This window comes from Leptodactylus fuscus, chromosome 8 (genome assembly GCF_031893055.1).
Source record: "Leptodactylus fuscus isolate aLepFus1 chromosome 8, aLepFus1.hap2, whole genome shotgun sequence".
Lineage (NCBI taxonomy): Eukaryota > Metazoa > Chordata > Amphibia > Anura > Leptodactylidae > Leptodactylus > Leptodactylus fuscus.
In genome coordinates, this window is record NC_134272.1 from 13,045,277 (window position 1) to 13,109,290 (window position 64,014).

The 64,014-nt window shown below is 41.6% G+C and overlaps 1 protein-coding gene across 1 annotated transcript; it reads left to right on the forward strand.

The window, feature by feature from the left end:
• The first annotated feature begins 804 nt into the window (after window positions 1–804).
• Window positions 805–33,964, forward strand: HS3ST6 (heparan sulfate-glucosamine 3-sulfotransferase 6). The gene is made up of 2 exons (XM_075285569.1): window positions 805–1,605; window positions 33,240–33,964. Exons 1-2 carry the CDS (start codon window positions 950–952, stop codon window positions 33,856–33,858), a joined length of 1,275 nt encoding a protein of 424 aa, XP_075141670.1. The 5' UTR covers window positions 805–949; the 3' UTR covers window positions 33,859–33,964.
• The last annotated feature ends 30,050 nt before the right edge of the window (window positions 33,965–64,014 follow it).

The following is a 64,014-nucleotide window of genomic DNA, read 5'->3' on the forward strand; positions in this document are numbered from 1 at the left end:
GATAGATAGATAGGAGATAGATAGGAGATAGATAGATAGATAGATAGATAGATAGATAGATAGATAGATAGGAGATAGATAGATAGATAGATAGATAGATAGATAGATAGGAGATAGATAGATAGATAGATAGATAGGAGATAGATAGATAGATAGATAGATAGGAGATAGATAGATAGATAGGAGATAGATAGATAGATAGATAGATAGATAGATAGATAGATAGATAGGAGATAGATAGAGGCATAAAGAGAGAAAGAATGATGAGTATAAAGATAGATGGAGCATAAATAGAGAGAAAAAGAAAGAAAGAAAGAAAGAAAGAAAGAAAGAAAGAAAGAACAAATAGATATGAACTAGACTAGATAGATGTCACATAGAGAGATGATAACTAGATGGATAATTCTTTTGTATAACCTATATACTCTCCAGCAGTTGCACGTTATCACACTATATAGGACACACCAGTCCTAGCCTGCTCCTATTATCTGTATATAATGACTCCCCCTGATCTCCTTCCCCTTCTTTTCTGTCCACCACTACTGCTCCTGTCATCTTCTGCAGGCTGAGCACTACCCTGAGGATGATGGGGGTGATGATAGACTGGAGAGAGGTGGAGGGAGCAGCTTTCTGCTGCTACTACTAGGAGGGGCTGTGAGGGCTCAGACACAGGCTGGCTGCCCCTGACACTCCCCATACTAGTGTAGTGAGTCCATGTGCAGAGCCGCTGTCTGTCCTCCTCTGCTGTCACCTGGAGCTCACACTAGCGCCAGTATTGCGCCAGACAGTCCGGATTCCCCAGCCTGCCCTTATGATGTGGCTTCTCTACTGCACTGCCTGTGCTGGGACTTTATGATGTGAGCTGCAGGCTGAGAATTACTTCACTGTCACTGGGTCTGTGGGCATAACGCGGTGCCATGTGTGCCATGCCTGGCCCCCAGCCCCACTCATGGGATGTGGCATCCTAAAGCCTCGGATTGTTTCTGGGCACCTGGGGGCACTGAGGACTCAGCCCAAAGTCTCCCTTCTGCTGACTATGATCTTCTTGTTCACTTTCTTCTTCTATTGCCTGAGCGGCTCTTGCTGTGACTCGCAGATGAGCTTGGGATCTTTGCGCACTGCGCAGCCGGTTGCGCCAGGGCGGTCTACCTCCGCGGAGCCTTGGATGAGCGGAGCCGGGGAGCTGCTCCGCTCTGAGGATGTCCACAACACACCTGAAGATACCCAGAACACACTGCCCCCTGGGGATGCCAATGAGAACATGCTGCACCCTAAAAATACACAGGAGAACTCTTTGCACCCTGGTGCAGCACTTTTAGACACTTTGCACCCTGGCAGTGCCCATAGGGCTGAGGCTTATGCAGGCACAGTAGCATTATCCAGGAACAGGACTTCAGATCATAAGCTGCCCCACAGCCCCAGCACCATATCAGTGCATAGTAGTTTTGGGAGTAAAAAGTTTCCCCAAGCCATCATAGTGGGGGTAAAGAAAGGGGGCACCCGGGCCCTGCTGGAATTCCTGAGGATACACCCAGATGTCAGGGCGCTGGGGGCTGAACCTCACTTTTTTGACAGGTGCTATGACAAGGGTCTGGAGTGGTACAGGTAAGAAATGTAACCCATTGTCTTTAACCTGTAGTAGAACTACTACTCTCAGCGTGCCCTGAACTGTAGCCACATTTTGGAGACCCATGATGTATGACGTGTATATAGAAGCCGTATATCCACTGTATGATACTTTATGTGCTGTTCCGCCAGGTTGATCATATATAACGTTTTATTATGGGCATCTGAGGGTCTCTTAAAGGGCAAGTGCGACATGTTTGTATCGTCCTGTCACTTGTTTAAATTTGCCTTAACGGCAGAAGACGGAGAACATGGTGTATTAGGGATTGGAAATTTAGTGCCAGTTATTTACATGCAGTCGGTGATGTCCTAAATATGGCCAGTAAAAATCAGTATATATTTCTTTACATTAAAGGAATACTTAAATACTTGTATGTGCAGAACCCTGACCCATATTACCTGTACTGATGTAAGTGCCCTCATTCACATCTGCAGAGTGAGGACCCTGTGAATAATAGATATTAGTGATAGATACGGGATAGATAGATAGATAGATAGATAGATAGATAGATAGATAGATAGATGATAAATGATAGATATATATATAGATAGATAGATAGATAGATAGATAGATAGATAGATAGATGATAGATAGATAAATAGATGATAGATAGATAGATAGATAAATAGATAGATATAGATAGACAGACAGACAGACAGACAGACAGATAGATAGATAGGAGATAGATAGATAGATAGATAGATAGATAGATAGATAGGAGATAGATAGATAGATAGATAGATAGATAGATAGATAGGAGATAGATAGATAGATAGATAGATAGGAGATACATAGATAGATAGATAGATAGATAGATAGATAGATAGATAGAAGACAGTGTTGATGTAGCGGAGTGTAATTTGTTATTGGTGCGGTATTGTTTGTGTCTGATATCTACAAATCACAGAAGATTTATCTATAATCTGACATCTAATGTATCAAATTAATATGACATAAGTTATCCGTGATGAGGTTTCTAGATGTTCTATGTAGAGAAGTTCTGTAACTTTGGTTTTTACCATATTATGGGGGTAATCTATCAGTCCATTTACATTTTCTGCTGTTAAATGTCACAGATTGTGGAGCAAACCATATTTCTGCTAAAACTTGCAACTTTTTGGATAGTTTTTGCTCCTCTTTTCAGTTTCCATACAAACAGGCGAGGATCAGACCGTCGGATTTATTAATTTTTTCTGCCAGAAAATGTCTTAAAAGTTGCAAAAAGTTCCACAATCTGTTGGAGAAGAAGTGATTCCCGGCCACTATGAAGGCATATAAAGGAATAAACAGTATAGATAGCTGGGCCTTTAATTGACATATTGTTATACAATGGATGATCCTTTTAAGGCGACTCAGTGACAACCCCGTCTCCTCCAGCAGCTGTTCTGGATTGTGACGGGAAACCTCAATTCTGAAGCATTTGCAGAATGAAACGTTTCCCGTGTCTTGTAATAATTACGGCCGTTTGATCCTCTGTGTGTTCCTGCCAAGCGGCTTTACAAGCTGAAAAAGGGGAAATAAAACAGGTTTTGGAGAAATAACAGATACAAATGTGAATGGCGGCGAGTGGACGTATGTATCCTGCACGTTTGTACAGTCATTGTGCCGCAGAAAAGCTGGGTTTCATTTTCCTGATCCGAGTTGCAGGATTTTCACTATTTCCTACTTTTCAGTTGCCAAAAATGTGATAACAATGGGGTGTTTTATGGGGTCTGTAGAACGGTCCGGAGGGGTGTTCATGAGTCTCAGATGGTCCTTGGTTAAAACCAGAAGTTGTGTGTAGACTCGCAGTGTAGTGCAGGTAATAAAAGGCTTTGTCTTCTTACATTAAAGGGGCACTAAAGCTTATCTCACCTTTATACAGTTATCTGCAAGCTGGTGTTCTCTGTTATCAGCCATTAAAGCTAAATGAAATAGGAAAATCATGGTGAATATCTCAGGGGCATAACTAAAGGCAAGAGCTGTGCCCTGAGTGCATGGTGGTGTAGGGATCTGACATAATACTGCCCCTATGTACCAGAATACAACTACTATAATACTGCCCCTATGTACCAGAATACAACTACTATAATACTGCCCCTATGTACCAGAATACAACTACTATAATACTGCCCCTATGTACCAGAATACAACTACTATAATACTGCCCCCTATGTACAAGAATATAACTACTATAATACTGCTCCTATGTACCAGAATACAACTACTATAATACTGCCCCTATGTACCAGAATACAACTACTATAATACTGCCCCCTATGTACAAGAATATAACTACTATAATACTACTCCTATGTACAAGAATATAACTACTATAATACTACTCCTATGTACAAGAATATAACTACTATAATACTGCTCCTATGTACAAGAATATAACTACTATAATACTACTCCTATGTACAAGAATATAACTACTATAATACTGCTCCTATGTACAAGAATATAACTACTATAATACTGCTCCTATGTACAAGAATATAACTACTATAATACTGCTCCTATGTACAAGAATATAACTACTATAATACTGCTCCTATGTACAAGAATATAACTACTATAATACTACTCCTATGTACAAGAATACAACTACTATAATACTGCCCCCTATGTACAAGAATATAACTACTATAATACTGCTCCTATGTACCAGAATACAACTACTATAATACTGCCCCTATGTACCAGAATACAACTACTATAATACTGCCCCCTATGTACAAGAATATAACTACTATAATACTACTCCTATGTACAAGAATATAACTACTATAATACTACTCCTATGTACAAGAATATAACTACTATAATACTACTCCTATGTACAAGAATATAACTACTATAATACTACCTCCTATGTACAAGAATATAACTACTATAATACTGCTCCTATGTACAAGAATATAACTACTATAATACTACTCCTATGTACAAGAATATAACTACTATAATACTGCTCCTATGTACAAGAATATAACTACTATAATACTACTCCTATGTACAAGAATATAACTACTATAATACTACCTCCTATGTACAAGAATATAACTACTATAATACTGCTCCTATGTACAAGAATATAACTACTATAATACTACTCCTATGTTCAAGAATATAACTACTATAATACTACCTCCTATGTACAGGAATATAACTACTATAATACTACCCCCTATGTACAAGAATATAACTACTATAATACTACTCCTATGTCAAAGAATATAACTACTATAATACTGCTCCTATGTACAAGAATATAACTACTATAATACTACCTCCTATGTACAGGAATATAACTACTATAATACTGCTCCTATGTACAAGAATATAACTACTATAATACTGCTTCTATGTACAAGAATATAACTACTATAATACCGTCCCTATGTACAAGAATATAACTACTATAATACTACCCCTATGTACAAGAATATAACTACTATAATACTGCTCCTATGTATAAGAATATAACTACTATAATACTGCTCCTATATACTAGAATATAACTACCATAATACTACCTCCTATGTACAAGAATATAACTACTATTATACTTCTCCTATGTACAAGAATATAACTACTATAATACTATCTCCTATGTACAAGAATATAACTACTATAATACTGCTCCTATGTACAAGAATATAACTACTATAATACTATCTCCTATGTACAAGAATATAACTACTATAATACTACTCCTATGTACAAGAATATAACTACTATAATACTGCTCTCTATGTACAAGAATATAACTACTATAATACTGCTCCTATGTATAAGAATATAACTACTATAATACTGCTCCTATGTACAAGAATATAACTACTATAATACTGCTCCTATGTACAAGAATATAACTACTATAATACTACTCCTATGTACAAGAATATAACTACTATAATACTGCTCTCTATGTACAAGAATATAACTACTATAATACTGCTCCTATATACTAGAATATAACTACCATAATACTACCTCCTATGTACAAGAATATAACTACTATTATACTACCTCCTATGTACAAGAATATAACTACTATAATACTGCTCCTATGTACAAGAATATAACTACTATAATACTGCCCCTATATACTAGAATATAACTACTATAATACTACCTCCTATGTACAAGAATATAACTACTATTATACTACCTCCTATGTACAAGAATATAACTACTATAATACTACTCCTATGTACAAGAATATAACTACTATAATACTGTCTCCTATGTACAAGAATATAACTACTATAATACTGCTCCTATGTACAAGAATATAACTACTATAATACTGTCTCCTATGTACAAGAATATAACTACTATAATACTGCTCCTATGTACAAGAATATAACTACTATAATACTATCTCCTATGTACAAGAATATAACTACTATAATACTGCTCCTATGTATAAGAATATAACTACTATAATACTATCTCCTATGTACAAGAATATAACTACTATAATACTACCTCCTATGTAGAAGAATATAACTACTATTATACTACCTCCTATGTACAAGAATATAACTACTATAATACTACTCCTATGTACAAGAATATAACTACTATAATACTGTGCCTATGTACAAGAATATAACTACTATAATACTACTCCTATGTACAAGAATATAACTACTATAATACTATCTCCTACGTACAAGAATATAACTACTATAATACTGCTCCTATGTACAAGAATATAACTACTATAATACTGCTCCTATGTATAAGAATATAACTACTATAATACTGCTCCTATGTACAAGAATATAACTACTATAATACTACTCCTATGTACAAGAATATAACTACTATAATACTGCTCCTATGTATAAGAATATAACTACTATAATACTGCTCCTATGTACAAGAATATAACTACTATAATACTACTACTATGTACAAGAATATAACTACTATTATACTTCTCCTATGTACAAGAATATAACTACTATAATACTACTCCTATGTACAAGAATATAACTACTATAATACTACTCATATGTACAAGAATATAACTACTATAATACTGCTCCTATATACAAGAATATAACTACTATAATACTATCTCCTATGTACAAGAATATAACTAATATAATACTGCTCCTATGTACAAGAATATAACTACTATAATACTGCTCCTATATACAAGAACATAACTATGGGTATATCTGTTATTGAAACACTCATATAGGGGTACCTGTAGCTGTTATGGCGGTATTTGTATCAGGCAGGTATGGGATATTAGATGTTAGGACGCCAGGATTTTTAGCAGCTTGTACCTAGAAACACCGGGAACTAAATTTGGAGCCCCCAGATAAGTATAGATCATAATCATAGCAGTATGATATTGAAGGGGACATAGAGAATACTTCCCTAGTGTTTTGATGCAGATTTGGTTGTAACTACAGAACTCACAACAGCCTTGAGTTCAGTCTCCCATAGAAAGAGTAAGCTTTGTGCCCTTTACCATAAATACCGTAATAGAGGGGCACTCTGTGATGTGTGCTGCTGGTCCTGGGCACTGCTTATCATTAACACTTTGTCTGCCATGTAATAGGATCAGTCAACAGGAATTGTTTATTGGTGCTGAGACTTTCGCCCCTAGGACAGCAGTAGGAGACTTTACAGTAACATCCTGACATCATTAGGTCAGGAGTGGGGTGACCTCTGCGCTTTGCTCTGACCAGTTGTTATTTTGGATAGAGTCTCCTATTAGTTGTAACAAGGAGGTCATGACCTGCGTAGCCTGAGAGGAGTCAGCTCTTAATACTGATGGATCCTGACAGTTATAGGGCCCTGGCTGTATGGCCGCTCCTTAAAGAGTAATTACCCTATAACCACTATAACCCTACAGCCAGTGGGAGTCCTGGAGAGGATAAACACCATGTTACTTATACTAAAGCCATCAAAGCCCCCACCCAGCTTTCCGAGTGTCCAGAATAGTAAATCCGCCCAGTGTGCAGCAACCATATCCATACTGATACAGAATTTGACACGTTGATATTATCGCCTGTGCTGATCTTTGTGAGAGCTATACTGCAGACTGGTCTACACCCAGCCACCCAGTATAGTCTGTTATGTAGACAGAAGGATACTGTCTGTGGTGACCTCCATGCGGGAGAACAAATCCCACCCCATGTATGGGACCCTGATGGGACTTGGCAGCACTGTAAGCGACCGTCTGCTTCACCCCAAGTGTGAGAAGGAGCTATCGCAGGTCCTTCCTTCCAACCGCGACCAGGCTGTATAATCTACATCAGACCAAACGAAGACACTCCGCACAGAGAACTAATGATTATGAGGATGACCATGAGGTCTTCCTCTTTCTCTTCTGTTTTTCCTTAGCTGCCATGGACTCCTAGTGTATCTTCTCTTCTCAGCATATGTGTGTCTACGTCTGTAATATATTACTCTGTATTATCCTGTATCTGTATTACTATGCTGCTGTAACACGCTGAAATTTCCCCAATGTGGGACTATTAAAGGATTATCTTATTGTTCCAATATTGATGCAATACTAGGTAGATTTGCTGTTTAGAGTATGCAAATCTAGGTGGCAATCTGTATGGGAGTTGTGGTAGTGATCGTATTGGTTGTCATCCAGCTTTCCCAAACACCTGATTGTTAAATCTGCCTGACGATTCAGTGATCATTCCTATAACTAGACAGATTTGCTATTAAAATTTGGGAAATCTTGGGGGACAGTCTCTGCGGTAATTGCATTAGGGACACTATTGGTTGCCACCCAGCTTTCCCTGATACAGATAACTGACTAGACTGTTAGTTATGTGTTAGTATAGTGATGTACATGCTATGTTATGTCACATGACTTTAAAACTTTGGATTTAGGAACCATGAGACTGTAGTCTTGGCGCCCCCTAGAATTTGGATGAAGAATAGTCAGGGCCTGGAGCAAAGGTAAGTGGCCTTAAGTGGATTAGTAGAAGTGATAGAAGGAGCTGCTTGAGGTCAAGAGAAGCCGACAAGAGGTCAACCAGCAACAACTTCTATAAGGAATCTACAGCTACGGCGGCCAAAAAAAATCACCATTTTATCTCCTTCCGTTTTGTGTATACAGCCCCCATGCAAAGCTATGTGACTCCATTAAAGATGGGTAAACCGATTCATTCTGAGCTGGGTTTGACCCGAATATTCCAAATTGTTCAGTTTTGAACAAAATTGAAGAATTGGGGATTCATCTGGGAGGAACGGCCGCATTTTGGCTAATTATTATGGTCTGGGGTCTTGCCTTTACTTGCCTTTTATGGCCTCCTCGCAACGTCTGGCACTCGCGTGGTGATGTCATGTGCCTGGGGTCACCACTGAGGCCTGTGATTGGGTCACAAGGGCGGTCATATTCACATGCTGAGCTTGACAGGCCCATGTGACCGCTGAGGCCCAATCACAGGCTTCAGTGGTGACCCCGAGCACACGATGTAATTGAGGAGACTAAGGGCACCGCGAGGAGTCCCGAAAGAGATGAGGGAAGGGGAGTATTCTTGTTTTTTAATATATTTTTTACTCCACCCCCAGACTATCAAATCAAATCCAAAAAATGCTTTATTGGCACGTCCGAATAGGTATTTGGCATTGCCAAAGCTAGTAAAGTGTGTGTGTGGGGGGGGGAGTTGGGTTGGGTGGGTGGTGGGTATGGGGGGGGTTTGGGTTATAACAGTCCATGGAGTCTCATCTTCCTCTTCGTTGGTGACTGCTATATGGGGGGGGGGTTGGAGGTGGGGTGGGGCAGGGCGGTTGGTTTGGGGTATAACAGTCCGTGGAGTCTCGTCTTCCTCTTCGTTGGTGACTGCTATATGGGGAGGTGGGGGCGGGGCGGGTGTTTTGGGATAAATATAACAGTCCATGGAGTCTCATCTTCCTCTGGTTTGGTGACAGCTGGACACGTATTGGGCAGCGATCTCCACAGTGGCTTCTTCTTCTCCCAGTAGGATGTAGAGTTTCCTCTTCTCGTCTGCAGATCTGAAGTCTGGGATGTGGGCAGAGAGTCTTTGGTAGTAGACGGCCCTCACAGCTGAGTATTTGGTGCAGTGTAGCAGGAAGTGGGTCTCGTCTTCTAGGACCCCCTGGTCACAGTGCTGGCACAGTCTCTTCTCCCGTGGCTTGTACGTCTGCCTGTATCGCCCCGTATCTATCTCTAGGTTGTGGGCGCTCAGTCTGTACCGGCTCAGGGTCTGTCTGTGCTTGGGGTGGCGTATTCTCTCCAGGTAGGTGGCCATGGTGTAGTCCCTTTGTAGGGATTGGTACACGGTGAGTTTCTTGGAGTTATTTATTTCATTTCTCCATTCTTCAATGTACCGCTCTCTGTTTGCCTCTGTGGTCGCCTTTATTTCGGCCTTGGTTATCATCTGTTGGTGTTTTTGGTTTGGTGGTTGGCTGCTGTTTGGTTGTTGAATGTCTGGTTTGTTCAGGTGGCTTAGCCATGCTTGGTGGTGGTAAGAGTCGGGCTTGCTCCCCTGGATGTGTGCCTGGAAAGCTAGCGCCCTCTTCTGTATGGTGAGCCATAGGGGGAGTCTGCCTAGCTCTGCCCTGCAGGCCATGTTGGAGGTGTTGCGATGGACATGGAGCAGGTATTTGCAGAACTCCAGGTGGAAGTTCTCTGTTGGGCTGGAATCCCACTTTGACTGGTCTGGGTAGGTGGCTGGGCCCCAAACTTCACTGCCATAGAGAAGGATCGGGGTGATGACTGCGTCAAATATCTTTAGCCAGACTATAATAATTTCACTTCCGGATCGTACCAAACTTGTTCGACACAAAACGAATTAGGGACCCAAGACACCCAGACCCGAAATAAAGCAAATCTTAGGGAGGTTCTCCCCATCTCTAGTCTCCATCTTGACCGACTACACAACCTACAGAGGTACAAGAGGAGTGAGCCTAATAGCACGGGACTCAGACTACGCAGGGGCAGATTTGGTCTTAGTTGCCCCTAGTAACCAATCACAGCGCAGCTTTCATTTTTCAAGCGCAAAATTTAAAATGAAAGCAGCTCTATGACTGGTTGCTAGGGCTAACTAAGACAAAATCTGCCCCCACGTAGTCACGCGCCACTAGCGTCACTCTTCTTGTACCTCTGTAGGTTGTGAAGTCTCCCAAGATATCTGAGATGTTTGATGTCTGATACCACAGGTCTGCGGCGGAGCTGTATACACAAAACGGCAGCCAAATTTTTCACATTTTTTTCCGACCCGGATACATTAACCTGTGAAACATGAGTCGTGATAATTTATCCTCATTTTCTGTCTGGGCTCCATTATCTCTGAAATTTGGCTAATTCGGTGCGTTCATGATCCCCCCCTTTAATCCTGAGATTAGCCGTTCCGTGTAGTGTTGTCTATGTCAGTATATACCACGGATGAGGGATTGGGGGGGGGGATTCTGATGTTCTTACTGTCAAACTGTCTGTGAATGGAATTAGGCTCCTGAGAGAGACGCGAGGTATTGTAGGCCTCCCGCCTCGCTCAATATCTGCTCCCAGGCCTCTGTCTGTCTCAGGACTTGAGTGTTAGTGGCAGCTCAGTAAATACCCCCAGGACCCCCGGTGACATTATGTTTAGGGTTGTTTGACAGGAGCCGAAATCCGATCCATAAAGTTTAATAGGAGTTTACATTGTGGATAATCCGCCGAGAATATTGACGGCTGTAAAACGCAAATCGCGACAAACTAGTGGGAATCAGATTTTTCGCATTTTAAGAGAAGAAGACAATTTTTCTTTTCCTCTGCTATATCTGTTCCTGGGAAAGCTGGGTCATCAACAGCGGGTCCCGCAGAGTCTACAGCTTCTGCAGGGTCACCCAGCTTTCTTGTAGTCCTGTATGGTATATCTGCCTTGTATAACATTTGCTATGTCATCCATGTGAAGCTTGATTTGTCATGCAGGACAATGGGAAAGCTGGGTGAAGGTCTTAATATGTCTATTACAACTCCCATAGGGGATGTTACCATTCCCAATTTCCTGAATGGCAACTCTGCCTTGGTTATGCAGTAATAAAAAATGTTGTGGCATTCAGTGTTGCCATTCAGTACTGCGGTAAAGCTGGGTGACAATTCAAAAATCTCCATTATGGCTTCCATCATGGTTGTTATTCAACCTTCTAAGACTCCTGAATGACATCTGCCTTGTTGCGCAGTAATACATCCACTGGTCTTATATCATGCATGTCAGGGCAGACTTGCCTGTCAGGACCATTGGAAAGCTAGTAAAAACTATACCATTGCTATTTCTGATCCTACAGGGTTTATTATCCATCTTTCCTGGGATGCTGACTGGCGTGTCATTGCATGCTAGAGCAGATATATCGTTCATGACAATAGGAAAGATGGGTGAAAATTATATTGTTGAGTGGTGAGCTTATGAAAGCACATGGACCCCATTATAGTCTATGGGGTTTGTGTGCTTTCATAAGCTCAGCGCTTGTCAATGTGTTCAGTATTCCGTTTGGGGGGGTCCCCATGTGGACTCTCCAAATGGAATACCTAACGCAGATGTGAACCAGGCCTTAAGGTGTTACTATATCCAGGCACTGTTCCTGACTAAACTGAGGGTTTGTTACAATGTATCAGTTCACATTAGAATCATCAGCGTGGAATTGTCTGCTTTAAGCATTACCTGAACTGATACATTGTAGCAAACCCATAACATGGTGAGTTAGTCAGGGGGAGGATTCCATTCACATACAGCCAGCAGAGGAACTGAATAGGATAGAATGGCTCATGAATTGTGGGTAATGTGTAGCCATTCATCCAACCATTGTGTAAGAACATTTGATGGGTAATCTAGTGAGTGAACGGCCACACTGTCCCTCTAGGCCCCAGGTCTTGGTGTTGGGGGGTGTCGATGTGTTTTGTGTTGTGATTAATTACAGTCGTCAGTGATCTCCTATCAGGCCTGTCAGTCATCCCAACACCTGCCAATACCGCCTCATAGTGCGCAGTGAATAACTGTCAGCCGCCCCCGCAACCTGTCAATACTGCTCTACTTATTGAGAGACATCACCAGAGAACAAGAGAACAATCACACTGGAGTCATGTGTGTAACCTAAACTGTTACCATATCTATCTATCTATCTATCTATCTATCTATCTATCTCCTATCTATCTATCTATCTATCTATCTATCTATCTATCAATCATCTATCTATCTATCTATCTATCTATCTATCATCTATCTATCTATCTATCTATCTATCTATCTCCTATCTATCTAGCTATCTATCTACCTATCTATCTATCTATCTATCTATCTATCTATCTCCTATCTATCTATCTATCTATCTATCTATCTATCTATCCATCCATCTACCTATATAAACCTTGTTTGTCTAGATAGATAGATATGATGCATCTCTCTTTCCCTTCTCCTCAGACAGACAAGATAACACTTCTGTATTGCAGAGATCCCTGATTTCGTTCAGTATATAGACAGTATTCATGACATAGATTCATAGACCTAATTCCCAACTCCAAAATGATAAGGATCAACACATTGACTCGATTTTGTTAGAACTTTCTGCAAGTTAAAACAATCAGATTTCTTAAAATAATAATAAATAAAATAATAATAATAATAATAATAATAATAATAATATAAACAAGCGTTCTCGTCCTCATCCCCTCGGGGGCCGGGCTTGGTCTCCAGTTGGAAGAGGACTGCTGCCGCAGGAAGCCCCAGACTGGTCTTATGTTAGATGGAGTCCTTACTACTGGGACCCCTAGAGCACCGACCCTATATTATAACCCTAAATACTACATAACCGTGCCTATAATATATCCGCTCTATTATCAGTTATTAGTGACCAGGCGGACTGAACCAAGACCCCGGAGGAGGGTTATCCTCACTATTCCGGTTTGTGAATTGTCCTATTTTGGTTCCCTCGTGTCATGGCTGCTTCCACTTTCCCTATCGTCTGATCTTCTTGTCTCTTTAAATCATGGCTAACATAGGAAAGTGGCCCCCCTGAGCCCCCGGGCAGGGTCTTACTGAGGGTTTAAGTGGATGGGCAGAGGGGCTCGCATCCTGTTTTGTTAGCACCAGGGATGAGTATAAATGATACCATATGGGCAGTGGGAGCGCCGAAGCAGCTCTGCTATATTCCTATCACATTTCATGGCTTCCCATCTGTTTTCGGCTTCTTGGTAATTGTGCGGTGACGGTCAGGAGTCTTTGACATTGGACGTATCAGTTCTTGTTTGGAAATATGACCAGTCAGCCGTGAGGGCTTACTGGGCACTAAAGCGGCACTGGGAAATAGCACCATACTGGTTACAACTTCTGCGTTAATTAGAAACCGCGCTCCGTACATCCTGCCAGGCTTCCCAAATGTGCGGATATGATAAGATCTGCCAGGGGGAGGCCTATGGGATGACCTATCCAACCCAGGACACACTACAGCTATAATATCATGACAGATGTAGCAGAGCTGAATGGGTTAAGTCTCTGTTGCTGCGTCATTCGCACTGTGATGGGATATATGAAATATTGGGATACCATTGCGTCATGTTTCTATTGTCCTATATGGATGTAGCAGAGCTGTACAGGTTAAGTCCTTGCTGCTGCGTCATTCGCCAAGTGTTGGGATTTATGAAATGTTGGGACGCTTATGCAGCAGGTCTCTATTGTCCTATATGGATGTAGCAGAGTTGAACTGGTTAACTCTTCAGAGCTGCATTAGAAACCAGATATTTGATATAGTGAGGAACTTAAAGGGATGGTTTGAACTCATCTCCTATGGACAGGGTTGGAGGTAATCGATCATAGTCCATAAGTGGTACCCATGTACCCCTGCAGTGGTTACGTAGGTGCCCTGCTACTCCATAAATATAGGACAGAAATACCCATCATGTGACTAGCCAGACAGCTCAATCTACATTGGACAAACTTAACTCAGATAAATCTAGCTCTGCTGCAATAGGGAATTCTGCTTTGTTAGTCACCTATGCACACCCCGAGCACTGCTATACCCGAACACCTCAGTGCCGCTATAGTTACACAATCAAAATCCATTGCATGACAAACTCAGCCCGGCTACATCTGTCAATCTAAATAGAAATTCTCGCTTAAGGTGACATTATCCTCCAGTTTTGCTGCTCGGCTGAGCTCTCTGGATAATTTTTATATTTTGCGCAGACATTTGGGGACATTGATATAAGTGGTAAGAGATGCGCGGCCGCTCTGACATTTGATTTCATTCTGTAAGCTGATGTGGAAAATTGACAGGATCTGCTTGAGTTACAGCACGCGGCGAGGAGGCGCTGCAGCGCCCTTCAGGAGAGCGGCGCAAGGTGACGGGTGACTGGGACTGTGTCCTAACCAAAAGTCACCAAAAAACACAAAAAATATCTCTGAAATAAAAACAACAATCACTAAAGATAACGAGCTTTATATCAACCTGTTATATCTGTGCTTAGGAAAGCTGGGTGGCAGTAATGTTTAGGACTTCTATATCTGTATCTACCAAATATCTATCTAACTATTCATCTTTACATGACATATCTATCTAAATATCTATCCATCTATCTCATAGTTATCTATCTCCGATCTATCTATCTAGATTGTGAGCCCCACACAGAGCTCACAATGTACTTTTTTCCCCCCTATCAGTACGTCTATTTTTTTTTTTTTTTTTGGACTATGGGATGGAAATCCATGCAAACACAGGGAGAACATACATACTCCTTGCAGATGGTTTTTTTTTTTGCCCATGGCGGGATTTGAACACCGGGACTCCAGTGGTGCAGGGCTGCAGTGCTAACCACTGAGCCACCGTGTGGCCCGTCTATCTATCTATCTATCTATCTATCTATCTATCTATCTATCTATCCATCCATCCATCCATCCATCCATCCATCCATCATCTATCTATCTATCTCCTATCTATCTATCTATCTATCTATCTATCTATCTATCTCCTATCTATCTATCTATCTATCTATCTATCCTATAGTTATCTATCTATCTATCTATCTATCTATCTATCTATTTATTTATCTCCTATCTATCTATCTACCTACCTACCTATCCATCCATCCATCCATCCATCCATCCATCCATCTATCTATCTATCTATCTATCTATCTATCTATCTATCTATCTATCTATTTATCTCCTATCTATCTATCTATCTATCTCCTATCTATCCTATAGTTATCTATCTATCTATCTATCTATCTATCTATTTATTTATCATCTATCTATCTATCTATCTATCTATCTATCTCCTATCTATCTATCTATCTATCTATCTATCTATCTATCCTATAGTTATCTATCTATCTATCTATCTATCTATCTATCTATCTATCTCCTGTCTATCTATCTATCTATCTATCTATCTATCTATCTATCTATCTATCTATCTAATATCTGTCTTCTTTTCTGTCTTTGTTTCTTTCTTCCTTTGTACTTTATATCTATCTACACCATATCTAACTTATCTATGTATCTACTGATGTCTTTCATTGGACACCATTATTTTGCCTCCAGGATCCATGATGAAACAGGAAATCTACTCGCTGCAGACGCCGTTACACGGAAACATCCGCACTCCAGTAGATATATTAGGAAGAAACTTACAGGAACTATAAATAATTGAGAACTTGTGCGCTGACATATTAATATTGTAGCTCTTAAAGGGACGGTAGAACTACAATGTACCTTCTGTTTGCTGTGCAGTTACATGAATGAGTGTGAGCTATTGTCCTCTGCTATCAGCCACGTCAGTCTTCCATTGGGATGAGTGCTTACTGGGAGATATTGGTAGGATTTGATCTATTTTTTTTATCATGTCAGGTTGAGGTTGGAGTAACCATTTAAAGCCCATATAGATGCCCCACTTTATAATGCGTTGCGACACTTTTCTACGGGCCATTTAATCCGCAACTAAACTTCAAAGCGTCCAGTGTTCTCCCCCTCGGCACGGCTGGGCATCGTGTCTGCTCTTTTTAAGGTCGAGACTGAAGCATATGGGATTGATTTGTCTTGCCTCGCAGCATCTGACATAAACGGCGCTGAGACGTCTTGTAACAAATCAAAGACAGCGGCGAGGCCGCAAAGTATCCGAGCGCAAATGTATTCAGTATTGCTACACTCTGTTGTTTCGTGAGATGCACACAATGACCCCATTACGGATTTATAATACTATGCCCCTAGATTTCAAGGGGCCCATAGTGTACCCCTGTGGCATGTTCCATTGCATGCTATGTTATGAGGGTATTCTACCCAAAAGTATATGGTACCACTCAAACCGTAAAACACCAAAATCCCCTGCTTAGACATAGAAGTGAAAAGTACAAACCTGACTACCTACAGCCTCCACTAGAGGGAGCTGAAGAACTCACTGCAGACAGATGTATCATAGAGTTCAATAGAAGCTATACAAGATTTTTTGCAGTGAGCTCCCACTAGTGGCAGAAACCATACATGGAACGGATGTACTAATACCGTCTAATGTGTCTTATGTAGAGCTACGATTTGTAGATGAGCCTAATCCAGGTCCATAATATCTCTCCATCACGAAACATATCACTAAATCACCACCTTTCACTATCATATCACTTTCTACATCTCTCTAGATATTTCTTGTCTTCAGATATAAATTGCAGAATGAGTAATCCTAATAGATAGAAGAAAGATGCGCCATTATAAAGGCAAGTTTCAGGAGGCTGACCAATTATTTATGTCTCCTATTTATCTATCTATCTATCTATCTATCTATCTATCTATCTATCTATCTCCTATCTATCTATCATCTATCTATCTATCTATCTATCTATCTATCTATCTATCTATCTATCTCCTATCTATCTATCATCTATCTATCTATCTATCTATCTATCTATCTATCTATCTCCTATCTATCTATCTATCTATCTATCTCCTATCTATCTATCTATCTATCTATCTATCTATCTATCTATCTATCTATCCCATATCTGTCTCTGTCTTCTCTCTGTATCTGTCTATGTAATCTGTAGTATTTCCTAGTATTTGAGGTATGTGAGGTTGGATATCTGAACACATGTAGTTTTGCTACTTAGACTTCTCCTTTTGCCACAGGCAGATCCTGTGCTGGTTCTTTGCTTTGTATAAACCTGAAGCTTTTCTTTACAAGGAATTTACTGGGAAACCCTATCTTGTGCGCGGCCTGGATTATTCGCTGTACAGAACCCTTCCTTTCTCCAGGGTGATGCTTGGATTTCATTTCTGAGCCCACAGATACATGATATTCTTTATATAACATCTGGAGCTCGGGTAATGTGTGGAACAATCCCAGGCTCTGTTCTCAGCTGACACGTCACTTATATGTGCACAATAAAGGAGCAGATATGTGTATGTCTATAATAATACTTATCCCCCCAGAAATACACATCACCTGGAAATGGAACAAATGTGCATCTACTTCCTTCCATTACTTTTTTGGTAGAAATGTCCCTGATGGGATCCTAGCAGAAAGTCTCCTCCAGTATATCCACAGGAGAAATGTAATGTTACACATCTATCTATCTATCTATCTATCTATCTATCTATCTATCTATCTATCTCATATCTATTGGCACTATTTAAAGAAAATAATGTAAGGATGCATACTGTGGAAGCCTAGCCAGGGTCCTCTGTACAAATATCAAAAAGAAAAAGGTTCTATCCATACATCTGTTATCTATCTATCTATCTATCTATCTATCTATCTCAAATCTATCTATCTATCTATCTATCTATCTATCTATCTATCTATCTATCATCTCCTATCTATCTCAAATCTATCTATCTATCTATCTATCTCAAATCTATCTATCTATCTATCTATCTATCTATCTATCTCAAATCTATCTATCTATCTATCTATCTATCTATCTATCTATCTATCTCATATCTATCTATCTACATTGATAGGGCAACTATTTTATCATGAGACACCATTATCTTTTGGGGCTGGAGGGTTATACATCCCCTGTACCCCTGTCCGCCAGCTACTGAGATAACATAGAGGGGGAGTTTCATGACGAGGGAACATTTTGGCAGAATCTTTGTTGCTATAATGTTGTGCCAAATGTATCCAACAATGCGGAATGTTTGGTAAATGTGGTGGATCTTTAAGTCTAACATTTCCATCCCGAGAAGTTACTTCCACTTTCTACACCCCCTTCCCTCCCCGAAATATGATTGAGATTCTTTATATAAATAATCCCAAAAAAACTCTACAACCCCATCCTCACAACTTTTTTTGATGCCAGAATTGCTGTATCCAAGACTTCATAAATTCCCCCCCGAGAGCTCTTCTTACTTTACAAGACGGAGAACTTTGCTGAGGCTTCACCTGGTTTTATTGTTATTGTTATTTTTTTTTCCAATTTTTTTAATTTTTTTTTTAAAGCTTTACATCTCAAAGTGTTTTCTGCCCAGGGCGATGGCGACGTGCGGAGAGTTTCAATCTGTATGAGGATCAAATATATACAAATATAGTGAAATTATTCATTTCCCGGGGGATTTACGATGGAGTTTTCATAACATGTGCTGATTGAGGAAGAGGCAGGAATTATGGAGGCTGTCAGCATGTTTGATTGTGTCGGAGCTGAACAGAGGGGACCTGTATTTAAGGAGAAGCTCCTGGTGATTTTACTCGCGGCTTACGGAAGATAGATTGGGGGTTATTATAGAATTAATTTGTATTGCAGCTGTAAAACACCATGGATGCCGTCCCAGAGGGTCATAATCAACATTTGTGAAATGAACAGCTCCCCTAATCCTCGCACCTAATCATAGAAGCTCATTTTCGGCAAATGGGCAATTTTTCTGCTGATAGGAATTAACAAATCTTTCCTATACCTCAGACCAGATAGAAAAAAAATCTATAAAATAAAATAAAAATTTGCATAAATGTTTTTTTGGTTTTTTTTTTATAACTAAATGGCCAGCCGTGTCAGGAGACGTGTCAAGAGAATTTAGAGAGGGTTTTGGCCGTATAATACAGGGTATGGGTAAGTTCACACGATGTAACGTTGAGCGTGATCTGGCACGTATACTCGTGCTGGCAGATGACGCGCTCAAATTGCTCCCATTGATTTCAATGGGAGTTAGGAGCGTATACGCCGCGTTATTTTGCGCCCGTGATTTTGTGGCGTATACGCTCCTAAATCCCATTGAAATCAATGGGAGCATTTTGAGCGCGTCATCTGCCGGCACGTGTATACGTGCCAGATTACGCTCAACGTTACATCGTGTGAACTTACCCTATGTGTTGGCCCATGTTGTGTTTACCGCTAAGGCCTTATTCGCACGATGATTGTAAAGCCCCATACTCACAAACGTATAGTATTAGCAGTCGCGAACCCATAGGGCTAGTTCACACGGGGTATATTGGGCTGAATTTTGACGCGGAATACGCGTCAGAATCCGGCTCAAAAAAACGTCTCCCATTGAAATCAATGGGAACCGGTCGTTTTTTTTTCCCGCAAGCGGAAAAAAGAAGAGACCTGCCCTTTCTTCAGGCGGATTCCGCGGCTGCGGACACCCACCTCGCCCATTCATTCGGGCCTAATCCAGAGCGGAATGCCGCGACTGGATGCTGATGCACTGCAATCTGAGGCGGCCTCCGCGTCAAATTCCGGTCCAAAAATCTAGCCCATACATGTCTATGGGTCCATAGCCACGTCCGCAATTTTTGGGCTGTGTGTCTGCAGATTTTGAAGCATGACCTATATTTGTCCGCATTTGCGGCCCAGACCAGTGTAGGGAATCCTATAAGATCTATGATTGTGGATGACACACTGATGCAATGCGGATATGTATAAGTGCTAGTAAAACCACTATGGTCATGTGCATGTACTCAAAATTGGAAAGATTTATGTCAAGGGCCTATTGGGGGCAGAGGGTACGCCTCATTTATGATAAGGAGAACCCCAGGCTGGGCCATACGCCTAAAAGGAGATCTATGCCAGCCATAATTTTTCTGCCATTATCCCTGCCCTACGGATGCCCCCACCTGGCTTCCTTTTTTTAAAATTGGCGAGGGTGGAGCAGAAAACAAAAAGTCGCAATTTTTTGGGAAAACCCAATTTCTTGCTGCATTGAACATATTGGGAGGCAGATTCATGGTGGAATAGGCCAGGGATTCGGTGCCAGATTCCTCTGTGTGAATGTATCGTATAGTTCAGCTTCAGTACAGAACCTATTTGGCGTTATTTCTTCCACCTGGTATTGAGATACAATAGAAGGAGCTGCTGTCAGATGACATCCGATCCCATCTCTTTTCTTTATCGAGCTATGCATGTAAAAGATTCTGACTATTTTTACAGCGGAAGTATGAAATCCCAGGTTATAAAGAAGATCAGGCCTGCACATGTATCTAGAAGTCTCAGGTATAAAAGGGGACCCGCATCTCGGTGACATCTGATCCAAACCCTGTCCTTCCGTAGTCTCTGGCTATGAAAGATCTTACAGAAGTGTTAAATCCAAACCTTTATGTATCCTAATACCGAGACCATATGTACAATGCCTCAAGCCCACAACGGACTGATATTCCTTTACCTTCCGTCCCGCGTCAATGGGTACATTCACGTTTTTTGGTTTTTTTAATGGACTAGTCCTATTTTTGTCCATCTTTCCGGCCTGATGGTCCCAGTACAAGTTTATGGGTCCGCAGGTGTTCGCAGGTAACTGCTGTTTTAGACCCGAACAATGGAGATCCCAGTGCAAATGTGAACCTAACCTTAGTGAGTACAAAATATCACAACCTCGGCCTTGTTGTCTTCGGATATTACATATTATAAACTATAAGGAACATGATACAACTTTTTTCTAAGCTTTAGACGCCTCATTTCTTCACCGGTAGCCGCCTCTTTTCCATAAAGTGCTGTTAAACATTTACTCGTGTAAATTATAGACACCCAGGGGTTTATAAGTTTAATAAAAGGGCCATATTATAAGCCTTAGCCTGTGGTAATGATGGCGCCTTTAATGGGAACCCCCCCCCAAAAAAAAAAATTTACTCAGTCCACCTACTGTTACTTTGCTGTCAAACTTCACGCCCAATGGATATTATAATAAAGTATTCCAATTCTCCTAGAACTTATCTACACTGAAATATGGAGGAGCCACAGAGAGGAGGGGGAGGAGCCACATAGATGGGGTGAGGAGCCACAGAGAGGAGGGGGAGGAGCCACATAGAGGGGGTGAGGAGTCACTGAGAGGAGGGTGAGGAGCCACTGAGAGGAGGGGGAAGAGCTAGCAGGGACTATGCATTTCTGTAAAGCCTGGGCGACTCTTTGACTAGTTGATAGCATCATAACGGCTACAATGACCACTAGGACTAGTCCAGAACTGTTTTTACTTGAATTTTTTTTATTTCAGTGATATACAGCGATGGCGGTTATACGATGTGCTTGTCTGCCCTTATTGTCATTGGCTGGAGCTGCCGATCTGGCAGGACAAGCTCAGAGTCATTTGGCAATAGAGGCGTTTGGCCCAGGTAGACGGACTTGGTAGTTTTATGAAAGCAGCCAGAATGCAGCAAAATACACAGTCGTACATTCTAATAAGGTCATTTAGTTGTAGTTTGTGCATTCGCTTTTATGTTGCTGCAGTTATGGGGGAGGGGAGTTGCGATGTCTATTGGAGCCGCACGTACAAGCTGTAGATGCATTTTGATGCATTGAGGTTGGTTCACATTAAAGGTAAATGGTTTACTGTGCAGGAGAAGCAGCACCTAGACGAAATCCTACTGTAGTGCACCTACAAAATCCAGGATGTTGAATAGTCACCTGGCATCGGCTATAGAAAATCCTTATAATACGTTACAGGGCAAACAAAGCAATACACAGTGCCCCATAACAGAAACAGGGGGTCCGTGTAGTGCACCAATGAGCCAAGACTTCTAAAGCAGGTGTGAGGCAAAGAACCCCTATGTGGTGCACCCCCACCCCCATCTTTGTAGTGTGCACAAAGATATATGTGATTTAGTCACCGACAGCTCACCCGCTATACAGTGCCAGCTACAGTTTTCCTTCCAAAATCCAAAATGACTCCTGGGTCAATCCTCATGTTCCCTAAAGACCTACTGTATATTGCCAGCTACAACACACCCTCTAATGCCAGCCACAATGCCCAACTGTTCTCAGTGCAATTCTTCCCTCTTTTCACCTGCAATGCCCCAATATTATCAGCCACAATACCCCTACCATTGTCAGCCATAATACCCCTGCAGTTGTCGGCCACATTACCCCCCATTGTCAGCCACAATGACCCCACTATTGTCAACCACAGTTCCCCCCAGTGTCAGTCACAATGCCTCTGCTATTGCTGGCTACATTTTCCCCCATTGTTACCCACAATACCCATGCTATTGTCAACCACAGCTTCCCCATTGTCAGCCACATCCCCCCATTATCAGCCACAACGGCCCTGCTATTGTCGGCCACAGCTTCCCCCATTATCACCCACAATGCCCCTGCTATTGTCAGCCACAGTCCCCACATTATCACCCACAATGCCCCTGCTATTGTCAGCCACAGTCCCCACATTATCACCCACAATGCCCCTGCTATTGCCAGGTACTATGCCAACCATTGTCAGCTATAATGCCTTTGGTAATGTTGTCTACAGTTCACCCTATTGTTGGCCTATTATCAGCTGCAATGCCTGTGCTATTGTAAACCATAGTATCCATCCACTGACCCTTTATTGTTAGTCACAATACCCAAATGCTTTCACCAGCGCCCTCGCTCTTGTAACACACAGTGTTCCCACTATTGGCTGCCACAATACCCACCTATGTTGAGTCCCAGCGTTCCCACTATTGGCAGCCATATTGCTTCTACTATGTCGCTTTGCCTACCCCAGTTTTCAGCCTCTATACTCGCTCTGTGGTCAGACACCATGTCCCGCTTAGTTTCAGTCCATCAGTCTTCTGCCCCTTGTCCGGGCCCTAAACCATACAGAGGTAAACACCCATATTAACCCCGTCCACACTTCTCTTCCATCCACATCCCCTATTAGGCCCGGAGCACCTCCGGATTTCACTGTAGACTCGGTATAAAGATCGTTTGTAAACGCTAATAAAACCTGATTAAGACCTAAATTATTATTTTTTTAGAAATTACAGCGATTTAATTTGCTTCCCGCCATAAACGTAGCAGTAAAAGTGGACATATGGTCACGCAGGCGGGTAATTCCTAGGAGCAGGACAGCGCATGACTTCTCTCCTAATGAAATACATATTTTACCTAACCTACTTAAGAATCATATTTTAATGAACCTTGCTCCCCCCTCCCCCCCTTTCGAGGATTTTCCCATAGTTTATATAGGAGTATAAGAGTACGTAGCGCGGCGCTCGGTATCCAGGGTAATTAGCTTTTATGTATGCTGCCGCTTAATGAGATTAATTCGGTTCCTGGGCCTCGAGGGGAGGACGGGCCGTAGTACCTGGATGATAGGCCATGCCAATCTAATCCACTCCTTTAATGGGGCTTACAGTATGGGGCCGCCTTAGGGTTCAGGTAGGCTAGTTACCTGACCATGGCTCGGTACACATTGACATTATAAGAGCCTATTACAGGCAGCGTCAGGCTAAAATTGACTGGCTGCTGACCTTGTGCCAAATTTATTGCCGGCAGGGGACAAGTAACAGAAGGCGACGCGTGAGATCATGTGATGCCATATGGACAGTGAGGCCGATGAGATGATTTACAGGAAAGTGATTATTCTGGCCTCTGGAAGTACCGCCATTAAAGGGGTTGTCCAGTCATGTGTCAACGCCATCTTAAAGCTGTATAACGAAATATTTTTCCGGTTATGCTCCATCGGCGGGTATTTGGTGAACAGTGTGCTAGTTGTATTATCATTTACACCAATGGTCCCTGAATTTCCGTGTGCAGCCCAGTGGAGTGCACCTGATTTATGAAGAGGAGTGCGCCTCCTTATAGATGATGCACCCTCCGCCATTACAGGGGTAGGAAGACTGGCATTGAATATGCCAGTCTTCATTAATCTTCCACATTGTGTCTGAGGCTAAACAGCGAACGACCCAGAGTGGCGGTATCCACTGGGCCAGAATTTGGAGAGTTGTAACAAGCTGTCCCCAACTGATCGGTGGGGTTCCATAGTTAGGACCCCCATTGTCTCCATTGTTCCCAACAGCAAGACTGGGACTAGAAAAAATTGAATGGAGTGGTTGTCAATCATGTGCAGGCCGCTGCTTTCAAGGTCTATAGGATTGACGAAAATAGCCGAGGGCTATACCATAGGGATTGGATGGAGTGGCAATGCCCATACTCCTACTCCATTCAACGCCTCCTGGCTGTGGTCTTGTAGATGGTGGGAACATTGGAACATGAACAGGACTCTCAATGGCCGAATATCTCCCGACTGTACAGTGATGATTACCTATCTACGTATAAGTGGAACACCCCTTTAATATTTATCACAGCTGAAGATTTGTTATATGAACCTCAAAGGGGCAGAGCTTATGCAGATTTCCCCTGATTTGCGGGCTTGGTGGCCTTAAAGGAGATATATAAGATTTAAAGGGGTTTCCCAGGCTGAAAATATGGGTCATCAATATCATATTAGTGAGTGTCCTACACCTGGCACTCTTATGGAAGCAGCTGCTCTAAGAAGCTGACACACAGAGAATGGAGCAGGAAGCAGACAGCTCCGTTCTCTGTGTAGTGGACAGACCAGGTACTGCATATCAGCTCTCATTCACTTGAATAGGAGCTAAGCTACAATGACTCTGTTCATCCACTACATAGAGAATGGACCTGTCTGTTTCCTGCTCTATTCTCTGTGTATCAGCTGCTGATGTCTTAGCCCCCCACTGATCTGATACTAATAGGTCACCAATATTTTTAACCTCTTTAAAAAACAATATCTGCAGTCTATGGGCCATATCCTTTATAGTAGCTCCCTTGAATTGGCCTGAATTGTAATGTGGAAATAAAACTTCTGGAGACTGCAATACTAAATACGGCCTATGGGCACGAGGGGCGCTGTTTTTGGACAATCTAATGATTCATATTCCTAGTGAGTTTTTTTTACAATTCGTTTTGGCTTCAGCTAACCCTGTGCTTAAAAGACCAACTTTATTCCACCGTGTTAGAACACCTATTGGACCAAAGCTCTTGTTGCTCGTCCATTTTTCGATGTGTCGCCAGCACGCCGCTCCAAATCCATGCAAACAGGGAACCGACTTTATAGGCCTTTGGTGCAGAATAAACCGTCGGCCTGCGCTCCACTTATAAAACCAGTTGAAGCGTTTCCAGTTTACCTGGCACCAGTCGCCTCTGATCCGGGCGGTAATTAGGAGACTGGGGCAAAGGGGAGATGCTATGAAAATGATCTCTCCCCCCCCCCCCCCCTCCCCTGTTGCTAATTGAAATGCCTTGAAGTCAGCGGGAGTAGGTTTTATTCCAGACGGATCATTTCCTCATTAAGGGAGGTCATTAGCATATGCATCCAGAGCTTAAAGGCAATTATAATCCGGGGAAAGTGAGAGGGGAGGCTTTGAATTTTGGCTACAAAAGACGAAAAAAAATTAAATTTTTTTTTTTTTTTTTTATAAAATTTTCCAAAAATGACCTAAGAAAACCCATTTTACAAAGTAGGAACTTTAAAGAAAAAAAAAATCGCGTAGAAAAAAAAAATATTGAAGTAATTAAAACTTTAAGAGGAGATTTCCTGTTGCCAAGGGAAAAAAAAAATTTGGCCGGAGTTCCTCTTGGCTTATTTGTTTTGTATGGAAGACAGAGAAGGAGATGTGTAACAGATGCATTTTCCCACCTCTCTCCAGGAGCGAGATGGGATCTGGCAGAAGCCTTGGTCTCACAGAAGCCCCATAAGGAGCGGAGAGGCCAAGACGGCTCGCCACAGCAAGGCTATGTGTGGCTAATGGGCTGTCAGTAGCCGTGCCTTGGCAGTGCCAGCACCTTGGATGACCTGTCTGAGGTTAATTTTCTCATTACGGCCCAGTGTGCGGTCATGCCCAATCCCCCTGCTGCAACGTCCAGAACAATCGCTGAGTGTCGAGTGAGGGGGATTGCCCTCTCACCCAGAAATAACAACATATGCTAAGTGTGGAGCGGGAATAATGGATGATTGGCACATGGAATGCGGGGAAAATGTGCGACCGTCAATATTAATACGACACAATGTGTCCATATGAGGTGGATGATACACATGGACAATGGACTCATACGGAGAGGCAACCTTGCGGCTGGAGCATGTGACAAACGATGGATGGGCCTTATGTGGCCAATGACATAGGGAAAGTAGGTGCCCCCTTTAGAGTTGATTCATATCAATATGCAAATATGTCATTAATATACAAACTTTTATGTAAAATAACTTATTAAAACATATAGAGCTCTGCGTTTGGGGGCTGCTCTGTTGTTAAACCTGGAAACAACATAGTGGCTCAGTGGTTAGTATTGAAGCCTTGCAGCTCTGGAGTCCTGGGTTTGAATCCTGCCAGGAACAACATCTACAAGGAGTTTGTATGTTCTCACATGAATGGGTATGAAAAGTGTCCAGCCGTGAGGGTTTTATGCTCTCCGCGGCGAAACCGTTTTTTTTTTAACCGGACACAAAGTCGGACATGCAGGACTTTGTGTCTGGTTAAAAAAAACTCGGTTTCACCGCGAAGAGCATAAAACGCTCACCGGCGCTCATGGCCGGACACTGTCTGTCTTGTTTCCGTCTTCTGTCTGCAGAAGATGGAAACCCGACAGATGGAGATCGTGCCCAGATGTGAACGAGCCCTTACTCTGTTATTTCTCCTGGTAATCTATGAATAATCTGACAACTGGGTGTCACCCTTTCCCTTGTCAATGGGGTTGACCCTACAGACGTTGACATCACAAGGGCTGATTGGATAGTGTCAGTTTATTTATACATTTCCAGGAGGAATAGCAGAGGCACAGACCAACACAGAATTGCTTGAGAATTACTCCCTGGGAAAAACAATTGTCATTAATTATATATATATATTATTTTAATAATTTTTATTAATTTTTTTTATCCTAATTTTTACAGTTTTTATTCTAATTTTTGTTTTGTATTCTGAATAATTTCACCCAACAGAAATACAATTTATTAAATAAAATGCTGAATGGACAACTTTCCATGTCTGCGATTTCTCTAGCAGTCCTCATATAACTTTAACAGCTCTTCTATTTTTGGTTCTGAGGTCCCCAGTGCGACTTTTTTTTCTGTTTCTTTGGATCCGATTTCGACTTCTGTCCCTGTTGGCACCAATGAAACATCTGTATGTATTAGGTTACCAATAAAGAGAAAAGTTAGAAAAGTTTGTGAATAATAGGAAAGTGTGTATAATCCCAACCCCACCACTGGTGAGACTCGTAAACCCAGCGGAGCGTCCACCAATGGGCCCCAAGCATCAATGCACCTTTGTAGAACATTGGAGAAAAACATGGAATACCTGACTCTATGCACTTAGTACGGAGCCTGTGATTATTCCCATATTTAGGTGAAATTGACCTTCAGGTTTGGCCAAAAATATTCAATCCAAGAAGAACATTGTCTCTCCTGAAAACCCCCATTATAAAAAGTAGCAGCAGATGGAAATGTAGGTGTGATATGAGCAATACACCCCACCAAATATGAAGGGTTATCCTATACCCAGAGGTATTCCCCAGAGACGGATGGACTTGGCTGCTTGGATCCCAGGTTGCATCCCTAGAACATGGTGCCAGAAAAAAAGATGCACCTACAGGCTAAGGACCACACCAAAACGCCTATGGCAGGCCGAGAGAGGAATAGGGTCAAGGCAGGGTAAAAAAAAAAAAACAGGAGAGTACGAGAATAACCAAAAGGAAAGAAGACAAATATCACAAGTTTAGACCATGGTGAAGTTCAAGAGGTCACAGATAAAGCCAAATCAGTAAGGGAAGTAGTAACCGATAAAGCAAACCAAAATCAGAAAGGTTAGGATGACATCGACGTCGGAGTCTCCACTGGAGACTCTATCACAGAATCCATTGAAAATCGGTGGAGAGAAAAGTCCTGCATTATAGTCTACGGGGTCCATGGGTAACTTCTGCTTAAGGGGACAGACGAAAGAGAGCCCAGCTCAAGTGTGAACCTAGCCTAAACCAGGTAAAAGGTGAGGTACTGGGAGAGAGTACTGAGAACACAGAGCCTAGAAAACTAATGTACTCACAGGCACCTGAACAAGGAAAGTGTCAGGTTACAACACCCTGCCTCAGCCCTCGATTGGATACTGAAGTACAGCAAACCTCTAACTGGCCCTACAGACCCAGCCAAACCTTGACTCATAGGCATAGCAACCTTAAAGCAACAGTCAGGTGGCAAATACAGAATTTCCACCAGCAGTGCTACACAGAAGAGATTGACCATTGCTGGGAGCTCATATATTTATATTCCTCACATATATGTTTAGCTTGGGTGATAGGTATGGTTTCTTTGGCACCGTATACCCATGGATGGCGCAGAGTCTTACAAAGGCTGGCATGACTACAGTTAGAGTACGGTGTATTTTATGGACCTTCAGACCACCTGTGTTTTGTCTGGTTACTGCCCATGAAAGAGCCCTACAGATGCCGTCTAACAATGTACAAAGCCCCTAAACTTTGCTTTACAAACGATAATGGCGGCTATTAAACATGAAAGGCCTCTGATTTTTCCCTTAAAAGCAGCAGAAGTATATGAGTGCTCGGCAAGACGTCTATAAACGGGGTGATTACATGCACGCCATCCTTTCATCTGACTCTCATATTATAGGAAAATGAATCCTATATGGACAAAAACATATTCATGCTCACATTCCCATAAATGTATTATAGGTTTTAAAGGAATATCCTTAAAGGGGTTATTTGTTTTAGACAAGCCCTATTTGTTAGAAGTGTCCCTTGACAGTTAATTGATCACAAACACTCCCTGTGCCCAGATCGCCAGCGATCAGGTGTAATTTGTAGGGATCTGCTTTCCTGCAGCGCCACCGCAGGAGAAGTGAAGTATTACACAACATATAGGAAAATTAGTGGGTTGTCCGTTTAATACAGGGCAGGTGGTAGAGACAATCTTTATAAGCTCTCTCCTCAATAGATGAAGATGCTGGACCTTTAGGGCCCCCTCAAGCCTCAGAGCCCAATATGAGGAGACAGAGGTCCAGGGCAGTAGCTATAGTGGGTGCAGACTTAGCATTCGCAGTCAGGCCATAAAACCTGGTGAGGTCCAAAAGGCACCAAAAGACACCACAGGCACATAGTAGATGGAGCACCCTGCTACCGATATCACATTGGGGTCAAGGGACCTCAAGTAACTTCTCAGTACCAGACAGATGGTATCAGCCTGTGGACATGAGATTAGAATGAACAGGATCTATCAAGAAAAAAACCCAAGAAAAATCTATGGCAGTGATAGGAAGAATTTCAAGTATAGTTTTTTTTTTTTTCAAAAGTTGGAGAAATGTAAAAGCCAGTGAAACGTTTAACTAGGAAAGTGGGAAGAATATGAAGAGGACAAAAGCTCTGCACGATGGATCAGTTTGTATGTGGCAGTGCGATAGCGGAAGACTCCACAGGGAGCGGCAGTCAGGATTCCTGTATGGTATAATGTCAGCTCTGCTATAGGTTGTGTGCCGTACTCTGTGTAGCAGATACATACAGATGGGGTGTAATAATCCAGAATAGAACCCTCTGAGGTCACTACATACTGGAACTAGTTTTAGTTACATGTATGAGAATGCACAGAAAGAATAGGGGCAGTATTATAGTAGTTATATTCTTGTACATAGGAGCAGTATTATAGTAGTTATATTCTTGTACATAGGAGCAGTATTATAGTAGTTATATTCTTGTACATAGGATTAGTATTATAGTAGTTATATTCTTGTACATAGGAGGTAGTATTATAGTAGTTATATTCTTGTACATAGGAGCAGTATTATAGTAGTTATATTCTTGTACATAGGAGCAGTATTATAGTAGTTATATTCTTGTACATAGGAGCAGTATTATAGTAGTTATATTCTTGTACATAGGGGCAGTATTATAGTAGTTATATTCTTGTACATAGGAGCAGTATTATAGTAGTTATATTCTTGTACATAGGAGTAGTATTATAGTAGTTATATTCTTGTACATAGGAGTAGTATTATAGTAGTTATATTCTTGTACATAGGAGGTAGTATTATAGTAGTTATATTCTTATACATAGGAGTAGTATTATAGTAGTTATATTCTTGTACATAGGAGCAGTATTATAGTAGTTATATTCTTGTACATAGGAGCAGTATTATAGTAGTTATATTCTTGTACATAGGAGTAGTATTATAGTAGTTATATTCTTGTACATAGGGGCAGTATTATAGTAGTTACATTCTTGTACATAGGGGGCAGTATTATAGTAGTTATACGTATGGCACAGTTGTCATACCTTCAGTGATGGAGTGAATATGCCTTGGTAATAATATGCAGATATAATTACTATATCTGTGGCTTGCTTGACAGGTTTCGTATTAGATGACACCCGTTCTGGGGTTTAATCGAGGAGCAGGACAGGAATATAACGATTAAATTGTCTTGTAGCCGCCACTGCTGCAGCAGGAAATCCCAGTGTAGGTTATTATTTCCACAAATACTCTATCTGGCTGCGGTCAGTCTTTCCAGGCCTCTTCCACTCTCAGGTCCCAAGAGTGACAAAAAATTGAAAACACAGCACTTTAATGTACTCATTTTTATAAATGTATTCTGTACCTAAGCATTGGCTAAATCTTTCCTGAATTGACCTTGGCCAGACATCAGACATCATTAACTATTCACTCAGGTGTACGGGGGCAACTGAAAACGGGGTTTGCATTAATACATTTATATATATAATCTTGCAGGTAGCAAAATTCTGAAGAGTATTTGTGATCACATAGTCATTTTCAATTTGGTAATTTTTCCTAAAAATTAGGGACTGTCCTTGCAAATATGGGACAGTTGGCAAGCATGGGTACAGTCTACAGCTTTCCCTAAAGCAGCCTGTACATATTACACGTATGTTAACCGAGCATTTGTGTTTGGACTACTATCCAATGCTTATGGGCGCTCCTCACTTTTCCATGTGTACAGATGACTTAAAGGGATTGTCCTGAATCTGAAGGCAATTGATACTTATGGATAGGTCATCAGTGTCGAAACAGCGAGACCCCATCCCAATATTTTTTGGCCACCGGTAGCCACATACTAGGTTTACATCTGTCTGTAGCAGTGAAATCTGGAACTGCAACCCTGTTTCCATTCACTTTACTAGGAGCAGGGCTGTTTCCAGCTTAATACCTAGTATATGGCTTCTGGTGGCTGAAACAGATGATTGGGACGGGGTCCAGGTGTCGGACCTTGACTGATCTGACACTTGTAATGTCTTCTGTAGATACCATCAGATTCTGGACAATCCCTTTAAAGGGAGTCTATCTCCAAACCCCTAGCATATCAATTCTGCCTTTAGATAGCCTTTATGTCGATATGCAAATGAACTCTTTGAAGCAACGAGGGCGGGACCACTTATCTCACTTGGCAACACCCATATATTATAATATATATTAATAATACTGTAAGAACTATATCGGGAAGGTAGAAGATTGGATGAGTCTTCTCTTGGAGGCCATAGATTTGGCACTTGATTTCTTTCCATAAACAGATCTAAGAAACCACTGAATGAAAAACAGAACATTTTGACAGAAAAGGACAATTCATGGACTTATATTTTATGATTTTCCTGTTTCAGGGGCTTTTATTTAATAAATGACAAATTAATTTACTTTTTTAACTTTAAAGAGAAACTTGGGAATAGGAACACGAGGTCTCCTGCTGGTTCTCACTGGCTGCCTCCCATACAGCTGGAGAAAGAAAAGCAAAATGTAGCACACGAACAGTCGGACTTCCTTATGGATATCGCTTATTATTCTGTGTTAATGGAGGAGGATCCTGTGTTCATGAGCTTCATCTCCTGATAGAGTGGAGAGAGGTTACAAAGAGTGTCTCTCTCTCTCTCTCTCTCTGGAGGACCTGAGTTGTCTTGCACAGTCCACTGATTTTAATGGACAGTCCATTAATTTGAATGGACAGTCCATTGATTTGCATGGACAGTCCATTGATTTGAATGGACAGTGCATTGTTTTGAATGGACATTATGTACTCGTAATGCTTCATGTTTCCTGTGATGGCGCTGTAGAAAAATTGAACACTTACGACACTTGTGATCTCCTTATTGTCAAAGGACCCTTCTAAATAGGAATTATCCAATGCTCAAAACCCTTACAGGGTGAAGCATGTTCCCACAGACATCAATGTACTGGGCTGCACAAATGAGCGCCCAGGTCTTCAGTGTATTTTTTCCTATTTCCAAACTGGCTACCTTCTCATTATAGATGGAGCCTGAGATGTGTGATCCCAACTATAATGTTATTACTATAAAACCCCCCCAAAACAGATCCATCAACATCCAATATGTGTTACCTGACTTTGGTAGACCTATTCCCCTAATATATCCAGTTATGATATAAGAATTGCCATTCCATAAAATATCAATCCAATTGAAGCTAACCCATTGTTATCTTTTTTTCCATTAAGGAACTTGATGCCCCGTACCTTAGAAGGACAGATCACGATGGAGAAGACTCCAAGTTACTTCGTAACCCCAGAGGCACCAAGCCGAATTTACAACATGTCCAAGGACACAAAGCTCATAGTGGTGGTCAGAAATCCAGTCACCAGGGCCATCTCTGACTACACACAGACGCTGTCAAAAACTCCGTCCCTACCCACCTTCCAGGCATTGGCCTTCAAAAACTCTAGCATGGGGACAATTGATACAACCTGGAGCGCCATCCGTATTGGTATCTACGCTAAGCACTTAGAGAACTGGCTCCAATACTTCCCTCTCTCGAAATTCCTTTTCGTCAATGGAGAAAGACTCGTCAGTGACCCCGCCGGGGAGATGGGGCGGGTTCAGGACTTTTTGGGGTTAAAGAGGGTTATAACAGATAAACATTTCTACTTCAATAAAACAAAGGGATTTCCTTGTCTGAAGAAGCCAGAGGGAAGTGGAAAGCCAAGATGTCTAGGCAAATCCAAGGGACGTCCTCATCCTGATATCGATAAGACACTTTTGTTACGTCTTCAGGAGTTTTACAGGCCGTACAACATGAAGTTCTACCAGATGACCGGCCACAACTTTGGCTGGGACTGATGGTTTTGAAGTCATTGACTGGACAGGTATCTTTTATATGATGAAAAGGGGCATTTATTGGGTTCCTCAATGCCTCAAGTTTCCAGGACAAGTACTATATGCCAGTGGTCCTATAAAACAGTCCTGGGTGGTAAATGCCCGTTAGAAAACTCACAATCACTTTTGCCCATTTGAGGACATTTACAGATGACTGGGTCGGGCTTAGGATTTTTTTTTTACCATTGTAATATGTATTTATATCAGAGTGAACATTATATATACCTATGGTGTAGAGACCAATATTTCAAGCACAAGTAATAAAAAAGGAAAAACAAGTGTGTTAAGTTTATTAGTCTTTTTGGCGCACCATAACAAAAGACCGAATGGGGCCATCGGATGGCGCGTTGTAAAATCATACTTGCCCCATCCTGGGGCAGGAGGAAGGACCAGCTGAACTTATTACCCCTTGTCTATCCCTAACATTTGCATGTCTCTACAAAGATGGTTGGGATGCAATCAGATTCGGAGTTGGAGAGGTCCGAATGGGTCTTGTCTGTTCCCTATGAGGACATGACTACTATAATAACATGTTGGGTTTCCGGGGAATGAGGTCTCTGACTGGGCCCTTTATGACTCTACTAAATCATTTTGAAACTGAAAGGTGAGATTTATCAAATCCAAGGTAACAATGGGTGTCAAGGAGTATGTCAAATAGTCAAGGGCACACAAGGGCTAGTGTGGATCCTCCCTAAATGTTGACAGTGTGGTGGATCATCCCTAAACATGACGTCACACAAGATGTTGCATTGTGGGTCCCTTCTGCAAAAGGGATAGTGTGGTGGGTCCCTCCCACAAAAGTTGTGGCCACCAATGTTGATGATATGGTAGAAGCTTCCCAAAAAGAGACAGAATGATGGATCCCTCCCTAAAAAGTTACACTCACTCCAATTGATAGTGTGTTGCATTGCCCCTAAAACTTGAGGTCACCGAGAGTGATGTGATGGATATCCCTGCAAATGCTAAGCTGGTTCATCCATCCAACATCCCATGGTGTTAGGAATGGGTGTTTAGAACTCCCCAAAAATTGAGGCCACAAAAGTGGGTCTCTGGGAGACCTTGGCGCAAAATGTGCATTGCTAAAATTTTTCTATAGCCCGTTCCTTTTGGGGACATAACACATGCCTCTCTGTAGTATATCTTGTGATGGAAGTATAATCTTGTCAAACCGAAGGTTCGATATAAGGGTCCGCGACTCACAGCTTGTAAAAACTTTTCTTTTTATTTCATCCTTTTAAAATTTCTGTTTGCCACCATAGGCTGGAGTATACATTTAAACACAAAAAAACATAGTGTAGACAAGGTAGACACTGGACATGGTGAGTTAAAAACCGCTAGAAAACTGACGCGTTTCGGGACTATTGAGGCGTCCCTTACTCATAGTGAAACTAGCCTGAACATTGTAAGCAGTGTGAACTTAATATACACTCTGAGATGACTAAAACTAGGAGGATCCAAAACCTTTCTACATCATCAGCTGATCATTAACCCCTTCCTGGCAAGTTTGTGGATCTCACTTAGTTTTGTTTTAAATAGAGACAGGGATAGAAGTAAAAAAAAAAACAAAAAAAAAAAAAAAAAGAAAAAAAAAACAAAAAACACTTGTTTATTCGAGATTATTCTGTTGCACGAGCATAAAAGAATAAATATCTCAACTCTAACTAAAGTTGATATCAAAAAGTTAGCTACTTTCAATACTAAACTGAAGCAGATTACCGCAGTACCTCCCTCCATGTGAATTTAGTCCTACAAAGGTACAACAAGCCTGACCACTCCCAAGGTAATTAACTTGCAGAGTTAAGGGCTGAAATCTAATCTAACAGGTAAACTGACATGTAACACTGTTCTCACTAACTTTAACCAAGCATCTAAGATAGACATCAGATTCGCTGATACAGATACCTTAATTCTCAAAACTTTTCAACACATCCCTTAACATATCTAAAAGTTTTTTATATGTTTTTTATATAACACTAAGATAAATAATGATATAAAATAAAACACGTTAATTTAGTAAGGTTAGAAATGAAAAGTTTGTTAGTCAAAAAATAAAAGCCAGGTCTGACTTAGCATTCATACCCTCCGGTTGCCGACAGCCAAACCGGAGGATCCATAATGCTTCTTTTTTAAGTAAGATCTTTTTTTTATACTTTAGAAACCCTTATCAAAGAAGGTGAGGCATTAGGGATCTTTGATAAAATGGATAGCGAATACCTTATTAACCCTACTCCTACCATACCAACTATATACGGTCTCCCAAAAGTCCACAAAAATATCAAACCTGTCCCGTTACGTCCTATAATATCCGGACGTAATTCCCTTAATGAGAGGCCCGGGGCATGGTTGGACAAAATACTTCAGCCTCTTGTTTACCGCACCATGGGTCATATTAAAGACAGCCGAGAAATATTAAAAATATTTGACAACTTTATTTGGGAAGAAAATATGTCCTGGCTTTCTTGTGATGTCAGCTCCCTTTATCCTAGTATCCCCCACGGGGATGCCCTCGATGCTTTAGCCTACCAGCTTTATAAATATAGCCTATACACCCCAGCAATGTGTGAGTATATTCTATCCATCACTTCATTTTTATTAACACACAATTATTTTGTTTTTTTGGACACTTTTTATTTGCAGATTAAGGGGGCTCCTATGGGAGCCCCCTTCTCACCTTCACTTGCAAATTTATTTTTATCGTTTTGGGAAGAGAAATTCATTTTCTCTCCTGCCAATCCGTTTGTTGATTCTGTTTTCTGGTATGGGCGCTACATCGATGACCTACTCATAGTGTGGGTCGGAGATGTGGCGCCCATACCGGATTTTATTTCTTTTTTGAACACGATGGACATGTCCATTTTTTGCAATGCAACCGCAACATAAAGTGTCAATATCATGTATACGATGACCAAAACCCCGGTGGATATGGGAAGATTCCTTCAGCTCTGGAAGACTTTCCCTTTCCTCCAGGATGTCCATAGGTCATCCCTTTCTTAAGGAGCTTCCCAGACCCCGTATGTGTTAATTCTGTGATACTTCTATGTTTTTCTTAAAGACACAGTTTTAGGAAAGCTGCAGTTTCCCGTTTTAAGCCCTATAACTATTCCCCCATAGCCCAAACTGTGGATTTTTTTCCACTATGGTCCAAAACCATCTCTAACCTTCTGCAATATGTGACTAGGAATATGAAGACTACGACAAAAGACTACAGCAAAAAACAAAACACACAATTCGTGAACACGGTCGAATGAATAATGATCTTCGCACGTTCCTTATTTCCTATATCCGCACCCTGGTTACCCCTTGACACCTTACGTTGAATATAGAAGTCGCTCACGCAGCTATTCTTGACCTATTTACTCTTCTGTGCGATTTTCAGAAACTAGAACACATTAGTATCTCTGGGAACACATTCCTGCATCTTATCTTACTCCGGCTTTCGCACCCTGGGCCAATACTGTTAGTAGCTGCCATTCAGTACAAGGCCCAGAGCAGAAAACAATGGCCATCCTCCGGTGATTTACGACACTTTGAAATATAATCCCATAGAAGAGGCATTGAAAGAGGAGACGAGGCCGCACTGCTATACACGGGACACATGAAAGGTAATGGGAGAGCGACAAAATATTCCAGAACACTGTATATGAGAGGAGGATACGAGCCCTGTCATGTTCACCGTGGGGGGTGTAATTATAAGGGGGCAGAGGTAGCTGCACACCCTGATCCTAGTGCCTAAGAGTGCCTAAGGGTGTATTAGGGCAGATAGGGCCTAATACAGATTTTGCATTGTTACCCAATACCTATGCTAGGACTTACAGGTATACTCCGGGATACATCTTGTGACTTAACTGTGCATCTATAAATATATATATACACCATCAGACCATCAATAAACCAAGTATGAACTAGGTCCAACTCTTATCTCCTGTTAGAAACATGGACTCGAGTGGGAATACCACACCGAGAATGGGATCGATAATCCCAAAAAGGGTTAAAAATATTAGCAACATAGATGCGTACGTGCACGCAGTCCTCATCACCAGTTGTCTCAATGCTAGTAGGCTGTTGCTAAAGCTGTGCTGACTTGACACATTCATGTGCCACCTATAGACAAAGTGCTGGTCTGAACTAGCCCTAGGGTATGCTGCAGATCTGCACAGTCAGGATCCGGGAGAGCGGCACCTGATGATGGCCCCTAATGAGCCTGATTAGTGTAATGAATGGAGGACACCTCATTAACCTCTAATGATCAGCAGATGATTAGCACCTTAGAATTTCCCATTAGCCAATTATACATCTCAGGAAATCTCCCGAACAAGACGGAGCTATTGAATTCCCTTCACTACGGATTAATGCTTACAAAGTATTTTCAGGGAATCTACATGTTATTGTTGGAATAACACAGGACTCCACCGAGAACCAGGAAAATATTCAGGAGATATTGCATTTAAGCCCAATTTTTTAACCCCCTTCATCTAGGAAGCTGAGATATGCGATGCTGTTGGGTCATATCCCTGCACCTCCATTATTCCCTCATTATTAAAAAAAATCTGTATTATGTGCATGAGAGATTAGATACCATAATGGGGCTATGCAGTGCATGAAGGACCCCACCAAACAGGTCCTCAAACAACTATCATATCTCGCCTTCCAGGTCCAGGGACCACCCTGTGCTTTACATATTAGAGGCACATACAGTAGCTCTATAGTGTATGGATGACCCCACCAAACAGCCCCCTATAGCACCCTGCACCTCTCTACTTGTAGAACATCAGTTATATGGTCTGAGCCCCTTTCCCCCTGAAGTGTATGTATGAGTCTTAAAGTGACACTACCCTCAATTTGCAAGTGCACATCCTTCAGGTTGACTTGCTGTCACCTGTAGTTCTCCAACAACAACCTTCCTATTGCAGAGCGAGTGTAATATTTCCATCCACCTAAACATCTGCAGCAGCTGCTTTCTAACAATGGGCGTACATCACGGATGCCCCTGAGAATTTGTCTTTCTCTGACAGGGGGCCGGTGTGTTTACTGCAACATAAAGGGCGCAAATGACATGAAATCAATCGCAGTGCGAGCTCCACACGTGAAACTGAATTCTGCAAACTGTACCGAGCTATTTTAAGGTCACCGGAGAAAAGGCGATGATGGAGAGGGGAAGTTCTGTCGGAAAGAGAGAGAAGAAGAGGAATGAGGACGTCCCAGATGTGTCAGGTTCTCCCCAGAGCATGTGGATATTTATAAGATGTCGCCTCCCCCATATACTGCTCACTATATATGTGCAAAATACGTGTATAAAAACGTACATGATATCTGCATTGATGTGGTATAATATACAGGATTTTACCATTGGGTCTCATCCAGTGGTCTCCAACCATTGCTCATCCAACTGTTGTGATACTACAACTCCTAGCATGCCCTATGAGGCCGTGTTGGAATTGTAGATTTGCAAAACAGAGGTAGGTCTCATCTAGTGGTTTGGTGCCCTAGTCCTAGGTGTCTAAACACTTGGCACCCCTATGACTTTGCATCTAGGGGTTTAGTGTCATATTCCCTAGTATCCACTGACTCAGTGTCCCTAATACCTGGTGTCTAGTGGTTTCATGCCCCACTTCTATTTATCTACTGACTTGTTGTCCCAAATACCTGGCATCCAGTGGTTTGGTGTCCTACCCGCTGGTGTCCACTGTTTTGTGGTTCCTAATATCTGGAGTCTATTGGTTTTGTATCCCAGTCCTTGATGCCTAGTGACTTAGTGTCCCTAATACCTGGAGTCTAGTTGTTTGGTGCCCATGATGTCTAGTAACTTGGTGTCCCTACTATCTGGTGTTTAGTAAATTGGTGTCCCTGTTCTTTGTGTCTAGTAACTTGTTGTCCATAATATTTGGTGTTTAGAAATTTGGTGTGCCTATTATCTGGTGTCTAGTGATTTGGTGTCCAGTGGCGTAACTACCGCGGAAGCAGTGGAGGCATTTATGTTTTTATTCCCCTGGTTCTCTGATTATTATACTCTGGGGTCTGAAAAGACCCCAGAGTATAATAATTGTTTATGGGTGTCCACAGTGGGACATAATACTGTGTGCAGGGGTCACTATGGGGGATAATACTGTGTGCAGGGGCCACAATGGGACATAATACTGTGTGCAGGGGCCACTATGGGGCATAATACTGTGTTCAGGAGCCACTATGGGGGATAATACTGTGTGCAGGGGCCACTAAGGGACATAATACTGTGTGCAGGCACCACTATGGGGCATAATACTGTGTACAGGGGCCACTATGGGGCATAATACTGTGTACAGGGGCCACTATGGGACATAATACTGTGTGCAGGGGCCACTAAGGGACATAATACCGTGTGCAGGCACCACTATGGGGCATAATACTGTGTACAGGGGCCACTATGGGGCATAATACTGTGTACAGGGGCCACTATGGGACATAATACTGTGTGCAGGGGCCACTATGGGGGATAATACTGTGTGCAGGAGCCACTATGGGGGATAATACTGTGTGCAGGCACCACTATGGGGCATAATACTGTGTACAGGGGCCACTATGGGACATAATACTGTGTGCAGGGGCCACTAAGGGACATAATACTGTGTGCAGGGGCCACTATGGGGCATAATACTGTGTACAGGGGCCACTATGGGACATAATACTGTGTGCAGGGGCCACTAAGGGACATAATACTGTGTGCAGGCACCACTATGGGGCATAATACTGTGTACAGGGGCCACTATGGGGCATAATACTGTGTACAGGGGCCACTATGGGACATAATACTGTGTACAGGGGCCACTATGGGACATAATACTGTGTGCAGGGGCCACTATGGGGGATAATACTGTGTGCAGGAGCCACTATGGGGGATAATACTGTGTGCAGGCACCACTATGGGGCATAATACTGTGTACAGGGGCCACTATGGGACATAATACTGTGTGCAGGGGCCACTAAGGGACATAATACTGTGTGCAGGGGCCACAATGGGGCATAATACTGTGTGCAGGGGCCACTATGGGGCATAATACTGTGTGCAGGGGCCACTAAGGGACATAATACTGTGTGCAGGAATGTGGAGGAGGGAGTCGGTTGAGGTCGTTGGTGTCGGTGGGGGAGGGGGGGCATGTCAAAAGTTCACCACGGGGCCCTGCCATTCCTAATTACGCCACTATTGGTGTCCCTAAAACTTGGTGTCTAGTTGTTTTGTGTCCCGGTTCTTAGTGTCTTGTAAATTGGTGTCCATAATGCCTGATGTCTAGTAACTTGGTGCCCTTAAAACCTAGTGTCTAGTTGTTTGTGTCCCAGTTCTCGGTGTCCAGTAACTTGGTGTCCCTAAGTCTAATTGTTTGGCACCCCCAGTGTCCCAGTTCTCGGTGTTGAGTGGTTTGATCCTGGTCACCCTGTTTTATATCAAATGGTTGATTTCTTTATCCATAGTATCCACAAATTTAATGTCGTAGCTACTGGCGTCTGTTGGTTTGGTGTCCCAGTCCTTGAGGTTACTAATTTGGTTCTTGTAGACCTAGTCCTGGCATTCAATGGTTTGGTATCTCAATACCTGATGGCTATTGGTTCACTACCCTTGTCCTTGTAGACTAGTCTACTGGTTTAATACCCAATTGTTAAAGTCCATTTGTTTACCTCGTCCCCCCAGTGCCCCACGTTCTGTCCACCATTATCCCTCAGTCCCAGTAGTTTGATGCATCAGTCCATGTAAGGCCATATTTAGACCACGACTTTTTATGGCGCCTCTGGGAACCAGAAAGGACAAAAAATTGGGTGTAGGTCTGAATACGCTCATTGTGCAGTCTGAGGAAATCTTTAATAAAGTGGCTTTCCCCTTTAAGAGATGCACGCTAGGGTCTTGTATGGGTCCCCATCGGTTTCCCCTAAAAAGTGGCTGGGTCCTGTGTCCTATGACCCCCTGGATGTGTGCTGTCACAGGCTCACAGGGGTTTGTTGTTCTCCCCCAAGTAACGGACTGCGCTCTCTTGCTCTCTCTTTTGTCTCCTGGTAAGACATCCGACCGCAATATTCTCGCCCCCCGCCGAAGTATTTTTTTTTTCCAGACTTTCCCAAGTGCCCGTATCACTGTGGAAATGGTGAAACAGATCCTATTTATCAGCTGAGTGGCCACATTCAGAGACAGCTTCATTCATATGTAAAACCGACGGGCCCAGGTCCCAAGCAGCTCGTGAATGAAAGCTACACTAGTATTCTAACAGGGAAACTTTCTATAGCAACACAATTCTATGTAGACTATGCCATGTGAAACGGCCTCCACGCTAAGAGAAAGGCCCCCATTGCTGGGTCATCAATGGGCCTCAATAGGCTTCAGCCAAAACCGGGGGGATGTATGGCAGAGGGGATTAAGACTTTTCAAGGGTTACACAAACCCTTCACCTACAAAAAAATACAAGAAACAAAACTAATTGCTGCCCTTAATTCAGGACGGTCAAGTATTTCTATTCATGACGGGAGTGAGAAGCCACTTATTGTATTGTCCGGGGTAAATGCCCACTTCATTAGCCCGACACAAAGAATGGAGCTCTCACAGCTAAGCAGTAATTGATGCAATGTAGGAGATGGGGCGGCTATTCTAAGGCATACGGTATTCACCGCTGCCAGTATATTACAAGGGATGGGGGAGCTATAGTGTCAATAATAATAATAATAATAATAATAACAATAATATATACATTATAAATTATAGAATGCACACACTTAGTTAACTACTTAATGCTGCAGAACATCTGCAAAGCTATATGTCCATCATTCAACAAGTAATGAGGTTCTGCAGCAGCTGAGGTCTGTATTGTGATGTTCTGCAGCAGCTGAGGTCTATATTACAATGTTCTGCAGGAACTGAGATATGTATTGTAATGTTATGCAGCAAGTGAGAAGTGTATCATAAAGTTCTCCAGCAGCTAAAGTGTATATTAAGAGGTTCTGCAGCAGCTGAGGTGTGTATTATTGGGTTCTGCAGAAGCTGAGGTGTGTATTATGAGGTTCACAGCAGCTGAGGTGTGTGCTATGATGTTCTGCAGCAGCTGAGGTGTGTATTATGGTGTTCTGAAGCAGCTGAGGTGTGTATTATAATGTTCTGCAGCAGTTGAGGTGTGTTTTATGAGGTTCTGCAGCAGCTGAGGTGTGTATTATAATGTTCTGCAGCAGTTGAGGTGTGTTTTATGAGGTTCTGCAGCAGCTGGGGTGTGTATTATGAGGTTCTGCAGCAGCTGAGGTGTGTATTATGAAGTTCTGCAGCAGCTGAGGTGTGTATTATAATGTTCTGCAGCAGTTGAGGTGTGTTTTATGAGGTTCTGCAGCAGCTGAGGTGTGTATTATGATGTTCTGCAGCAGCTGAGGTGTGTATTATGGTGTTCTGCAGCAGCTGAGATGTGTATTATGATGTTCTGCAGCAGCTGAGGTCTGTATTATGATGTTGTGCAGCAGCTGAGGAGTGTATTATAATGTTCTGCAGCAGCTGAGATGTGTATTATGATGTTCTGCAGCAGCTGAGGTGTGTATTATGGTGTTCTGCAGCAGCTGAGATGTGTATTATGATGTTCTGCAGCAGCTGAGGTGTGTATTATGGTGTTCTGCAGCAGCTGAGGTCTGTATTATGATGTTGTGCAGCAGCTGAGGAGTGTATTATAATGTTCTGCAGCAGCTGAGGAGTGTATTATAATGTTCTGCAGCAGCTGAGATGTGTATTATGATGTTCTGCAGGAGCTGAGATGTGTATTATGATGTTCTGCAGCAGGTGAGGTAACACATATAATACACACTGTAACTGCCAAAGAACCTCTTCCTAAAGGATAGAAGGCCATTACACATCCGCCAACCAGTGTCTGACTCAGGAGAAATAATTTCCAATAAAGTGATCTGTTTCATCCATCTTCTGCAGGGAGAGATAAGCAGCGCCTACCTATTGCCGCTCATCTCTGTATGATCGTCAGGTCCTGACATCAGAGTGTTATGTACAATACAAATAATATATTATATAGCATATCCAATAACCTGTGTAATAATACTATAACTACAACTAGTCCTCGGTGTCACATACATTATGTATACACACAGCATGGCGGGCAGCGTCTGCAGCGTGCACGGCATTGCCATACTCTCAGGTGCCAATTACAGGAACACTCTGCAGCAGGGTCATACCGCCATGTCAGCCTCAGAAACCATTACCAGTCTCTGGATTTCTGGACATTTGACCCTGTCAGACTTTTTATATCGATGGAGCTGGAAGCGGCCGCGCACCCAGGGGAGACGCACAGCGGCGGCCTCCTACCCCGCTGGAAACCACCCAGGCTTTCTGCTGAGGTGGAGGATGTGGGGTTATTACAGATCAGAAGTCGCTCACTTGACCCCTCCAAACCGTAGGGGGTTTGATGGATTTCTCTGATTTCTTTCTTTAGCATATTGCGGTTTGTTGTTGTAAAAAGCGGAGTGTTAATGTCCGTTACCTGGGGAAAAAGACCGAAAACCACAAAGAAAGAGGACCCTTCCTCCTCCGCTCAATGTGCTTCAGCATACAGCGAGGCAGAGGCCTAGTCAGATCTACTAAATCTACAACACTCAATGGACATGGAAGCAGAGGCCTAGTCTAGGACTAGGCAAAATCTGCAACAGCGCCCCCACCTGCCATGTGCCATTGATAATACTGGTGTCTTCTTGAGATCTTTGGGCCTCCTTAGATCTTTGGCTACCTCAGCATCCCCCTATATCCATACTTGCCAACATTTGGTCAGGGAGGCCTAGGATAACGTCACGCGAAGTGTGGCTAAGCCTCTATTGGTACGTCACACCCTCCTATGCCCCCTTTTTGTGACTTTGACCTTTGTGTCCCCATTTACGGGACATAACCAACAAGGTCATGCACATGAATGATATCCGTTTGCCATCCGGGCCTCCTCGGACCTATTGCTTTCCTGCAGTGAGCCCAGGCAGACATGAATATGACCTATCCGAATTGGCGGCCCCCTGCACCGACCTGTGATAATACAATGGGGCCCTAGAATATAACGGGACAGAATGCAAGTATATGCATGCAAACCTATAAACTCATTCATTACGATGTAATCCCCTCTACGTAGAGCTCATAATATGGCTTTTATAGCCTGACCACTACACAAATAACCAGGGGGGTTCACACAATGAGAAACGTGAGGGGAGGCGCTCATGTTCCCCCCCTTTTAGCGCCGTCTGGAACTAGTAACGCAGGCGAGCAGATGCCGTGTGTGCCACATGACCGACCACCCATTTCTTCTATTTTTACAGTATGTTTGGAAGTAGCTAAAATTACCCAGGATATTAAAAAATAAAAGTAGATGAAGAGGGTCTGGTTTTTCGGCAGGTTCCACGCATAGCTCGACGCGTTTCATTCCCACATTACGCGCAGCCTGTTTTAATCAGTCCGCTTCTTTGTGTTCCTGGCGAAGGTCAAGAACTCGGCATTTCACATCGGAGAAAGCAAATTCATTACTCAGGGAAAGGGGGGGGGGGGGGGGGAAAGAATCCAGTCGCACACAGTGTGCAAGCCATGTCCTAGTTCCCAGAGGAACGGACGGAAACTCTGCGGCCTCGCTCATTACCACGTTTCACGAGTAAATTTTACAGATCTGACTAAATGGAGAGTGTAATAGAAGAAAGAGAAAGAAGGAAGGGACGGAGGGGGTATCGAAATGGTTCATTATATACTGACATTTCCCTATAAGCCTACGGAGGGCGATAATAACCAACATGGGGCAAAGCGATCAGTTGTAATGGAAAGAAATTAACAAATTATAGCGCCATCTATGGTCATATTGGTATTGCAGCTCAGTTCTGTTTAAAGGGGTATACCCCTGGCTTTAAAACTTTTTGGGGGCATACGGACATCATAACCGGGGAACAACCCCATGACAGCCCACATGTATCCTGCCCGCTCATACTGAATATTCTTCCTTAGAGTCTCCATTAATGTCAATGGAAGGTGCAGCCTGTAAAGAAACAATGACTGAGAACAACGAGGGGTGAAGGTGCACTATAAGGCGCCATTATTTTAGGAATGAGTATGATTATATTGCTTACTATTTGTAGTCGTGTAGTATAGAAATCAATATCTGGCTTTACCGTCATATCCTTCATTCTACATTGAGATTGATACAGCCGAATTCCAGGCGAACATGTTACAATGTGCAGGCGACATACACAGGATGGACAGATCAATACTGACCTATACGCATAAGTAAGAGCGTAATATATTGATGGGGTCAGGTAGTAAATTACCCCCCCGGCACCTTTTAACCACTGTAATACCCGTTACACACCATTATTAAAACTAATACTGGCTACTGGTCATCATCGAGGACATTTATTACAGTCTCACGCTCCGTAATCACAGGGAAGGCTCTGCGGTCCTGACACATGGCTCCAAATCCTCTGCTTATGCTCACAGAGCCGCGTGATAAAATATTTGCTGCCTACCACCACCACTGTATAAGACTCAATAATGACGCCATAGACAGTTAGCTCCTAAGCTCCCTCTAGTGGTAGCTGCAGGTAAACCACGTTTTTTAAAAAAATTGGGGGAATTCGGTGCTTTATACAAAAAAATTGGAGCTCCAACAGCTACATAGATATATCAGGAAATTAATATGCTTAGAGTTGTTGACCTAGACGCCAAAAGTGTTCAAAAGTAGACAATTCCTTTAAGGGTTGATGACTGAGCAAGCAATCGGCCAGTCATCCATGAGAGGTTAGTTAGATTTTTATGTCTATGGGATAGTTTGGACCACTAATTGGTTTTCTAAGGTCAGGGATGGGTGTACACCCGAAACAGTCGCTATATGGGGTTCTTTGGCTGCATGGGGGTGAGGCAAGGGGTAGGCAGAGTAGGCAATTGCTAATGCCCTATTTGGAATATGCAATTTAATATGAAGATATTACATAATTGAGGCAATGACTATGACATTTCCTTGCGCCTTACCCCAGAACCTCCCAATATGGCACATGTCATAAGAATATACTGACGGTTCTTTCTTGTTTCATTTCAGACTTACAGTAAATGAGGAGATCTGACAATCTGCGATCAATTATGTGGATAATACTACAGCTGTGGAAGACGGGGCCTCAGTGACATTTCTTTCTCTCCATCTTGTATGTTCCCAGCGGAGCTCTTCCAAAAGCAAAAAGCTCAAACTAATTTACCTGGGAGTGTTCCAAAAGCTAGAACGTGTCCGTGATCCTCTACATAGGGAAGTCTCAGAGACACAGGCCAGGGATCCCAAAGGGAAGAGCTACAGTAATTGTAGGAGGGCCCAGAGATTACAGTCACAGATCAGGCCCGTATCATACCACTTAAAGGGCATGTCCATAATTGAAGAATATTTTGTAGTTTACATATAGAAGTAATATACAGCCTGTATTATACTCAAAAGATGCATTTACAATTCTACAGACTTCAGAGCTGAAATCGCTCAGTGTTTGCTGCATGATCAGTTGTTTTATATTCTATGAAGTGTCTGCTTTCCTGGCACAAAGTAATGTAATGTAATGTAGGAATAACTAAGTGGTTAGGGGTGTATCTGATAACAAGTTTCCAATAACAACCAGCAGAATAGTGATTGCAGCTCTGGATGTAACTCAGGATCAGTACAGGATAAGTAATGTATGTACACAGTGACTGTACCAGCAGAATAGTGAGTGCAGCTCTGGAGTATAATACAGGATAAGTAATGTAATGTATGTACACAGTGACTGTACCAGCAGAATAGTGAGCGCAGCTCTGGAGTATAATACAGGATAAGTAATGTAATGTATGTACACAGTGACTGCACCAGCAGAATAGTGAGCGCAGCTCTGGAGTATAATACAGGATAAGTAATGTAATGTATGTACACAGTGACTGTACCAGCAGAATAGTGAGCGCAGCTCTGGAGTATAATACAGGATAAGTAATGTAATGTATGTACACAGTGACTGCACCAGCAGAATAGTGAGCGCAGCTCTGGAGTATAATACAGGATAAGTAATGTAATGTATGTATGTACACAGTGACTGCACCAGCAGAATAGTGATCTCAGCTCTGGAGTATAATACAGGATAAGTAATGTAATGTATGTACACAGTGACTGTACCAGCAGAATAGTGAGTGCAGCTCTGGAGTATAATACAGGATAAGTAATGTAATGTATGTACACAGTGACTGTACCAGCAGAATAGTGAGTGCAGCTCTGGAGTATAATACAGGATAAGTAATGTAATGTATGTACACAGTGACTGCACCAGCAGAATAGTGATCTCAGCTCTGGAGTATAATACAGGATAAGTAATGTAATGTATGTACACAGTGACTGTACCAGCAGAATAGTGAGTGCAGCTCTGGAGTATAATACAGGATAAGTAATGTAATGTATGTACACAGTGACTACACCAGCAGAATAGTGAGCGCAGCTCTGGAGTATAATACAGGATGTAACAGTGACTACACCAGTAGAGGGTGCTGTATGCAGCTCTGTGAAGGTGTCTATGCCATTATGCCATCTGACAACCCTTGTGGGATCTCTAATGGCAATGGTTGTCACCTAAGATACCAAGATTACATAGACACAACTATAGTAAGTGTCTAAAGAGTTAACATAGAAGGAAGAGTCTGGATGTTTCTGGCAGATGCCTCTGTTTTCGCTCTTGGCACTAGTTCCAGCTTTCAATCACAAAAGTGTGACACTAGATGCTTGGCAGAGGCTGATGTGTGTGTTCTCTGGATGTTGATGGACTGAAACAAACAGCTTTATTAAGAAAGTTCTTCCTCCCCCATCTTAGACTCTTTACCCCTTTTTCCTGTTTACAGACTCTTGTCAGTTCAAAGGTATGAGGATGGCGAAGGATGGCGGAGGATGGCGGAGGATGCCCCGTGTGCTTGACTTCTGCAGCTTTGCTTAATTATTGTCCTTGCAGTGTAAATAACGCTAACGTGTCTTTGTTTCGCTACACGTGCGGAACATCTGCAGGAATTACAGCTGACGGCGGGCTGCAGCACGCTACACATCTGTCGCCAGGGTATACAGATACTATTAGGGGAAAAAAATTAATGCAACAATGCATCTTTCACGGTGCTATATTCAATGAAGTGTCAGCCGGTCACACAGGGTACATCATGCTGAGGGCGGCATCGAGGGCCTGCCACCTGGAGCTTGTGACTGCTATGAATTGTAATGTTAAGCCGAGTCCTAATACTGTAATCTTATCATGCATTATATGGAGCTGTTATTTGGTCACTCTACGGTAGTAGTATCTGTGCACTGTGTCCTTCCTATTGACCCAAACATGATAAGAGTGTAATCTGAGGATATGATGCTCAGGATGACCCCGCTACAATCTGTGTCAGTTGATGGCAATGTTATACAAATCTATGTCAGGAATTAGAGAGATTACAACTTCCTGTTATTTTGTTTCTTCAGAGTATTTTTTATTTTCTTGGCGGTGCTTTATCTTCTTGACAAATTGTTACGACTTCTAGTTTCTTAGTTATAGCTATTTCTGGGTGACAACCAATATGGCTGCCCATAGAGCTTCCATCCTTCCAATCTGTAAAGATGGAAAGTGACCCTGATGTGCTTTGGGAGGACTGTGATTGTCTTCATGGAGCATTGTGGTAGTGTTCATGGAGCATTATAGCCGTCTTCATGGAGTATTGTGGCGGTCTTCACGGAGCATTGTGGCCATCTTCATGGAGCATTGTGGCTATCTTCATGGAGCATGATGGCCGTCTTCATGGAACATTGTGGTAGTGTTCATGGAGCATTGTGGCTATCTTCATGGAGCATTGTGGCCGTCTTCATGGAGCATTGTGGCTATCTTCATGGAGCATGATGGCCGCCTTCATGGAACATTGTGGTAGTGTTCATGGAGCATTGTGGCTATCTTCATGGAGCATTGTGACTGTCTTTACTTGGCACAGTCATGGGTGGTCATACCAATGGGGCACTGTTACCCTCCTATCTAGACCACCCTCAAGTACTGAACAGTCACAATCATACATTTTGGCCAACCATGACTATGATCGGCTTTGGTCCTTGCTCAAAGCTCCATATAAAAGGCAATTGGCCATCATAAAGTTACTACGCCAGGCTGACCTTTTACAGTTAACTGAAAAGGGGCGCTAAGATTTTTGCAATCCACTTTTTCTTTACATTGTCATACCTTTATGTAAAAGAACAGTACAAGGTAGTAACAGGAGCCACAGCGAAACATCACAGCTAACAGATACATGAGCCACCCCCGCTGCAGCAGGAACATAAGCATGATGATAAATATGGGCCCCATGCAATAAATTATGGGAATTTACATTACTGTCTTTAATGCAAACAATGTAACGTTCACAAAGTATCTCCTGCCATCTGTTCCAGGCAATCAGCCATGATTAGCGAGGGAACGTTCTGGAAAAGGTCATCACTTGGTGATCCTCTATAGTAATTATAGGGAACATTACAAATGGCGGTGTGGGGATGACTCTACGTTCACTTTATTCATCTCTTTGATCACTTGCAAGAAACGGTAAAGTCCTCCATTCATGTCTGTCTCAAAAAGCTGGGTGACAATAATTTTGACAAACGCGTGGTCACTCATCTTTTCTAGAATCCTGAATAAAATATTACTCTAGGCCTATTGGTATACCCGCGTCTCTAGTTTTATATGTATTTGCCCCATTTATGTGTTATAGTAGTAATCCCCTTCAAAAAGCATTCTGTCAATGTGTATGGACCTTCACAATCAAAGTATCTACATATGGCAGCCATAGTGGCCTTTCTTAGGCCTTTGACTGTCCTATTGAACCATCGCGGTCCACGAGAGGGTGTCATGAGGTATGCAGATAGGAAGTTATTAGGAGGCAGTCCCCTCTTATTCTGTATTGACCTCATCCTGTAAAGGGTTAAGGAAGACCTTTCATTAGACTCTGCTCCACTGATTCTGGCACAGTTGGAATTTTTTCCCTAGCCCGCACCATTCCGGAGCAATCAGTGCTGTTAGTTTTGAAGCCCAATATACTAACTAGACTCCCTAATGGCAAGTGGGTGATGTCAGGCAGAAGCAGGCAAGGGGGTGAAATTCAGAGTGCCAATCAGAGGTGGACAGTCTCCGAGCTCAGAATTACGCCCCCTACCTGCTCCTGCCTGATACCACACACTTGCCATTAGGGAGTCTAGTTAGTATATTGGGCATGAAAACTAACAGCACTGATTGCTGGGGAATGGTGTGGGCTAGGGAAAAAATTCCAACTGTGCTGGAATCAGTGGAGGGTCGGCTATTAGATATTGAAAAGAGCTGGAGTTGGTGGAGGTGTTAAAATGGTCAGGGTTGTCCCCCATTGGCACTGGAGGCTACCAAAGTCCAGGGCGATAGCTATCTACACTGCTCCCGTTCCTGTGTCATTACTATACTGTACATTAAAGGGGCGGTAGATGATGTTAAGGGGTTAAGCTGGGAACTTACATAGACAATATAATGCATCACATCTGACTCCCACATCGAAAGTCGTAGATGTAACAAGACTGGACCACTGACACCTGCAATGAACCTGTTCCCTACTTAACATGGGAAAAAAAAGTTGTCAGAGAGATAGAAAAACATCCATAAGCTGCTATAATGTTTAACTCTGTAGTAACAGTGTATACAGCACTATACCGTCCTATTGTATATCTACCGGCGCTATTTGACCGGTTTAGTACGCACTCATCCCTGCGGCGCGGTATCATCATACAAAGAGGGTTTAAACAACTCTGCGGCAATTTATTCTGATTATCCGCAAGACAAGGTCATTTTCAGCAAATAAAAAGGTTACAAGGTACGGTGTGGCGGTAGATTTATGAAAGGTCATTGACTCATTTCCAAATGTCAGGATGCTTACTGACCAGTAAAGACATATGGTCGCTTTAATGGACCGCGCGCACGGCTAATGCGTTTTTTTTTCTTTTAAGGTGATTTCTAGACGTTGATATTTTAGTAAATGTTTTCGCCTCCTTTGGGAACAGCTGGGGCTGAAAAATTCTGATTTGTGCGCTCCATGACCAGACTGAAGCGGAAAATCTGCTGATACACTACGGGGTGCGGCGATAAGAAATTAGGTTTTGTCGGAATTGGTAGTTTCTGACTACGTAAATGGCAAAATTTCATTGGACTTGTTCTATGTTGTCAAACAACGGGGCGGTTTTTTGGTGTTTGAAAAATATGACGTCCGGATTAAATGCCAAGTTTAAAACCCCCTATGCCGGAGCGGCCATCTTGTCTTGTTGATCTATGTGCTGTCTATTGTAAAGGGGACAGATATGGACAAATATTTCGGTTACAGAGCTCCTGGACTGCTACGGACCGGAACGTATCATCTTTAGTGACTAATCCAGGTTCTGTTTGGGATCCGGCGATGGTCGAATTTGTGTGTATAGCTACCACGTCGCACTCTACATATTGTATACATTAACACAGATTTCTGGGTTGCGGCCACATCACATTCTCAGTGAGCAGACGTATGGCTCAGGACCAGAATCGGCACAATGACACAAAGCCATACGTCATCTATTTATTTACTGTCCTGTAATGTCCTGATAGCCATCATGGACCCGCGGCCGTCACTCAGCAGCCCTGTACGAGATGACTAGTCCCCCGTGGCGCGGCGTTATACGCGCTCCCCCTGCACATATGGGCCGTAATGTATATTTATTGTAATCTTTAGCTTCAAAGTGCTGGATACAGAGACACATATGGAGGCCTATCTGGAAAATGTTCCAGAGAATTACCACATTACCAGATGTCCAGCTGTGTCCGGGGTGTGAAGATGAGATATAGACCCCATTAAGACTCCTTATAACACATGGCCATTACATATACATACAGTATATATATATATATATATATATATATATATATATATATATATATATACTTATGCTGTATTTATTTATATATAGTGCTCGTATAGTAGCAATCAACACAGAACGCACACACACACATATATATATCCTATTAATATTATAAATGTGAAAGTTTGTGAGTTTGGATGTTTGTGGGTTTGTGTGTTTGGATGTTTGGATGTTTGGATGTTTGTTCCTCAATCACGCAAAACCCGCTCGACCGATTTGGCTGAAAGTTTCCACAAACATAGTTAATACACCCGATTGCGCAATAGGCTACTTTTCGTCACAACAGCGCACATACGTTTGTGTCAGGACCCCCACAAAACCCAAACTCACACCACCATCTCTGCAATCTCACACACTTTGGACCATAGCAAGCCACAAAATTCATATTGCCCTCTACAGCCTCGCCCCTAACCCCACACAATCACATATACATATACTTTACCACTTTGCCCCTCACCTTAACGATACTCCAGGAGGTTCTCTTTAACGCTCCGGAGCAGCCATGTTTGCCAACCCCCACCGCTCTGACAATCCACAACACCGCCCACCCATGTCAATACCCCTAGGAAGTCTAATAAATGCAAAAAAAAAAGTTTTAAAAAAAGTAAAAAACATATAAAAACAAATAAAAAGGATTAAAAATTCAAATCACCCCCCTTTCCCTAGAACACATATAAAAGTAGTTAAAAACTGTGAAACACATACATGTTAGGTATCCCCGCGTCCGAAATCGCCCGCTCTACAAAGCTATACAAATATTTTTCCTGTTCGGTAAACGCCGTAGCGGGAAAAATGGTCAAAAGTGCCAAACCGCCGTTTTTTCACTCTTTTGATTCTGATAAAAATTTGAATAAAAAGTGATCAAAGCAATAACATTTCCCTAAAATGGTAGAACTAAAAAGTACACCCTACCCCGCAAAAAACGACGCCCTATACATCCCCGTACACGGACGTATAAAAAAGTTACGGCTGTCGGAATATGGCGACTTTTCAAAAAAAAATGTTTTAACACAGTTTTGGATTTTTTTAAGGGGTCAAAATGTAAATAAAACCATATAAATTTGGTATCCCCGGAATCGTAACAAAACACAGACTACAGGGGACATGTCATTTTGGTTGCACAGTGAACGCCGTAAAACCAAAGCCCCTAAGAAAGTCGCAGAAATGCATTTTTTTGTCAAATCCACCCCATTCAGAATATTTTCCCTGCTTCCCAGTACATTATATAGAATAAATAATGGTGGCATCATGAAGAAAAATTTGTCCCAAGAAAAATTAAGACCTCATATGACTCTGGGAGCGGAGAAATTAAAAAGTTATGGGGTTTAGAAGGAGGGGAGTCAAAAATGAAAAACCAAAATCAAAAAATGCCATCGGCGGCAAAGGGTTAACTTCAAATACTTCTGTCCCAAAGTCACTATATAAAGTTTCCACAACACCGTATATATAGCAGCTCTAATACAAAGTAACTGCAACACAAAAGTCTCACGTATTCTCTGAATTATAGTAAAAACAAGATACAAAGTTACATTTCATATCCCATACCTTATACACAGTACGCAAACCTTACCCGCGCCTCTATATACCCACTTCTACAATCACCGCAGATGAAGTCGCGGGTACCAGCTAGTATATATATATATATATATATAGATATATATATATATATATACTATAGGTACAATTTATGTTATTATTTGTGGCTGTCTTACGACTATTGAACCGATGTGCGGCCTCTATTATGACTATTGTACTGCCCTCTAGTGGTCACTTAGATCACTACAGCCATTCCTCATATTATAAATCAAGTTTTCAGGATAAGGAATTTGACCACTATCATGTATTCAGGGACTGAGTGGGTGCGCATGTTATGGAGGGTTGGTCACGCCCCGACACAAGACCGTATAAAGGTCATTTGAAGGGGACCACCCCTTTAAATATTATATTAGGGTATTGCTATAAGATCAGGTCCCTAACATAAAAGGTTCATTGGAATTGAGCCCAATAAAAGTGAGATTAATTGCCGTAATAATCCTACAGAGCTGAGGGGGAATAAAATGCCCAGCCAATAAAATCACTCATGGGGCTGTCACATGGCCTACGAGTATATATGCGGACAGCGTATGAATAGTCTACTCCGATGAATGTAAAGGGTCATAATTAAAGGGGTTATCCACTACATAAATATTGTGATCCACACAATTACAGGGGATTCCCAGGATTTAATTATATATAGCACCAAATGTCAGCTCCACCATCATCAACATCCCTTTAGACTGAAGCCGCACACTGCAGAATAGTTGAGGTTTTGATTTTTTATATTACTGATTTTACTGTTTTTTGAGCCAAAGGCAGAAGTGGTTTCAAGTGGAATGTATTATCTCTGTACTGTGACATCACTGTGTGTATTATCTCTGTACTGTGACATCACTGTGTGTATTATCTCTGTACTGTGACATCACTGTGTGTATTATCCCTGTACTGTGACATCACTGTGTGTATTATCCCTGTACTGTGACATCACTGTGTGTATTATCCCTGTACTGTGACATCACTGTGTGTATTATCCCTGTACTGTGACATCACTGTGTGTATTATCCCTGTACTGTGACATCACTGTGTGTATTATCTCTGTACTGTGACATCACTGTGTGTATTATCTCTGTACTGTGACATCACTGTGTGTATTATCTCTGTACTGTGACATCACTGTGTGTATTATCCCTGTACTGTGACATCACTGTGTGTATTATCCCTGTACTGTGACATCACTGTGTGTATTATCCCTGTACTGTGACATCACTGTGTGTATTATCCCTGTACTGTGACATCACTGTGTGTATTATCTCTGTACTGTGACATCACTGTGTGTATTATCCCTGTACTGTGACATCACTGTGTGTATTATCCCTGTACTGTGACATCACTGTGTGTATTATCTCTGTACTGTGACATCACTGTGTGTATTATCCTGTACTGTGACATCACTGTGTGTATTATCCCTGTACTGTGACATCACTGTGTGTATTATCTCTGTACTGTGACATCACTGTGTGTATTATCTCTGTACTGTGACATCACTGTGTGTATTATCCTGTACTGTGACATCACTGTGTGTATTATCTCTGTACTGTGACATCACTGTGTGTATTATCTCTGTACTGTGATATCACTGTGTGTATTATCCTGTACTGTGACATCACTGTGTGTATTATCCCTGTACTGTGACATCACTGTGTGTATTACCCTGTACTGTGACATCACTGTGTGTATTATCTCTGTACTGTGACATCACTGTGTATTATCCCTGTACTGTGACATCACTGTGTGTATTATCCCTGTACTGTGACATCACTGTGTGTATTATCCCTGTACTGTGACATCACTGTGTGTATTATCCCTGTACTGTGACATCACTGTGTGTATTATCCCTGTACTGTGACATCACTGTGTGTATTATCCCTGTACTGTGACATCACTGTGTGTATTATCTCTGTACTGTGACATCACTGTGTGTATTATCTCTGTACTGTGACATCACTGTGTGTATTATCTCTGTACTGTGACATCACTGTGTGTATTATCCCTGTACTGTGACATCACTGTGTGTATTATCCCTGTACTGTGACATCACTGTGTGTATTATCCCTGTACTGTGACATCACTGTGTGTATTATCCCTGTACTGTGACATCACTGTGTGTATTATCTCTGTACTGTGACATCACTGTGTGTATTATCCCTGTACTGTGACATCACTGTGTGTATTATCCCTGTACTGTGACATCACTGTGTGTATTATCTCTGTACTGTGACATCACTGTGTGTATTATCCTGTACTGTGACATCACTGTGTGTATTATCCCTGTACTGTGACATCACTGTGTGTATTATCTCTGTACTGTGACATCACTGTGTGTATTATCTCTGTACTGTGACATCACTGTGTGTATTATCCCTGTACTGTGACATCACTGTGTGTATTATCTCTGTACTGTGACATCACTGTGTGTATTATCTCTGTACTGTGATATCACTGTGTGTATTATCCTGTACTGTGACATCACTGTGTGTATTATCCCTGTACTGTGACATCACTGTGTGTATTACCCTGTACTGTGACATCACTGTGTGTATTATCTCTGTACTGTGACATCACTGTGTATTATCTCTGTACTGTGACATCACTGTGTGTATTATCCTGTACTGTGACATCACTGTGTATTATCCCTGTACTGTGACATCACTGTGTGTATTATCCCTGTACTGTGACATCACTGTGTGTATTATCTCTGTACTGTGACATCACTGTGTGTATTATCCCTGTACTGTGACATCACTGTGTATATTATCCTGTACTGTGACATCACTGTGTGTATTATCTCTGTACTGTGACATCACTGTGTGTATTATCCCTGTACTGTGACATCACTGTGTGTATTATCTCTGTACTGTGACATCACTGTGTATTATCTCTGTACTGTGACATCACTGTGTGTATTATCCTGTACTGTGACATCACTGTGTATTATCCCTGTACTGTGACATCACTGTGTGTATTATCCCTGTACTGTGACATCACTGTGTGTATTATCTCTGTACTGTGACATCACTGTGTGTATTATCCCTGTACTGTGACATCACTGTGTATATTATCCTGTACTGTGACATCACTGTGTGTATTATCCTGTACTGTGACATCACTGTGTGTATTATCTCTGTACTGTGACATCACTGTGTGTATTATCTCTGTACTGTGACATCACTGTGTGTATTATCCTGTACTGTGACACCACTGTGTGTATTATCCCTGTACTGTGACATCACTGTGTGTATTATCCTGTACTGTGACATCACTGTGTGTATTATCCTGTACTGTGACATCACTGTGTGTATTATCCCTGTACTGTGACATCACTGTGTGTATTATCCCTGTACTGTGACATCACTGTGTGTATTATCTCTGTACTGTGACATCACTGTGTGTATTATCCTGTACTGTGACATCACTGTGTGTATTATCCCTGTACTGTGACATCACTGTGTGTATTATCCTGTACTGTGACATCACTGTGTGTATTATCCTGTACTGTGACATCACTGTGTGTATTATCTCTGTACTGTGACATCACTGTGTGTATTATCCCTGTACTGTGACATCACTGTGTGTATTATCCTGTACTGTGACATCACTGTGTGTATTATCTCTGTACTGTGACATCACTGTGTGTATTATCCTGTACTGTGACATCACTGTGTGTATTATCCCTGTACTGTGACATCATTGTGTGTATTATCCTGTACTGTGATATCACTCTGTGTATTATCTCTGTACTGTGACATCACTCTGTGTATTATCCCTGTACTGTGACATCTCTGTGTGTATTATCCTGTACTGTGACATCACTGTGTATTATCTCTGTACTGTGACATCACTGTGTGTATTATCCTGTACTGTGACATCACTGTGTATATTATCCTGTACTGTGACATCACTGTGTGTATTATCTCTGTACTGTGACATCACTGTGTGTATTACCCTGTACTGTGACATCACTGTGTGTATTATCTCTGTACTGTGACATCACTGTGTATATTATCCTGTACTGTGACATCACTGTGTGTATTATCTCTGTACTGTGATATCACTGTGTGTATTATCCTGTACTGTGACATCACTGTGTGTATTATCTCTGTACTGTGACATCACTGTGTGTATTATCCTGTACTGTGACATCACTGTGTGTATTATCTCTGTACTGTGACATCACTGTGTATTATCCCTGTACTGTGACATCACTGTGTGTATTATCCCTGTACTGTGACATCACTGTGTGTATTATCCTGTACTGTGACATCACTGTGTGTATTATCTCTGTACTGTGACATCACTGTGTGTATTATTCTGTACTGTGACATCACTGTGTGTATTATCCCTGTACTGTGACATCACAGTGTGTATTATCCTGTACTGTGACATCACTGTGTGTATTATCCTGTACTGTGACATCACTGTGTGTATTATCCCTGTACTGTGACATCACTGTGTGTATTATCCTGTACTGTGACATCACTGTGTGTATTATCTCTGTACTGTGACATCACTGTGTGTATTATCCTGTACTGTGACATCACTGTGTGTATTATCCCTGTACTGTGACATCACTGTGTGTATTATCTCTGTACTGTGACATCACTGTGTGTATTATCCCTGTACTGTGACATCACTGTGTGTATTATCTCTGTACTGTGACATCACTGTGTGTATTATCTATGTACTGTGACATCACTGTGTGTATTATCTATGTACTGTGACATCACTGTGTGTATTATCCTGTACTGTGACATCACTGTGTGTATTATCCCTGTACTGTGACATCACTCTGTGTATTATCTCTGTACTGTGACATCACTGTGTGCATTATACCTATACTGTGACATCACTAAGTGCATTATACCTATACTGTGACATCACCGTTATTTTATTTATTTATTTTTTAATTCTGTATACATTAGTAAAAGTGAAATAATTGAAGTTTCGTTAATGATAGTAATCTTAGTCATGTCTATGGAGTTTCCTGGTTCCTTGTTACACCCATGAATTGGGGTCATTAAGGCATTGATGTTATTATTATATCTCATTTACAAATTGATCCATTCTTATGATTTTTCTATATTAGATAATTGCTTATAATTCACTTCCCCGATATAATACTTATAATGTCTCCAGAGACCATCACCTACGCCGCGCCGCTCCCTCTGTTCTCTCCTTTATCTGACTTTGGTGCTGTTTGCAGCTATAACACTGACCCCCGATGAGAGATGCGCACAATGTCCCAGTCACCATCTCAGTGAATGGAGTCCTGAAAGGGAATAGCGCTGAACACAATGGCGATTTCTTTCAGTGTCTCAGCACCTGTAACGCTGCTGTGTAAAATATCTTCATTACTCAGTCATCACCGCTGATTTCCCACCAAGCTCGTGTGTCAGCAGCGGGCATTATACGCCTCCAATATCTGAATAGCCCATGTCAGGGTAATGAAACGAAATTACAGCGGCGCTCTAGCCGTTCCAAGCCATCCATCTGGCTGTAATTAACAAGAGATAGGAAACTGTTATGGACGGCTTAGAAGAAGATGTATTCCTAGACAACAGCCGAAAAACTTCAGGAAGTGAGGGTGACCTCCTGTGAACCCCTACTTGTGAGCTTGGAAATTCTCCCATACGTATGATAAGCAAGAAATGTGGGCCTGACTCTGCTTAAAGCCACTAGAGGGAGCTCACCGCATACAGATGTATACAGTTCAATCCTAGTTTTATAACTCTATATACAGTGAGCTCCCCCTAGTGGTGGCTGAGGACAAGCAATATTCTATCATATGTCAAGTTAGAAAATAGCACCCCCCTACACTGATATATGGTAAAGTCAGCCTGCAGAGACTGTTGGGTCCAAAATGTAAAGCTGGAGCTGTAGTACATATGATGGAATTGTGGTATGGGGCTTAGAGGTTTACAGTATCTGGATGCCAACAATTCACTGACAGCAAGTAGATATCTTGCAAATGGCAAGGACCAAATATACAACTACTGCGTAATGTAACACGTATCCTGGAAATGTAATAACACAACTAAAACAGTGCTGGTGGCAAAACATACACAACAGCCTTAGCTCTGTGAGGAAGCGAACATGAATACTCATTTCATTGGGTCTTTGATATGAAAATTCCTGTCAACAACACAGCCGTCCGCTTGTCATCAGTATATTAATTGCAGCGAGATTCACCGACGTAACATATGTAAAAATACAGGTGGAAGCTATTTCAACGTCTGAAGTGCGGTAATAAATGAAGCATCATATGGCGATGAAATACAGAATTACACAAACCCCACAGCTGATGTCTGAAGGTCAACTCATTAGGATTCAGCATAAAACCTGATATTACATAATAGCTCTTAATTATCTCAATCCACGTGCAGGATAAACCTAATCCAATGGTTTAAACCATATAGTTAAATAAGCAAAAATGCAGCTACTATAATACTGCCTGCTAGGTGTAATAATAAAACTACTATAATACTCCCCCATTTTACAATAATATAACTACTATCATTCTGCTCCTATACACAAGTATATAACTAGTAAAATACTGACCCCCAATATACAAGAATATAACTACTAAAATACTGCCCCCTATGTACAAGAATATAACTACTATAATACTACCTCCTATGTACAAGAATATAACTATTATAATACTGCTCCTGTGTACAAGAATATAACTACTATAATACTGCTCCTGTGTACAAGAATATAACTACTATAATACTGCTCCTATGTACAAGAATATAACTACTATAATACTGCCCCTATGTACAAGAATATAACTACTATAATACTGCTCCCTATGTACAAGAATATAACTAGTAAAATTCTGCCCCCTATGTACAAGAATATAACTACTATAATACTGCTCCTATGTACAAGAATATAACTACTATAATACTGCTCCTATGTACAAGAATATAACTACTATAATACTGCTCCTATGTACAAGAATATAACTACTATAATACTACCTCCTATGTACAAGAATATAACTACTATAATACTGCCCCCTATGTACAAGAATATAACTACTATAATACTACCTCCTATGTACAAGAATATAACTACTATAATACTGCCCCCTATGTACAAGAATATAACTACTATAATACTGCTCCTATGTATAAGAATATAACTACTATAATACTACTCCTATGTACAAGAATATAACTACTATAATACTGCTCCTATGTACAAGAATATAACTACTATAATACTGCTGCTATGTACAAGAATATAACTACTATAATACTACTCCTATGTACAAGAATATAACTACTATAATACTACTCCTATGTACAAGAATATAACTACTATAATACTGCCCCTATGTACAAGAATATAACTACTATAATACTGCTCCTATGTACAAGAATATAACTACTACTAGCTGGTACCCGCGACTTCGTCTGCGGTGATTGTAGAAGTGGGTATATAAAGGCGTGGGTAAGGTTTTAGTAGTGTGTAGAAGGTATGGGATATGAAATGTAACTTGCTGTAATTCAGAGAATACGTGAGACTTTTGTGTTGAAGTTACTTTGTATTTGCGCTGCTATATATACGGTGTTGTGAGAAACTTTACATAGTGACTTTGGGACAGAAGTATTTGAAGTTAACCCTTTCCCGCCAATGGCATTTTTTGATTTGGTTTTTCGTTTTTGACTCCCCTCCTTCTAAACCCCATAACTTTTTTATTTCTCCGCTCCCAGAGTCATATGAGGTCTTAATTTTTTTGGGACAAATTTTTCTTTATGATGCCACCATTATTTATTGTATATAATGTACTGGGAAGCAGGGAAAAAATTCAGAATGGGGTGGATTTGAAGAAAAAATGCATTTCTGCGACTTTCTTACGGGCTTTGGTTTTACGGCGTTCACTGTGCAACCAAAATGACATGTCCTCTGTATTCTGTGTTTCGTTAAGATTCCGGGGATACCAAATTTATATGGTTTTATTTACATTTTGACCCCTTAAAAAAATCCAAAACTATGTTAAAATTTTTTTTTTTGAAAAGTCGCCATATTCCGACAGCCGTAACTTTTTTATACGTAAGTGTACGGGGATGCATAGGGTGTCTTTTTTTGCAGGACCGGGTGTACTTTGTAGTTCTACCATTTTCGGGAAATGTTATTGCTTTGATCACTTTTTATTCAAATTTTTATCAGAATCAAAACAGTGAAAAAACGGCGGTTTGGCACTTTTGACCATTTTTCCCGCTACGGCGTTTACCGAACAGGAAAAATATTTGTATAGCTTTGTAGAGCGGGCGATTTCGGACGCGGGGATACCTAACATGTATGTGTTTCACAGTTTTTAACTACTTTTATATGTGTTCTAGGGAAAGGGGGGTGATTTGAATTTTTAATCCTTTTTATTTGTTTTTATATATATATATTTTTGTTTTAAACTTTTTTTTTTGCATTTATTAGACCGCCTAGGGGTATTGACATGGGTGGGCGGTGTCGCGGATTGTCAGAGCAGTGGGGATCAGCAAACATGGCTGCTCCGGAGCGTTATAGAGCGCCTCCTGGAGTATCGTTAAGGTGAGGGGCAAAGTGGTAAAGTATATGTGTATGAGATTGTGTGGGGTTAGGGGCGAGGCTCTAGAGGGCAATATGAATTTTGTGGCTTGCTATGGTCCAAAGTGTGTGAGATTGCAGAGATGGTGGTGTGAGTTTGGGTTTTGTGGGGTTCCTGGCACAAATGTATGTGCGCTATTGTGATGAAAAGTAGCCTATTGCGCAATCGGGTGTATTAACTATGTTTGTGGAAACTTTCAGCCAAATCGGTCGAGCGGGTTTTGCGTGATTGAGGAACAAACATCCGAACATCCAAACAACACACAAACTCACAAACCCACAAACTTTCACATTTATAATATTAATAGGATAATACTGCCCCCTATGTACAAGAATATAACTACTATAATACTGCTCTTATGTACAAGAATATAACTACTATAATACTACTCCTATGTACAAGAATATAACTACTATAATACTACTCCTATGTACAAGAATATAACTACTATAATACTACTCCTATGTACAAGAATATAACTACTATAATACTACTCCTATGTACAAGAATATAACTACTATAATACTGCCCCCTATGTACAAGAATATAACTACTATAATACTGCTCCTATGTACAAGAATATAACTACTATAATACTACTCCTATCTACAAGAATATAACTACTATAATACTGCTGCTATGTACAAGAATATAACTACTATAATACTACTCCTATGTACAAGAATATAACTACTATAATACTGCCCCCTATGTACAAGAATATAACTACTGTAATACTGCTCCTATGTACAAGAATATAACTACTATAATACTGCTCCTATGTACAAGAATATAACTACTATAATACTACTCCTATGTACAAGAATATAACTACTATAATACTGCCCCCTATGTACAAGAATATAACTACTATAATACTGCTCCTATGTACAACAATATAACTACTATAATACTGCTATAAATGAAATTTCCTGCACTCTATGAGTATGCTTCCAAAACGTAATTTTTATTCTGACAAATACACAAACGTTTCGGTCCAAGTGAAAGACCTTCTTCAGTATG

Bases quoted from the DNA above. Each gene is read 5' to 3' on its own strand.
- HS3ST6 (XM_075285569.1), top strand. From the start codon at position 950: ATGGGATGTGGCATCCTAAAGCCTCGGATTGTTTCTGGGCACCTGGGG. The intron at 1,606-33,239 runs GTAAGAAATGTA...TTTTCCATTAAG, and splicing joins AAGGGTCTGGAGTGGTACAG to GAACTTGATGCCCCGTACCT.